Source organism: Pinus tabuliformis, chromosome 1_2, assembly GCF_031772625.1.
Source record: "Pinus tabuliformis cultivar Carrire ecotype Pingquan chromosome 1_2, CPIR1, whole genome shotgun sequence".
Taxonomy (NCBI): domain Eukaryota; kingdom Viridiplantae; phylum Streptophyta; class Pinopsida; order Pinales; family Pinaceae; genus Pinus; species Pinus tabuliformis.
In genome coordinates, this window is record NC_142298.1 from 340,107,375 (window position 1) to 340,179,463 (window position 72,089).

The 72,089-nt window shown below is 39.4% G+C and overlaps 1 pseudogene; it reads left to right on the forward strand.

Annotated features, from left to right (window-relative positions):
• The first annotated feature begins 13,999 nt into the window (after positions 1 to 13,999).
• LOC149205770 (putative galactinol--sucrose galactosyltransferase 1) lies at positions 14,000 to 44,406 on the forward strand (annotated as a pseudogene).
• Positions 44,407 to 72,089: the final 27,683 nt, after the last annotated feature.

Consider the following 72,089-nt stretch of genomic DNA (forward strand, 5'->3'; position numbering starts at 1 on the left):
TCATTTCGAAGAAGAGACACTGTGGGAGTATCCTGTCACTCAGGAACAACCAGTCAGAATACTTACTCAGGCTTACGCTCGTTCCCTCTCTCAGCTCCCCATCTTTCACTCTTTACCTCTGACAACTAAAAGAAAGCCAAGGATCTATTCCATAAATGAAGAGACATCTGCAACCCCATCTCTTGAAGATATTGTGCTTGAATCCTTGCAAAGTATCGACACTCCCTGGGAAGAAATTCCTGAAGATCCACTCTCTAAAGGTAATCCCTGGCCTGATTTGGGAAGTATTAATAAAGAAATCCTTGAAGAAACCTTTAACCAAAACATCCTTATCCACAATATGGCTAGCATTCCTCTTCCAGGTTGGAATCAGCTCCAACTGAGTGGGAACCAACTCCCACCTCCTTCGGGAGCACTTCCTCCCTGGCTCGCTCAGGATGTCGTAGCAATACTTGGGCAGCATCATCCCTTATCCAAGAATGAAAAAAGAGTACTGCCTAAATTCGACCCTAGGAAGGGAGACACTGCTGATAACTAGATTCATTCCTTCTTCTTGGCCGTGTGCATGCTGGGGTTAGCTGATGAAGATATAGTATGTTGCCTATTCCCTTTTACCTTGATTGGTGTAACTTCCACATGGTACTTTAGCTTGAGAGCCAGATAGATCACCTCATGGGCTACCTTTCAACAGGCCTTTTTAGATAAGTATGGCGATGACAAAACCCCTGCGGCCTTAGTTCTAGAACTATCCCATTTGAAAATGGAAACCAAAGAAAGGGTTAAGGATTTTAACATCCGACTCAAGACCTTGTTCAACAGAATCTTGAACATTGCTAGACCTACTAAGGAGGTGCTCATGGAATTCTACATCACTGCTCTCCCTGTCCCTACTGTGATGTGGGTCAAATGGAGTAATGCACAAACCTTACAGGGTGCTATTGATGAAGCAGTAAAAGTTGAGAATGAAATGCTCAGTCTCACAATGTGTCATCATACAACGGGAGAAAAGAAAGCCTCTTAAGCATCCAAGAAGAATAATGGGAGTGATAACAAAGGGGCTGAAACCAAAGAAAAGGATACCACAAATGTAGAAGGTTTACATCGGATCATTAAGAAGTTGACAAATACAGTCATCGATATGAAAAGGAATTCTGGAGAGAGTACAAGCGGGAGTGGAGGGGAGTATAACAAAAGAAAACCTTTCAAACCTTTCTATCATAAGAAGACGGAAGGTGGTCATGGTCCACTTGCACTGCCTGCTCCACCTAATGAAGGGAATTTAAATACAGAAGATCTAGCTCTTATCGGATCGCTCCTTAACCAAGAAGAACCTATAGTGGAGCTAGAGCCAGAACAAGAAGATGAGGAAGAATACCAAGTAGAAGAGCCCCCAGAAGAAGAATTTCAAATCAATGTACTGTGGGATTTCTATACAAATGAGAACGATGATGACCAAGGAGACAGTATGGCAGAGATCGACACTAATGAAATCCACACACGAAGCAAGGGGCCACTTGCAGGTTGATGAAGCCTGTAGATCAGACCAAGAAAGATGTCGCCCTGTGAAGGCACCCGCTCCCAAAGTTCCTGTTGTGAAGGTTAGACCTAGTGGTCAGTCCAAAAATACCCCAATTGCAAACCATCCAGAGAAAGAAAATGCATCTCCAAATGCAACGAAGGCAACTCAAAATGGTAAAGTCCCACCTAAGAATGGAAAAACCGGTATGTTTACTCTACCCTATCCTATTTATAGCATTGATTACAATATTGTGGATGATATTAAGATATCTAGGGCAAATATCACATACTTTGATTTGTTGAAATTAACGCAACAAAGAGTTTTGCTCTTGAAAGCTATGAATGAGCGGAACTGCAAAACTCCCACCATCCCGAGCAACCAAACCCAGAAGTCAGTCTCCATACCTGTTAGTACTCTCAGCACAGCCCAAAAGCCAGTAGCCATGGAAGCCACCCTATCAAAAATGAATCGAAACCCCCAAGATGTCAGTGCAGCCATGATAGGAAGGAAATCAAAATCCATGACTCCCCCTTTCCTAATCACCTTTGAAATGTTCAACATGAACATACAAAATTGTTTGGTAGACTCAGGTGCCTCGTCCATTGTGATGCCTTACGTTGTTGCTAAAAGACTTCATGCGGTACCTGAGAAAATTGGAACTCAAATCATGTAATTAGACAGGACAAATGTGAAAGAAATTGGGTAATTGAAAGATGTATTGATTCAGATGACTACTAAACCACAATACACACAAGTCAATATAGTGGTAGTCGATATACCCGAGGCTTATGGAATGTTGCTTAGTAGGGATTCCTCAGTAAAACTGAATGGATATTTCTCAACTGATTAGTCCCATCTCTTGTTGCCTCAGAAGGGGAAGGGTGATATGTTGAGGGTTGATCGAGAAAGATACATGAAATATGTGGTAACGGAACTAAATAGTCCCAACGAACCTGTAATGTTTACCAACTCCATCCTTTGGAACTGTAGTTTCAATGTTTATGCTTCAAAAACCTGTTTTGGAGAATTCCATGCAAATATAGTTTAAGAAACTTTGACATACACACAGTTGGTAGCTCCCTCCCATAATCCAACTGATGAACTATCCGGTATTATAGTAGATGATAGGACTAATTTCGTAGATAGTAGTTTAATTGATGTAACATTAGATTCTATATTTTGGACACTATATTTTGATGGCTTTAACTGCCTTGAAGGTGCAGGTGCTGGGAACATTCTCATTGACCTGCAAGGGAACCAACATTTGATGTCTCACCGGTTGGAGTTTGCATGCAGCAATAATACCGCAGAATATGAAGGCTTGCTGCAGGGCTTGAAGAAAGCCATTGATATGAAGGTGTTCGAAGATGACAAGAAAATCTTGGAGTTCTTGCACTACGAGAAAACGTCAAGAATGCAGTCATCGATGAAAAATAGCATGAAAGACTTATGAACAAAAAGGAAGATGAGGAAAAGGATCAGTTCAATACAATTCCCAAGTTAGTTGTCAAGATAGAGCACTTGTATGACTTGTATGAAAATTCAAAAATCCAACGAATTGCAAAACGCATAGCTCATCCATGAAGTACGAATCGGTCAACCTTGGAACCCAAGAAGACCCAAAAACTGTTAATTTGGGCTTGGGGTGCTCTCCACAAGAAAAGGCTGCATTTGTCAAGCTATTTAAAGAATACAAGGACGTCTTTGCATGGACATATGGAGACCTAAAAACCTTTGATACCAGCGTTATGTAGCATGTAATTCCTTTGGAAAAGGAGGCTAAGCCCTACCAACAAAAGCTTCACAAGATGCATCCAAGCCTGGAACCGTTGGTGAAGAAAGAATTGAACAAAATGCTGGATGCTAAAATCATTTTCCTCGTCAGACACACTCGCTGGGTAGCCAATCTCGTACCAGTGAGAAAGAAAAATGGAGACATCAAGCTGTGTATCGATTTCAGAAACCTGAACAAAGCATTGCAAAAGGATAACTACCTTGTCCCTTCTATGGAACACATTATTCAGTGCGTTTCTGGGTCTGAAATGTTGTCCCTATTAGATGGGTTTTCAGGATATAATCAAGTGTTGATATCTAATGGGGATCAACTGAAGACAACCTTCAACACTAAATGGGGCACTTACGCATATCGCAAAATGCCTTTTGGACTTATTAATGCGGGTGCCACATTCTAGAGAGCCATGGACATAGCTTATCAAGGGTTGATTAACAAATCAATAGTGGTTTACATGGATGACATCACTGTGTATTCATATCACGGAAGGGATCATATTTGTAACCTAAAACAAATCTTCGAAAGATGCCGAAGATACGAGATATCATTGAATCCCAAGAAGAGCGTCTTCGCAGTCACAGAGGGGAAACTACTGGGTCATATCCTCTCTAAAGAAGGGATTGTTATTGATCCTAAAAGAATAGAAACTATCATGAGAATACAACCCCCTGCAAATAAATGCAATCTTTTATCAGGAAGATCAATTTCATTAGGAAATTTGTCTCAGGTTTCACCGAATAGTGTGCCCCATGTAGCTAATGATGAAGAAATACGTTCTGTATAAGTGAAGCGATGAAGCCAAGAAAGCGCTTCAGTGAATCAAGGAAGCCATCACTGAAGCTCCTGCATTGGTCAGCCCCGATTTCGACAAGGAATTCTTCTTGTACACTTTTTCTTCTGATGTTTCATATGCCGCAATATTCACTCGGAAAAATAACAAAGGCAATGAAGTCCCTATTTCTTATATGATCTCTAACCTCCAAGGGGCAGAATTCAACTACCCGGACGTGGAGAAACAGGGCTTTGCGGTTTTCAAGGCCGTAAAACATTTCCGCCCTTATTTACTAAAGGCCACGACCAAAGTAATCGTTCCCCATCCTGCTGTAAGAGCCCTCTTCGTGCAGAAGGAAATGGGTGAACGAAGAGGGAATTGGATAACCGCCCTTCAAGAGTTCGACCTCGAGATTAAGCCGACACAGATAGTTCGAGGGCAGGGACTTTGCAGGCTAGTAGCAAAAGCCTTGGCAGATAAAGAAGGGGCATCCGAAGAACCAGAAACACAGAGCATGCAATATGCACAAATGGAATTCAGGGAGGAGCCCCTATGGATTAACAAAGCGTTGATGTATGAGCGAGAAACGTCAGAAGCCTTTTTGGATCCTGAGTCGTGGTACTACGACATATGCTTCTATCTAATATGGGGATCATGTCCTGAACACATGGATGCATCACAAAGGAGAGCACTCAGATTGAAATCTAATTAGTATCATTTGGCCAATAACATATTATACAGAAAAAATTATGATGGAATCTGGCTAAGGTGTTTGGAAAAGGATGATGCTGACCATGTCTTGAAAGAAATGCATGACGGCCCAGCAGGTGGTCACTATGGCAAAGAGACCACTGCTCACAAAATATTAAGAGTTGGATATTATTGACCCATAGTGTTCAGAGACTTGCATGCCTATGCTCGCAAATGCAAGGTGTGTTAAACAGTCGCAAAACGAGAAAGAAAACCTGTTGTTCCCCTCAGGCCCGTTATGATTTGTCGCCCATTCCAACAATGGGGCCTAGATGTCATAGGCGAGATCACGCCAAACTCTTCACAGCATCATAAGTATATACTCATAGTGACTGACTACTTCACCAGATGGACCGAAGCCATCTCGCTTCGGAAGGTAAACGAAGACAAGGTAATATCATTTATTGAGAAATTCATTATCAATAGGTATGGCATCCTTGACGCTCTCATATTTGATAATGCTTCGTACTTTTCATCTCTGAAACTGATGGAATTTTCTATTGGTAAATCAATTCACATACGGTATGCATCAAACTATTACCCCCAGGGAAATGGAGTTGCAGAGTCCTCAAATAAGAACCTCATACACATAATCCGCAAGTCCGTCGCTGACAACCAGAGGAACTGGCACAACGCTTTAACAAATGCCCTTTGGGCCAATAGGGTCACCCCAAAAGTGGCCTTAGGAAACTCCCCATACTTCCTTGTCTATGGACAGGAAGCCATCCTGCCTCCCAATGTTACCCTCCCCTCTCTACAGCTCTCCCAAGCTTCAAGAGGAACCCCTTTAGCCTTGCTTCAAGAGAGGATCAACCAACTGATGAGGTTGGAGGAATTGAGAGATAAAGCCAGAAATAAATTCAGAAATCACCAAATGATTGTGAAAAGATGGTTTGATCATCATCTGGCAGGAGATAAATATTTCCAAGTAGGGGAGCTAGTCCTTAAATGGGACAAGCTGAGTGAGCCAAAAGGTAAACACACAAAATTCCAACACTTATGGCTGGTCCCATTCCAAGTTGTGGAAAAAATTGGTCAGGGAACTTACAGATTGAAAACTTTACAGGGAGAAACTGAAAAACTCCCTGTTAATGGCCAACATCTCAAAAGATACTTCCAGTAGCCACCACATGGTGGTTACCTCCTGAGTAGGTTAGGATTTATTTTATTTTGCTATTAGTTTAGTCACATTTCCACCTTTTCCTTTCTCGTTTTTTTGCAAAGTTCATTTTCCTTCTGTTTTGAATTATAGTCCTTTTCAGCGAACTGATTTCGGTCCTCCAGACTCGCTTTTACCTTTTCAAATTGCGCTCATTCACCACCATTAGCCTTTACTTTCCTCATTAACCTGCTAGTAAGTCTGCTGATTCTAAATCCATCATTACCTTGCAAATCAAACAAATTTTCAATGAGCCCATGAGAACTTGTAAATCAGCGGTGGAATTCAAACCGAAGCCACTCACTGGCATCTGTTGGGAACTAGGTGAGATCTGATGATAACTTGGATATCGGGAGCATGTGGGGCATCTTTATAAAACAAAAAATGTGTAACTACAACTGGACTGGCATGGAGGAATGTTGCATTTTCAATAAATCCCACTCAGACCTAGCCTATACTTGCCTGTAAGGTTTACAATCATTCTCCATCCACACTAAATTGTCCAATACCTGTTATCTACATCTAAACCTCCTTTCATGGGCTAAGCTCACTGTCATATACCCTGTGGCAAATCCAATTGTGCTCTAGTCCTTGTGCCCGGAACTGGAAGGAATTATTTAAAAGAAAATGAAATGTCAAGTCCTTGTGCCAATATGGAAGGACAGACTGTTTGGGAAGCTGGTTAGAGTAGGGACCGTTGTTGGGCTTAGAGTACCGGTTGATATAGCAAGCCCAACCTTGCTTAAGCGGTTAAAAATATGGCATGATCCATGATTGTGCCCCATTCAATCATATGAAAATATAGCACTGAAATTCTTATATAAAGTGCAGATAAACATATCCACATCAAGCTTGATGAGCAATAAAGAGCTGAGGTACACACCTAAACAGGTATTGACAGACCGATGATGGCCCCGAAAGGATTTTTGAAAGTAGGAAACATGTAAGGGAAGGTCAATAAATCCCATAACATTACCATTGGAGAATGCCTGTCAAAACCCTGCTGGTAGGTAGAAGCTATTTGTCTTTATCCCCTTTGTAGCAACGAATGTTGAAGTGGAACCCATTCCTGTTCATCTATATAGTTTGCATTTCATGTTTATCTTAACACCCTGATGTTCTATTGATCCAAGGTTTATTTAAAAACATAGATAACTAGTTCACCCAGCGGTTCGCCATTTGTTGTGGTCACAACCACCACCCTATTAAAATTTTCCTTGGTATCAATTTTGAATGGGTCCCCTAGAAGTTGATCTTGCATCTCTCTGAATGATCTATTTTATCCCAGAGACTTTAATTCATTGCCGAGTCAAAATATCCAATTCCTAATGGCTAAGCCCCCCTCTTTAAATGTCTGCCACATGATCCATTTATAACCCTTCTAGCCCCTCTTTCACATCCTCCATCGACACCTTTTCAACCCTCAAAAACCTTCCATCACACCTTTATCTCCATTATAACTCTTTATAATAGAAACACTCAAAAAGATGCCCAACTTACCCATTTTTTTGCTTAACCGCAATCAACACTAAAACACAACGCTTACCTGACTTCCGGACCCGACAGTTTTATTAACCAAAATGCATATATTTCGGGTCTGGAACCCCATCACATATCGCAATCGGCCAGGCCCGAGGCTATATATATAAAGGGCACACAAGTCTTCTGAACCCAACGACAGTATTAACCACAATATATATATTATCGGGTCCGGAATCATATTGCATATCGCAATCAGCGGGGTCCGGGGCTATATATATAAAAGCGCACCTGCCTTCTGGACTCAATAAATTTATTAACCGTAATATATATATTATCGGGTCCGGAACCCAATTGCATATCGCGATTGGCAGAACCCAAGAGCTATATATATAGCGATTTGTGATATGGCGGACCTGTCGATAATTATGGGCCCGGGTATATAATATTTCAAGTCTGGTTGTACGGCCGGACGCGGGTTTTCCCATATATCCTCGTGTTTTTCGAAAAACATTGAAGTTGGGGTTTTTCAAATAGAAGGCTTATGTTGCGGATCTGAAAGTATTATTAACCATAGCTCATATGCATATCGGGTCAGCCTCCCCGATCGCTTATCACAATCAGCAAAGTTTGTTGTTTATACATATAGCGATTAGTGATACGGCGGACCCACTGATAATTATGGGCTTTGGTATATAATATTTAATGTCCGGATGTACGACCTGGCTGTGGGTTTTCATGTATAATCCTGTGTATTCGATAAAACGTTGTGGCCATGATTTTTAATGGAAAATCCCAATCGGCGGACCCAATAAGGCATAGGTTCCCATCTATAATGTTTCAAGTATGGATTTCGGTTCCTTCGGTTTTATGCAATGATTTTCAGTGTAAATCAGATTTTCGCCTACGGGACTTGATCAATGCATGGGTTAAAAAACCAGGGGGCGATTCTTTCACGCTTATCCCTTTTGATGTTATAAACGCTTCATGAAGGCAAGATTGGTGTTTTTAAGCTTTTCTATCATATTTGTATGAACATGACTGAAGTCGGTTATCTCTGCAGGCGAATACCGAGAGAAGGCAAGCGAGGTCGAAGGACAGGTGCTTAGGCATCAAGTATGGCTCCAGATGAAAGATGCATGAGCGGATGTGTTCCATTTAAAGAGGTAGCCTTTGGCATTCTCAGTCGGTTTCCACGCGTTGCCTGTATATTCTGAAAGAGAGGTTGTCCCAGGTTTCATCATGAAGAGATGACACACAATCATCCTCTTCTGATCAACATCTATTCATTTCCCCAGGAAATGAAGCACTCCAGTGACAGGAAACACCTTCTACGTGTCAGCAGTGACACCGATGGCTCTACATCTGTGTATTCAGATCAGTATATTGAAAAGAACAGGGGAAGACGAAGGGTCATGCCCTGAGGCATAAATATTACTTCCAGATAGGATAGGAGGGCTTTTTGTTTGGCAGGAAACAGCTTTGATTTATTATGAATAAAGGAGACTATTTGGTTCAATGAGGAGCCTTTTGTTCCAGTTTTAAGATCCTTTGATTTTATGTGTTTTGAGACAGGGTGTTGTTGCTGGCATAAGTACAAATGTGTTTTGTTTTTGTGCATATTGATAACGATACATCTTATAATTAACCTTGGTTGTTTGAATGTAATTCTTCATCATAGTTAATTCATAAGCAGTCCTTGATTTGAAACTATGTTAGACGTCAGTTGCAAGCTTTAATTCTATAAAGGGAATGTGTATTCTTGTATGAATGATTGGATTGCAATTAAGAATTGATGCAGCCTTGTTCTTATGTGAACCAGTAATTGATTCATTTAAACTTGGAATTCATATATGATGCTTAACCTCACTTTTGTCATGCTCCTGCAAGATAGATTAGGATAGTTAGGACATAGACTAGAGTAGTTAGAAGAAGTGTAGATAGGATTCAATACATAGTGGTTAGCTGTTTTACTTTGTTGATGTAATTGAAGCCTTCTTCCCAGAAGCAATCTTTCAACTCATTTAACATTTTACGGGGTCCCTTAAAACCTATTGGAACTAGCCATTTCAAATGAAGGCAGGTCTAATTGGGGCTTGCGATCAGGTTAGTTCCCTTTGTTGGTATAGCAAAATTTCGCCATGTCAACACCTGGGCCACCCCACCCTGGCTTTGTCCTTTTTTCTGTAGTTTGGAGGCACTTTGCCTTGCTTTGGATTCATAGATCCAAAGTCTCACTTCTTCTGTTTAAACTTCTACTCGATCTTGACGATGTATCGGTACGTCGTGCTAAGCGAGGAGATGTCCAGGAACTCCATCTTATCCTGGACGTACCTGTGTAGGCAGCCGTTGTACTTGAGTACTAAATGTTTCTTAGAATCCTTGATACCCAACTTCGTGCGAAGGGTATGAAAAACATTGGTAAACTCAGGCACATCTTGGTCCCTTCCCTACCGCAGTGTTGTCCACTTTATGTATTTATCCTCATAGCTCCCGACAGGGTAGTACTGCTCCTTGATGGCATCCTGGAAAAAATTCCAAATGGGTGTGGATGAAAAAAGTGAGGTTGTACTTTCATCCTTCTGCTCACAGTAGGTTTCCCACCAATCCTTGACATGGTGGGTGGCTTTTAGAAGAGAAAAAGTAATATTTTCTCAGTTGAAAAAATCTTGAACAGAAAAATATCCTTGTAGCAGATTTAACCATTTATCTACGGCATCTGCATCTATTTGGCCCTCATATATGGGAATGTCAAAGTTTACTTGCACCTAAAAAGGAGTGGAGCCTCTAGAGTGGTTGTTGGATGTTGATGCATCGTCAGTGGGCAACCGTTGAAGGATCTGGGCAAAGCTATCCATGATCGCGCTCCTTTATTTCTCGAGGGCCTCCTCGAGTAATATTTTGATAGGATCTCCTGCTACCTCATCTTTATTTTCTTCCCCCATGGGTGTTCGTCGGGGTTTTCGAGCCTGATCTTGCAAAGTTTCAGCTAGATCGAGCCCTAACTCCTTATATCCAGAACTCGTTGGGGACATACAAAGAAAAATAGAGAAAGAGCAGACCGCTCTAAGACCACTAATCCATACTTAAATAGGAACACAACAAATTACAAATATAACCATCAATACAAAGATGAAGTAGAAATAACACTTCATTAATATCAAATACTAAAATATGATTATAAACATAATGGAAATAAGACTAGCTCGGGCAATAGTAGCTTATCTCTGAGAAGAGATGTGGCAGATACATGCCTCTGAACTGTGTTACAATGAGGCTGAAAGGCCTACTTATTATTGAGAAACAATGGAAAACCCTAAACATCCAAAAACCTAACCGCAGAAGATGAAGTGCCAAACTATGGGCCCCGTTTGGGTAAATTGGTACATCAAATTCCCGGGGTCGTAACTTTGGCATACGATCTTTGTTTGATGCGCACAATATCTCGTTAGAAAGATCTATCCAAGGACTAAAACTCTTTAATGAATAACATAGGTCAATGACCCATTTTGGTCCCATGTTTCCCAAAAAACATTGTTCAAGGCCTCAAAATGGCTCCGGAAGTTCAAGATCTGAAAAATTGCCAAAAATAGTAAATTGTGCTACAAATAAGGAAACTAAAAAAATGAAAGAAACAATGGTGGGGGTCAAAGTGGAATAGGTAGGTGGCCACCAATATCCACTTGGATAGAAAAATGGTGGGGGTCCAAGTGGAATAGGTAGGTGGGCACCAATATCCACTTGGATAGAAACAATGGTGGGGGTCCCAGTGGAATAGGCAGGGGGCCACCAATATCCACTTGGATGAATTTGACTATTTCATCAATAGCCTAAAGCATTGTCAGTTTAACATCGAAATCTTAACCAATGGTTGTTAGGCACAAAGAAATGATTGTGCAAACCCATTATACAAATGGGTCATGGACCTGGATGATAATCAATCCTCTGGAATTTTTCCCTGACTCTTCACTAGTGAGTTGTGTAAGCCAAGTTGTGCCATCTATTGTGGTTAGTACTTTTTCCCATTTGTATTAGAGGCCCATTACTAAGTGAATGGAAGTTGAAAAAATAGATTATGGTTGTTGAATCCAGAGCTTGCATGTGTGGTATATACTAATTAAATACTTCATGGCCTCCTCCTTCTTCCCCTACAGGTATGCAACTAACAATGCACCAAGGATGTCGTGAATTCCTACTTTCTATAGCAATTCATTCTGCAGGTTCCATTCATCTCCTTCTTTGGCCCATTTCAAGAAATATTCGTAGTGTTTTTCCCAGGATGGTTCATCAATTTTATATTGCTAAATGTTTTGCATGCGCCTCTCTAACTCTATTTTTCCGAAAAGATTGAATCTTACCTTGGTGCGTGGTTCTACCATAATTTCTTCATCTTCCAAATGAGCTTTTAGTTTATCCATAGCGAAGTCATCCTGAAATTCTTCAATTCACAAGCAGTCTAGGAGCTCAGAGTTAGAAATTATTGGGTTTGGTATATCTAGAATGTATTTATGGTCATGGGGAATGTTAGTTGGTACTTTTTGTAGTATTTTGATCATTCAGATCCTTAATTGATTTTTATAGAGGGAGAAATAATTATACCATAATTATCACTCGGTTGCACATCAATGAAATGTCTCGTCAAATTTTGATTTGATCCTCGATCATCACTTGGCGCATGCATGCCATCTGATCGCCACCTTCTTTATGGGGTGGTCAATAATTGCAAAGTACTTTGAGATGATTTACTCTGTATAATTGATGATGATGGGATGTATGGAGTTTATGACTTGTCAAGAAAAGACAATCGTACTCAAGTGCTTTGGTTTTGTAATTCTAATTTTTTTCTTTTATGTGGTATTATGTCAAGGTCGCATGTCAGACATTTATTGCTAGTTGGCTTCCTAGAATTGCTTTCAAATGGGTGGTTGGAGGTCCTTTCTTGGATCATTGGTCTATTGAATCTCACCTAAGGTCCTGCCTTGGATCATTAGTCTATTGAATCTCACCTTATGGGTTGGTTCCATCAGGTGTTTCCTTCTCGTTTAAGATCCACTTTTTTATTTGTGCTTTGTTTGTCATTCTTCTGTAGACTGATGTCGTTCCCTGCTTTTCTTTGCTTGAAACAAATTACGGAGGTCGAGTTCTCTTTCCTTTTCATTTTACCTGCTTAATTCATTATTTTTCTAGCTTTATTTAGGTAACTATTATGTCGGTTATTATTTTATTACTTAATTTATAACTACTTTTTTAAATATCTTGCTAAATAGGGAATAAGAAGAAAATATAATAATTAATAATTTTAATAATTTAATTTAGAAAGTTAATGTTTTTACATCTAGTGATTTAGCTTGTTTACTACCAATCCTATGGCTAACCCATTGCTAAATATTACTAAGAAATGTATCTTTTAAGTCGGACACCATTAACAATTGATTTGAAAAGGTGTCCCTATAAAGTCTTCAGTTGTATAGCTCCATAAGGTCGGATGTCTTCAATAATGAATGGTCCTAGACATGCAATTTTGAGTTTCTTCTACTTTCCTTTTACTTTATTGTCATATAATAAGACTAAAATACTAACTTGGAAATGTTTAGCTTGCAAGTTCATGTCGTGCCATGTTTTTTCTTGTTCTTTGTTGATTTTTTGATGATACAGGGCATGAAGTCGATCTTCCTCTAATTGATGTAGTTTTCTGAATCGTTGTGCTTGTAACTTTGTATTTTATTTTAATACATTCAACATAGTTTGTGAGTTCACTGAATAATAGAAAAAAAAACCGCTTCTTGTTCATAAACAAGTTTAAATGGAGTTGATCTCGTCGATTGCTTATACGTTGTATGATATGCAAAGAAAATTTTAGGGGTGAATCTTAGCCCAATGGAAAAATTTAAGGGGTTTTATATTTTGGAGGAAGAATTTTTTATATTACGCCCATTTTCTATAGTTAGCCAAAAATTTAGTCAAAAAAAATATTTATTACATTTTAGCCGAAAAAAAACAAGGCGGATAAACAATGCAAAGCTTGATTTGCCTGGTTTGGGAGGTTGGATTTGCTTGCAATCCCCTGATTTCCTGGGTTGGAGGTTGGATTTGGTTAGAATCGCCTTGATTTCCTGGTTTACAAATCGAGGGCAAGGTTAAATTCAGGAGAGTCACCTGAATAAATTACACAGTCTCCATTCATGCAGGTCGTGACTCGTTTTCGAGAAAGAGACTCAATCCCCATTCATTCAGTTCAGAACTAATTTTCGAGCAAGAGACTTAGTCTCTATTCATGCAGGTCATGACTCGTTTTCAAGCAAGAGACTTTGGTTTATATAAAATATATTAGAGAATAGAAATGCATTCGTGAGTTTTACACAGGTCATGACTCGTTTTCAAGCAAGACTTTATTTTATTACAATATATTAGAGCAGAGCAACACCGAGGAGACCATACAAGAAATCCATATAAACCTCACCCCTATATTCAATCAAATTCATCTTCATTGTTGTGTTATGCTATGCAGGTCCTCTCAGTGATAAAATTCCTTCAGTAGGAAGGGGGTGTATTTTCTTTGTAATTCGCACCCAATACTTCATGGAAGGGGTGTCTGTAATTTCATGAGAATGTTATTGTTTTACTTCACAGAAACATATAAATTTACACGTGGAGAGAACTCTAAGAACGGTGAAAATGCTTGTGACTCCTGGTATTTCTATCGCGGAAGAGGAGTTGATGGTGTTGGGGAAATGTGTTTTGTCCAATGTTCATGGGAATATCACCTTGACCCTTGCATCAGGCATGGGAATGGTTAACAGTGTTTTTGGGAGCCACGTCGGATTAGAGTAAGAGTCATCATATTTGTCCTATTAGGCATCTCGAGTGAATTTTTCAAACCTTTCCTTCGGGATTTGGCATTTTTTATTTTAATATGAATGTGTATTTATTTTTTGGGGTCAATATACATTTATTAGCAATGGTATGATATTTTTATTTTATTTTGGGTTGGGATTCCCTCTATTTTTGTGAATTTGATACGATATGTTTTGTTTGTGTTTTTGACTGGCTTGTGGGGTGGTGAACCTTTTGAAGTTGGGTTTGTTTTCAATGCCAATGAGAATAATTCATTCTTTCTTTTCTTTTTGTGATTTGGGAGGTCATATTGGGGGAGGGTTTGTGGAGTGGTTTTTTATTTCGAGTAGGTAGACAGATCATCATTCAAATCTTATCCAATGTTTATTACGATCCACATTATCATCCTGGAAAAAATTCATATTTATCACTTATGAATTTTCGATGATTATAGCCTGAATGATGGAGGTGAGGCACTCTTTGAATCTTCTTGATCAAAAGGATTATGGAAGTCGTTCAGGCAAGTCTGGTGCTGCCTCTGCCTACCATGAAGAGAGTGCAGATTAGCTTTTGTGTCTTTTATCTGGTTCATTTTAGTTTTTCACTTTTCATTTTGATACAACCTTATTCACAAGGGTTTAAATATAATTTGTGCTTGTTTTTATTATCATTCTTGTAGTTTATTATTCTTTATAACTTTCAGAAAGTTGAGCATTGGTAATTCCTGGAAGTTTTGAGAATTGGGTAGGTGAAAATTGAAATTCTAACAGGTATATGTGAATTGAGCACTCATATTTTCACTCTTTGTTGGTTGGTTTTCTTTGACCTCCTCATAAGGAATCTACAATGATCCAACATCGCTAGTAATGTTTTCATGTGCATGCAACAATTTTTTTGTTGCGACTGATGAGAATGGGAAATCCTCAGCAATAAAACAAATATTGTCTATTTGATGTCCATTCTAAATTCTAATGCTTTTCATGGTTCCATTTTATTTTTTCTTTGTTTTTCTTGTGGGAGGTGGGTGAAGGTTTGATTATCTATTGAATGTGATAGTAATCAAGTTGTTTTACTCTTTAGTTTGAGTTTTTCTGTATATTGATTTTATCAGGGTTTTTGATTTTTATGGAGCTTCTCCTCGCAATCTTTTTATAATTGTTATTACAAGCTTTTTATTGGTTGTTTTTATGCATAAATGTTGAAGGTTTGATTATTTTTTGAGTGGTATAGTCATCAAGTTGTTTTACTTTTTGGTTTGAGGTTTATTGATTTTATCAGGGGTACTGATTTTGATTGAGTTTCTCCTTGAAATTTTTTTATAATTGTTATTGCAAGTTTTTGATTGGTTGTTTTTGCCCATAAATGTCTTAGTGATGTAGACGACTTTTCATTTGCTTTTCAAGGAAGCTTGATATTCTTTTGAGTAGCCTATTTTGCAAGATGTTTTTGATGCCTTTTTCCCATTGAGGCTACTAAAATATATGGTTTTGCAGTTTTTATGGTTCTTTTGGGGGTGGGAGTTTTATCTTCTTTTCAGTAGTGTAATTTATAGTTTTGTAGGCTATATTTGGTGTTTTATTGGGACTAGAAAATTCAAGATTCTCCAATTTGTAGAATGGTTTTTCCCTGCAACTAAATTGTTCATGGAAAATTGTTGTTTCTGAAGATTAGGGGTTCAAAATCAAGCTTAATTTGAAGGTTGTTTGTGCTATTAACTTTTTTTATGTGGCTTTCTCTAGGGTAACGATCTGATTCATTTTACTAGTTGTTTTTGTGACAACAAAATGTATTTAGGTTCTGTACGATCTTAAGCAACAAAATGTTGCATTTTCTTTTGTGTTTTACACCTTTTTGGGGGAACATGATCTTGTATTCAGAAGCATAGTTGCATTTGCTTTTATGTTTTACACCTTTTTTTTGGGAGAATTTGATCTTGTATTCAGAAGCCTAGCTGCATTTGCTTTTGTGTTTTACACTTTTTTTGGGGGAACTTGATCTTGTATTCAGAAGCCTAATTTGAAGGTCATTTTGACTATTATTTTTTTCAGTAGTATGATAGTTTACATGATCTACTTATGTAAAAACCGAAGTAGTAGAATGTTGGGTATTGGAATCTATCGTTTTATGTTTTTTTAGTTGCAACATGATTTGGTCAAGAATGAGTTTCATTAATTTCTGAAGAAACTACATGTTCATGTATGATAATAAACACCAGAATGATATTTGGATCTCTTGTTTTTTTGTTTTGAACTTTTGATGAGGACTCAGTTTTAATAATTTATGAGAATTTTGAATGACATACTGAAGATTACATGCTTTATAATGCAATAAAATCTCATGTAGGAGACTATTATATTAGGATATTGTTTGTCTTCAATTTGGATGTTTTCTTTATTGTCAAGACTTGGTTTCATTAATTTACTGAAAGTGCATGCTTAAGTGTATGAAATCCTTATTACCAGCATCTTGTATTCAGAAAATGTCAACTTGAATGTGTAGGACTACAATGCATTATGATAGCTGCAAGAAGTGCACTTTTGGGGGACTTTTTTGGTTATTCTGATCACAATTATTTTCTATGGGTTATGATGGATGATTAAATATGTATTTTTACAGAGGCCTTCGTTTTATGTCTTTGTTTCGCTTCAAGCTCTGGTGGATGACACAGAGGATGGGCTCCTATGGTAGATATGTCCCATTTGAGACTAAATTTTTGCTAGTTGAGGGTATTGAAGGTTCACCTCTGAGAACTGGTGTTGGCGATGGCATTGGAGAGCCAACAATCTATATTGTTTTCTTACCACTGTTGGAAGGATCTTTCAGAGCATTTTTGCAAAGAAATGAAAACAATGAGTTTGAAATCTATCTGGAAAGCAGTAAGAATTGTAGGGATTATGAAATTATAGTACAAAATTCTTAATGTGACTCAATTTTTCAATTCCTTGGAGTAAAATAGGCATTTTTATTTTCTCTTGAATTTACTTCGTATTGGCAGGAGATCCTGTTGTTGAGACAACTCAAGGAGTTTATTCAGGTTTTTTTTATTTGTTTATTTGTTTGTGCTGGAACCAATCCACATGAAGTTATTCTTAGTGCAGTGAAGTGAAGTCAGAACTTTTTTATTTTTTTTTATTTTTTTTCCTTTGTTGTTGTTGTGTTGGAACCAATCCACATGAAGTTATTCTTAGTGCAGTGAAGTGAGAACCTTTCCATGTTTCAACTTTCTTGTTTAATTTCATCTCTTTTGGAATATTTTAGATTTCAGTATCAATGTTATATGATTAACATCAATTATTGATAGCGCAGGATGTTGAGAGGCATTCTAAAACCTTTCTTATTTAATTTACTCTCTTTTGGAACTTCTCAGATTTTAGAATCAATGTTATATGATTAACATCAATTATTATAGTGCAGGGTTGTTGAGAGGCATTATAAAACCTTTTCCCATCTTGAAAGAAAGACGGTAATTTCTCATAGAATGGAATCTTGGTTCTTTCCAATGGTGTCTGAATTTGTTCTATGTGCTAAAACGTTTAGCTCGCCTTAACTTTTAATTGAGAATGACACATCCATGTATTGTTTTACTAAGTCATTATAAGTTCTTGTTGGTTCTATGTAGCCTTATGATTTGAATATTTCTCTTGCAATTACCTAATATACTCAATTTTTTTGGGTGGTATACATGGGAAGAATTTTACACATATGTCACAACTAAGGGTGTAAAACAAGGTTTAGAAAGCTATATTATTTTTCCTGCCCCCCTTTTATGTTTTGTAATCATACATCAACTCTTGTCGAGATGTAGTTACACAGTGACCTTATCCTAAGGGTCCAAATCCAAATGTTTGTGATTTTTTGTATTTCTTTAACAATCTAGAGAAAGGGAGCACCCCTCCAAAGTTTTTGCTTCTTGATGATGGCTGGAGATACGTTGAAATGGACCCTAATGGAAATCCTCCTACAGTTGGAAATACAACAAAGTAGGTTTGACCTTCTTTTTTCTTCAAATATGACATTTGAAGACAATAATTCATCTCTCTTTGAAATCTAAGGATAATTTCCTTTTGATTCTCAATATTCTTGCAATATGAAGATAATTTCCTTTTTATTCTCATAGTTCTTATAATCTGAAGATAATTTCATTTTGATTCTCAATTTTCTAGTGGAACTCTAAACATTCTATGGGCTCATAATTCAATTTTGCAAATTGGCTAACACATATAAAAGAGAATTATAAGTTTCAAAAAGATGGAAAGACTGGTCACAGACAAGAGGATCCTGCTTTGGGTCTCAAACACATTGATACATAAGCAAAGAAGACCCGCAATTTAAAGTAATTTGCCTTAGTTGTCCATTAGGAATTACTCATTTGTACTCCTTATTTATCTATATGCTCCAAACCCTGCATTCTGGCACTTGCCTCATGAATTCATAAGCTACATTCTTTGTTTAGTGACTAGTCAATATATTTAAACTATCATTTGTATATGCGGGCTACTTACCACCATAGTTGATTTGGCTTGCTTCTTTGTTCTGAATTTATATTAAATTTTTATTATTCCAGGTACATTTATGTTTGGCACTCTATCACTGGTTACTAGGGAGGAGTGAAGCCTGATGTTTCTGGAATGGAGCATTATAATTCAAAATTTTCGTTCCCTATTGAGCCTCGTGGGATTCTACATCACCAACCAGATGCGGCATTAGAATGCATAAAATTAAATGGATTGGGCTTAGTCCATCCCAAAAAATTGTTTCAATTTTATGACAATCTTCGCTCGTATCTAGCAAGTGTTGGCATTAATGGTGTCAAAGAGGACGTCTAGAATATTATCGAGACATTAGGTGTAGGACATGGTGATCGTGTTAAATTGGTTAGCCAGTATCATCAAGAAATGGAGGCCTTTATTTCTCAAAATTTCCCTCTGCATATGTTGATCCACAATTATGTACGTACATGTTGATCCAAAATTATGGACGTATATGTTGATTTGCAATTATATGTTGCATTTACAAAATCGCCTTCATTTACTTATCTCGCTATAAATTCATTGTGTCAATGATAGAAAGTGCTAAAATCTATAATGGATCACTTTTGGAACTCCAATGTTTAGCTTAGAAATATCAACATCTTTTGATAGCAACATGTTAATTTAAAGAAAACATCACACTAGCCTTTAATTTAATATTGAAAATATCTTCTACAATTTCCTGTAGCAAGGCATTCACTAAGATATCACGCTATCCAAACAGGAGATCCAATATACAGGGTAAAATTTATCAATCAACTGGAATACGGTAATAAACACCTTGCAACAAAGGTTCTTCAGTCTTGTAGTTTCCAAGAAGAGGACCTGCATTCTGCTGTAATACGTTTCAAAAGCTTGAAATGTATGTTATAAAGTTTCATAGCTATAGAGATGCACTCCATGGGAATAGATATTCCTGATTTCTGAGTTTTTCGAAGCATGCCTCAGATGTAACTATTGTACTCACCAGTGGAAAAAGACAATTTAGAAGAGTAGAAAAAAAGGGAATAGAATCTCACTTAAACATAATGCACACAAGCCAATCAGGATTCTATTCCCTTTTGTGCACTATGTTTAAGTGAGATTATATTCCCTTTTTTCTACTCTTTTGAATTACCTTTTTCCACTGGCGAGTACAGTAGTTACATCTGAGGCATGCTCAGGAAAACTCAGAAATTAGGAATATCTATTCACATGGAGTGCATCTCTATAGCTATGCAACTTGACAACATACATTTCACGATTTTGAAACATGTTCTAGCAGAATGTAAGTCCTCTGCTTTGCAGCCGCAGGACTGTAGAACATTTGTTGCAAGGTGTTTATTACCCTATTCCATTTTATTGATAAATTTTACCCATTATATTGGATCTCCTATTTGGATAGTGTGATATCTTAGTGAATACCTCGCTATAGTCAATTGCATAAGATATTTTCAGTATTAAATTAAAGGCTAGCGTGATGTTTTCTTTAAACTAACATGTTTCTATCATAATATGTTGATATTTCTAAGCTAAACATTGGAGTTCCAAAAGTGATCCATTATAGATTTTAGCACTTTCTATCCTTGACACAATGAATTTATAGCGATATGAGTAAATGAAGGTGGTTTTGTAAATGAAACATATAATTTTGGATCAGCATATATGTCCATATTGGAGTCTTTATAGGTCAGTGCCATAGAATTGTGTATGTTTTCTTGTAGTAAACAAACAATCTGACCAATCTTTTCTCTCCCTTGAATGTAACAGTAACAAATTTGTATTGAATAGTTTATACAGTTCCAAATAGATTGTTATTATAAGAGCCGCTGATGATTTATGGCCAAGTGATCTTGCATCACATGCCATTCATATTGCTTTTGTAGCTTACAACAACATTTTCTTGGGAGAGTTTATGCAACCTGATTGGGATATGTTCCATGTAATTCCCCTTATAATATATCTATTGTTTGTACTTCCAAGTTTATTTTCTAAGCTTCAAGTCTACGAACAGTAGATCATTATTATATATTTATAATATAGAGTCTTCATCCAATGGGTAAATACCATGCTGTTGCCCGATCTGTTGAGGGGTGCTCAATTTATGTTAGGTAAAAAAAATTATTGGTTTTAGTCCTAATGGTTGCAAGAGGTATATTCTACAACCTATATGGGGGATATGCCTAGTACTTTTTGTGTCCATGCATGAGTGTATGCATAATGTTCCAATTGACAAAAAAGGGAAGATTCTTTCTTTTGATGGTCCCATCTTAAGCTCTGGATCTATTTAGCACTAAGAGGAAGCAAACAATTCAAGGCACAAACCTTAATGTGTTTGCATCTTGAAGGACTTTGTCACTACATTGTGGTTTGCACCTTGAGAATGAGGAACTGTTGCAACCAAATAGATAGGTCGATTAAGTTGTTTCTGCTTTGCACATTTGACCCTTGTTTTTGTTTTGGAGCATTTTTCTCTTAACCAATTTGGTTATCTATGGAAATTATCTTTCTTGTTTATTATATAGTTTTTGGGGTAAACATCCATGGGGGATTTAAATTGTGATTGAGCGTCTTAATAGTGCATCCATTCACTGTTAATCCAAAGCCTTGTGGGCATAGTTTTTCTATAGTACATTATTGACAATTTGTTTTTTCCTTGGATTGATATTGAGAACGACAAAACTAGTGAACATGACTTTGACTTTGACTAAAGTATATATTATATATAATTAATATGTATATATACATATTAATTTTTTTGTCCCCTTGTCCTATCGAAAGTTTCATCTTCCCTGGACATTAGATATATTGATTATTGTGTGCAACAACTTCTAGATGTTGTAGAAAATGATATCATGGGATCGTTGAAGAAAAGGAAGTTGAAACAATTGCCTTCAAAATGAAGGAGACAAGGAGTACCAAATATTTTGAAAATTTGCAATTAATTGCTCACAGTATTACTTTCTCTATGCATGCTAGTACATTGTTGGTACTTGTTATATGAAATTTTCATAGAACACTTACACCAAAAGAAAAAGTTAAGATTGAGTCCATGTTACACTATTTAGCAACCAATCTTCAAGCTAATGCATCATTAAGTCAAACATATTTGTTTTTTTTTGTATATGGATTGATTGAGGATGGTATGGAGGAAGAAAATATGGGTAGGAAGACTGCTTTGTTTATTAAACCTAGCCTGACATCTTCAAGATCATTGGACTCATATAAAAATTCGATGAAGGGAACTAATGATGATAAGCTAGATACACCTAATAGGTATCTAATTTCAGTGTTTTCACTGAAACTTCTTGAGAACCATATGAGAAAACTAAAAGTAGATAAGAGTGATTAATATTTAATAGTGATGTTAGACCCCCTTTTATACAACTATTAGGGCATTGTTTGAAATCTAAGTATGAACGAGTTATATCACATTCTATGAAATGGTTGGATTCAATGTTGAGACTTTCCCTTCCTTGTATTGATATTCACAGTAGTAATATTACCTCCTTAGTTTTTAATATGGTCCTAACATCAAGAAAGAGTGACAGTCCATTAATGAAGTCTTTTGTTGATTTACTTGTTATGCTTTTGAGACATGCAAATACAACCATCTCAAATGATCCATTAAAGATGCTTCTCAAATGTCCAATCTTTATATATTTAAAGAGTATCTCAATTATCATTGCAATATCGCTTTTGAAATCAATTGTTAGGCGGAAACTATTGGTTCCAGATTTGTATGGTCTAGTCACTAAAGTGGCATGTTTGATGGTAACTAGTCAAGCTCTTCTGATTCGCCAACAACATAGTCAAGTTATTTTATAATTTCTTCTTGAATACCCTCTTGGTTCCAAGCGACTGCAACAACCCTTGGGTTTCTTAGTGATTCACCATTTTGTACTAGTCATTCGCCATGATTTTACAAGATAATATAATCTGGTGAGGGATTCGCCAAAAAATATACATATTATATTATTAATAAAGTTGCCTTCCGTTTTTCCTATGTATCATGGGGATTCGCCCATTTATTATACAAATAAATTTAGGGGGGTTCTTAAAATTGCCCCTGACGATATTCCCATAGGACCACTGGAAATTTATCATCCCAGTCATGTTTGTTTATATTATAAATTTTCATTTGTCCTTTATGTAATGTTTTGTTGAACGATTCAACATTATCATTTCCTTGAGGGTGATACATTCTAGTCTTCATGTCTTTGACCATAAAATTCTTCGTTAATACTTCAATTGTACCATTAACTAAATGTGTTCCCTATCGCCAATAAGAAGCAGTGGATAGCTGAAATGAATTGCTATGTTTTCATATATAAATTTGGATGCTACTTCTTTAGTACATGATTCTACAAGTTCTGCTTTTGCCCACTTTGTTAAATATTTGACTGCAGTTATTATATATTTTTCACCTGTTCGCTTAGATCTCTTAGGAAATGGGTCGATGAAGTTTGTTAGAGCCTGGTGTTAATCTCAGTTGAGATGACTTAAATGAATATGGATTTTAGGCTAGGTATAGTAGCTCAAAGGATTTTGTTTGATTTTTTATGTTTGATTTCTAGATCAAATGGAAGAGGCAAGTTGGGTCCGGGAAACCAAATCAGGGATACATACATGTTCTGTGGGGCGAGGTAGGCAAAGGATTTATGTACTAGAAATTGTTTGAGATGGTGGATTTAGACTGCTGAGGGGTTTAGGAGGGCATGAGGAGCATGAATCCTCTTCAAACTGTTGAAAACACAGAAAACCAAATGCATTCCCAAGACAAAGCACTGTAAAATAGTATATTTCGTCTATTTATCTTGATTCATTTAGTTTATAAGAGAGAGAGAGAGATGTGGATACATATAAAACATCAGAGAAACTCATTACAAATAAGAAACAATACATAAACTCAATATCACAAGAATCCCACAAAAATAGCTGTGAAACCTGGTTTTATTCCTTGCCAACTGTTGTAGAGATATACAATAGAGTTGAGAGCTTCCACAAGAGTCCAACCTTTACAAATGACTGAAAGAGTACATCATATAGGAAAGAAAACTACTCAAACTAGCTATCATGGGTCAAAACCATGAGAAGAGGGGTGGTTTCAACCATATCTAAACTAGGAATACAAAAGTAAGCAGTGGAACAACTTGCCTCTAAAACTTAGGAAACCAATTCCTTCATCATCAAAACCACTTTTAACTTGATGTATCTACCTTATCAAGTGTTTTTGATCCATAATTACAACAAGTTACATCATTTACCATGCCACACTTACCAAGAGAATAAGAAAAAGTCAACTATAGAGAAAACTAGGAAAATTTTGGCTTTTCTAGCAAAAATGGCAAAATTCATTTAATGCGCAGCACCACTTCAGGGGAAGTTTTGGAGGCCTTCCCGGTGTCCAAATCAGGCCCAATGGCTTGTTGGAAAGCCCTGCCTATCTAGTTTCTAGAACAAGTTGAATTTCCTGATTTGGAGGTCATTTTCCACTCAAAAAGTTGATTCTCCCAAGACTGCCTCATGTGGGTCAAAAAAGTGGCAGAGAGAGCATTTTTGGGTGTTTTTTGCCCTTTTGGTGGCCAAGATCTTGTCCAAATCTTCTAAAACTTTTTGGGTTTTCTTATTTTTTCATGATGATTCTAAATATGCAAGCCATTTTGTAAGAAGGTGTCCCTATCAAAAGTTGGAAATCCCTGTGCAAAAAAATTAATGTGCAGCGCCACTGATTCTATGCACAGTGCCGCATTCAGACAAAGTTTTGGAGGCCTTCCCGATGTCCAAATTTGGTGCAAGATAGCTTGTTGGAAATCTTGTCGAGTCTACTTTCTAGATCATCTTGAATGTTTCAATTTGGAGTTCATTTTCTCTTTTAAAAGTCAAATCTCCCAAGACTAGTCAAAATGTGCAAAATCAGGCTGCCTAAATGCATAGTGCTGTTGCAATCAACTTTTGAAGATCTTTCACAACTCCAAATTGAGCTCATGATAGCTCATTGGAAATATATTTGTGTCTAGCTATCATTTGACTCATCAATAAAATCATTTGGCCAACCAAGCTAGGAGAAATCTTTATTTTCCCAAGGCCACTCCAGAGGTGCAGCAACCCTCCTGAGACAACTTTATTTTTGACATTTCTCTAAAACCATGACACCTGTGTAAAAAGTGAAGGAGGTTTTCTTCCTTGGCCTATTATGGACAAAAACCTCTCTCACTTTTGTCAAATTCATCTTCTATTTCTCAGAAACATCATTTGAGTAAAACCTACCCCAATGTGTGGAACAAGGGTTTTGTAGAAATGAAGGGAAATGAAGGGGATAAGGGGCTGATCAATTCTTAAGAAGATTTTGGAAAATAGGGAGGGATGTTAGGAAGGAATGGAAAGTGGAATTTCAAAGATTGAGTGAGGGGAAGGGGTCCAAAAGGGCTAAACACAGGCCTAGCCTAGAAAATTGTCAAATTGTAGCAAGAAGCTAGGGTTTGTGGGAAAATAATCAATTTGAAGGATATCAGTGATGGGAAGTGCTTAAGAAGGTACATTAAGGATAGGGGAAGGTGTATGAGCATCAGGATACAAGTTTTGTTGATGATTTTACCATCCAAGAGAAATTACCTTCAAAACCCTAAGAGAGGGAAATGAGCCTTACCTAAGTACAATTGAAGCACGAACAAGGTGTAAAATGACCCATTGGAACCTGAAATGATGATGAAAACTTTTTGAATGATGGTACACTCGCCCGAATGGTGATATGGACCAAAACTTGGAAAACTTTGAAATGAGTGAAAACAAATCCTAGACCTAATACCTAGTGACCAAATTTTACTTGAAGACTCACTGAAATGACAAAATTTGACCTTGACACCTTAAAATCACTTTGTAATAGCATGTTTGATCACTGGAGGAAGGCTTCAAAGGCTGACACTAGCATTAGCTCCAATGGGGATGGTAGCTCCTTGGAGGTGACAAGACCACCGTAGATCTAGTAGCCTTATCCATTGGGCAATGGAGTCAAAAACTCAAACTAAAATGCATGACTGAAAACTGACGACTTGACGACACAAACTAACTTTTACTCAACTAAAAACTAACTCGATACTAAAATGCAACTGAAAAACTGGAAAAATGCTCAAAATGGAGCTTATTCAATAAAACCTACTCTAATTGTTCCATTCATCACCTGATCATGTGAAATGAAACAAAAAATGCAACCAAGTAAGCATTTTGGCTGCTGTTTGAATTCTTTGCAAGTGATTTCTTATGAACCATAAGAGAGAATTAATGAAAGAAAACTCCCATGAAAACTTGTAAACAGATCCAAATTTTCCCAAATTAAATAATATAGATTCTCTATTTGCCTCCAAAAAGACTGCATAAGGATCATGAAATTCATGTGCACTGGGACTTTGCTCATCCAATGGATTACTTTTCTTCTCATCGTACCATGAATGAAAACTTTCATCTAAGCATTGTGACGAGACTCCTGCTAATAATGACAAAGAAACCGGCTGCCAAATCAAGTTTGTATCAATACTTGTTTCAAGCTCACGGGTAGCTAATGGAGAAGGACTTTGACTGCAGACATCACCCAACACATCAACTATTGGATCGTGAAAAACTTGAAAAGATTGTTGCAACCCATTTTCTATTGGTTCTAATGAGATTACATGATTTTCTACAGGCTACTCATCCTTCTTTGAAGATATATTATGCAAATTTCTCTTCAAAAACTGAAATGATTCAAAACATAATGGTACGGAATCATCTTGCATCATTTGATCATATGTTCCAGCTTCCAATTGTTCATCTACAACCTGACATTCAATGGCATTTGGGCGCTACAAATCTGGATATGAAAAGTCTTGAACAAGGATTTCATTGCCCTCAACATGGTCAATATCGAAACTTATCGACGGTTGACTTCTGATTGCATGAAAGTTGTCTCTGATGATCTAAAACAAAGCAAAACAAAAAGGCAAAGATCCTTCACTTACTTCAAAATTTGCTGCACTTTCCTACTCATTTTCATAGCTGATATACAGAGGTGGATCATTATACTCGAACTGCTGAAATTGAACTTCCTCCTTCCACAAACTAGCTGCTGATTTTTCTACAAGATTAGCTTCTGTTTGGAGAACATAATCATCATCATACTGATCAAACTGAGGCAAATCATCAGTATAAAACACATTATCAAGCATACATGTCAAATCAACAGATCTCTCTTCTGCAAGTTTATCCATAAAACAATCATTATCAGATCTATGACAATTAGGATAAGAAAGAAGATGTTTTGGATCAGCCACTTGTTCTTCTTCAATCAGCGAGCCATGATCTTGAACATCATAAGCATTCCTTGTGGTGATCTTTTGCATCATCTCTTCTACTGCACTTACCACAATTTCGAGTTTTACCTCCAAAGATGTCGATTCCTCTGGATCTATGTTCTTCATCTCTTCTTCCTTCAACGTTTCCCTTCTTATCAGCAAATTAGCCTCTACATCTACTGCATTGTTCTGCATTTCTTCAAGTGTTGAAGGTTCCTTTCTCTCAGCTGAAACTCCATTTCCGGATCAAATGCTTCCAGGTAGTGCAAGAGGGCAGATCCAGGAGGAGGTCTTATATTAACAGGCATAGAACAATAAACTTGATTAAATCTGGTAGAAAACTGTTGTACTGTCTCCCTTGGCATCCTTTTCAGCTGGTTATACTCTTCTAGAATCAAGAAAGGGTTCTGTCTTACCACCCACCCGTCGAGGAACATTTGGACAAATTGCTGGAAATCTGAGATGCTCGCACCAGGTAAGGTTTTGAACCAACTCTTGACTTTGCCTTGCAAAGAAAGAGCAAAAAGCCTAACACTGACATCCTCTTCATCAACTTCAAAAAGGTCAAGAAAATACTCAAAATTTAGTTCATGTCTCTCAGCAGTGAGGTTGTCACAGTCACCATCAAATCTTGGTAGATATAGGTAATGATTTTTAGGGAAAGTGTGAGATATAGGAGGTAAAATCAGAGGCTTGTATCTATCTGGAATTTTACAAGGTATAGGGATATGTACAGAAGGTGTAGAATCAGTCTTGGTCTCTTTAGGCTCATTAGTTCAAAGACGGTCATCACAAGATTCAGAAAAAGGGTCTTGATCAAGATCAAAGGCATGCGAATATTTGGTATTCACAATCTTCAAAGGGAAGGAATCAAATGCAGGTCTAGGATCTTTTCTCGAATACAATATACTTTGCAAAGTCTTCTTGACATTCTCGGGAAAAGAGAAGAAATAATTTATAACAAAGATAATGATGTCTTGGATGAAATTCCAAATTGAATACCTGATGTTTCCATATTGTCCTTTCATGTTTTTGTTGGTCAAGTTCATCCTCTAGTGGAGTCCTTGGATCTGATCTCGAAACTGATTTGGAGTCGCCAGGTGAATGATTTCAGCCTTCCGATGTCTGATTGTTGTCCACCATCAACAATCAGACCTGAACTTGATACAATTTGCTGAGAAACATAACATTATGTTCCCCAGTATGGTCGCCACTATGTTAGAGCCTGGATCCACCTCACGCTGAAGGGAGGCAATCCTAGGATAACTACAAACCACGCTTAACCTGGTAGCTAGCCCTACCAAGTTGGGAGAGGGCTCTCTCCTTGTCAATCTCAGTTGAGATGACTGAAATGAATATGGATTTTAGGCTAGGTATACTAGCTCAAAGTATTTTGTTTGATTTTTGATGTTCGGTTGCTAGATCAAATGGAAGAGGCAAGTTGGGTCCGGGAAATCAAATCAGGGATACATACGTGTTCTGTGGGACGAGGTAGACAAAGGATTTATGTACTAGAAATTGTTTGAGATGGTGGATTTAGATTGCTGAGGGGTTGAGGAGGGCATGAGGAGCATGAATCCTCTTTAAACTGTTGAAAACACAGAAAACCAAATGCATTCCCAAGACAAAGCACCATAAATTAGTGTATTTCGTCTATTCACCTTGATTCATTTAGTTTAGAAGAGAGAGAGATGTGGATACATATAAAACATCAGAGAAACTCATTACAGAGAAGAAACAATACATAAACTCAATATCACAAGGATCCCACAAAAATAGTTGTGAAACTTGGTTTTATTCCTTGCCAACTGCTGTAGAGATATACAATAGAGTTGAGAGCTTCCACAAGAGTCCACCCTTAACAAATGACTGAAAGAGTACATCATATAGGCAAGAAAACTACTCAAGCTAGCTATCAGGGGTCGAAACCATGAGAAGATGGGTGGTTTCAACCATATCTAAACTAGGAACACAAAAGTAGGCAGTGGAACAACTTCCCTCTAAAACTTAGGAAACCAATTCATTCAGCATCAAAACCACTTTTATCTTGATGTATTTACCCTATCAAGTGTTTTTCATCCATAATTACAGCAAGTTACATCATTTACCATGCCACATTTACCAAGAGAATAAGAAAAAGTCAATTGTAGAGAAAACTAGGGAAAATTTGGCTTTTCTAGCAAAACTGGCAAAATTCATTTAATGCACAGCGCCACTTCAAGGGAAATTTTGGAGGCCTTCCCGGTGTCCAAATCAGGCCCATGATGGCTTGTTGGAAAGCCCTATCTGTCTAGTTTCTGGAACAATTTGAATTTCCTGATTTGGAGGCCATTTACCCCTCCAAAAGTTGATTCTCCCAAGACTGCTTCCTGTGGGTCAAAAAAGTGGCAGAGAGGGTATATTTTGGGTGTTTTTTGCCCTTTTGGTGGCCAAGATCTTGTCCAAATATTCTCAAACTTTTTGGGTTTTCTTATTTTTTCATGCTGATTCTAAATATGCAATCCATTTTGCAAGAAGGTGCCCCTATCAAAAGCGTAGCGCCAGTGGCGTTGCGCACCTATTGGAAATCCCTGTGCAAAAAATTTAATGCGCAACGCCACTGATTTTATGCATAGTGCCACTTTCAGACCGAGTTTTGGAGGCCATCCCAGTGTCAAACTGGGTGCAAGATATCTTGTTAGAAATCTTGTCGAGTCTACTTTCCAGATCATCTTGAATGTTTGAATTTGGAGTTCATTTGCCCTATCAAAAGTCAAATCTCCCAAGACTGGTCAAAATGTGCAAAATGAGGCTACCTAAATGCAGAGTGTTGTTACAGTCATATTTTGAAGGTCTTTCTCAACTCCAAATTGAGCTCATGATAGCTCATTGGAAAGCTCTTTGTGTCTAGGTATCCTTTGATGCAACAGTCAAATAATTTAGACAACCAAGCTAGGAGAAATCTTGATTTTCCCAAAGCCACTCCAGAGGTGTAGCAACCCTCTTGAGGCAACTTTATTTTTGACATTTCTCTAAAACCATGAAACTTGTGCAAAAGTGAAGAAGGTTTTTCTTTCTTGGCCTATTATGGAAAAAAAATTCTCTCACTTTTGTCAAATTCATCTTCTATTTCTCAGAAACCTCATTTGAGTAAAACCTACCCTAATGTGTGGAACAAGGGTTTTTGTAGAAATGAAGGGAAATGAAGGGGATAAGGGGCTGATAAATTCTTGAGAAGATTTTGGAAAATAGGGAGGGATGTTAGGAAGGAAGGGAAAGTGTAATTTCAAAGATTGGGTGAGGGGAAGGGTTCCAAAAGGGCAAAACACAGGCCTAGCCTAGAAAATTGTCAAATTGTAGCAAGAAGCTAGGGTTTGTGGGAAAATGATGAATTTGAAGGATATCAGTGATGGGAAGTGCTTAAGAAGGTACATTAAGGATAGGGGAAGGTGTATGAGCATCATGATACAAGTTTTGTTGATGATTTGACCATCCAAGAAAAATTACCTTCAAAGCCCTAGGAGAGGGAAATGAGCCTTACCTAGGTACAACTGAAGCACGAACAAGGTGTAAAATGACCCATTGGAACCTGAAATGATGATGAAAACTTTTTGAATGATCATACACTTGCCCGAATGTTGATATGGACCGAAACTTGAAAAACTTTGAAATGAGTGAAAACAAATCCTACACCTAATACCTAGTGACCAAATTTTACTTGGAGACTCACTGAAATGACAAAATTTGACCTTGACACCTTAAAATCACTTTGTAAGAGCATGTTTGATCACTGGAGGAAGGCTTCAAAGACTGACACTAACAAAGTCGATTGCCCATATCTCAAAAGGTAATGATGTTACAATCAAGTGCACCGGAATTTGGTGTTTTGGTAGAGGTCGTCTAGTTCTTTGACATATATCACATTTCTGTACATATTTTTGGCAATCACAAAATAATGTCGGTCACCAAAGTCCTACTTGCATTATCTTTAATGCAGCCATTTGTCCCTGATAATTTCCTCTAGATTCCCCTTTGTGTGCTTCATCAATGATTACTTCTCTTTCATGTTATAAAACTCATTTGTGAAGTACATCATGAATCCCAATCTTATATAGCTATTCATTTATCAGTGTGTATGGTGCTTCTTTGATTGCGAGTTCCTTTTTTTCTGTGATAAACCCTCAAGTGCTTTTCGAGTATGTAGTTTTTTTATTTTTATTTTTTTAGCAAATTTTAATGGAAATACTTCAATTTTGAATAAATTTTCATCTAGAAGATCATCATCAATATCCGTCGATTCCTCTTGCAATTCTAGTCGAGATAGGTGGCTGGGACCAACATTGTGTTTACCTGGTTGTAAAATGACTTCAAATTCAAACTCTTGGAATAATAATAACCATCAGCAAATTCATCCTTGATGCACTGGTTTATTTACAAGTTATTTTAATGCTTGGTGGTTGGTGTAAAATAGAAAAGGGTTTGCTAGGAGATAATGTCAGAATTTCTGTAAAGCAAAAATCATTGCTAAAGCTTCACACTCTGTTGTCGAGTAGTTTCTTTCATCTTTATTGAGTTTCTATCTAGCGTAGGCATCTGGGTGGTTTATCAATTCCTTGTCATGTTGTGCTAGGGCTGCTCCTACTACAACGTGTACATGGAATTTTTTAGACCATTCGGGAAACTTGAGAATTGGTGCTTTGACTAGTTTATTTTTTAACAATTAGAAAGACTCATCGCACTCATCAGACTAAATAAAAGGGACATTTTTCTTTAAAATCTCATCAATTGAAAATGTAATATCATATTAATGTCTAATAAATCATCTGTAATGCCCTATGTAACCTAAATAATTTAATCTGTTTTTATTAATAGGGGGTTTCAAATATGAAATTACCTTGATTTTCACCATGTCTACTTTAATCCCATCTTTTGAAACAACATGGCCTAGCAATATTCCAATTGGTGTTGTGAAGATATATTTTTTATTATTCAAGGATAATTGTATTTGTCAAAATCTTTAAAACATTAGTATTATCCATTAAGTATGATATTTTCATAGCATAAGACTGTCCAGTCATCAAAATATATTGCCATTGTTTTATAAATATATTCTTGAAATTCTTTGACAACGATCCTTAAGAATATTGCTCGTGCATTATTTAATCTGAATGGTATCTCTCTACATGCAAAAGAACCAAACTCAGTAACAAATGTTGTTTTTTCTCAATCTTCTTCTACTAGTTGTACCTAGTTGTAACTTGAGAAACCATTTGTAAATAAATAGCATTCGGTTCCCGCAACTTTGTTTATTATCAAGTTGACAAATAGAGTCGGAAATGGATTAGTAACTGATAATTTATTGAACCCTCAATAGTTGGCACAAATGCACAATCTAGTCGCATCATGCTTATTTGGCTAAATGACCATAGGGCTTGCCCATTCTAATGTTTCTACGGGGTATATGATTCCCGCAGAAAGCATTCCCTCTATTTATTTTTGTACGATGGGATTATACTTGTGCACAAGCTTAGAAGTTTCTTCTTTATTGGTTTTGCTCTCGGATTGAGATTAATATTCATTTCTCCCATTTCCTTGACCAATCCTTTTAATTCTTTATAATCGCAAGCAAATACATCCTGATATTCTTGAGTAGATCTACGAATTCTATGATTTGTTTCTTTGACTAATGATCACCCAGTCAAGGGATTTTCGATCGGTCATCATTCGATATGTCCATTTATCATATTTTAATCTTTGCATCCATCCATTCAGGTGATTTTTATTCATCAAGTAGTTGATTCCAAACTTTTACTTCTTAGTATGCTAGTAGAAAGTCTAATTTGTCTGGTTTCTCAACATCTTGTTTACAAATTTTGTATACTGACTGAATTCTCTTGTAATTTTTAGGATGATGTTTGCTTAAACAAAATCTCTGGCCAACGATAGGTACTTTTTTCATTTCTAATCGACTAGCCATTTTTTGGTTTGAATTGCATGATATGATTTCCTTTTAGGTTGGGTTGACCCAGGTTTGATTCTTTTACTGCACACCAACAAAACCCTCAATCACTGGCCCTTTCAGCAATGACCTGTAAGAATATTACAATATCACTAGAAGTGAATATTGGAGGCTGCAAAACCATGTTTCTACGGCCTTGAGGGATGATGCGATGTGGTATTTTGTGTTTTCTTTTATACTTACCACTCATAAATTACTTTTCATTCACACATTACTTCGCCACATTTCATTCATTACTTAGAACATATCATATAAACCCTTAATCATTACTGCATTGTAATAAAATGCAACTGTAATAAAACTACTATGCTACAATAGATAATAAGAAAAGATACACATGAAGATAGATTATACTTTGGTTCATCCCAATGTGGGACTACATCCACAACAACTATTGCTTATAATAGAGAATTTGTACAACAAACAGTTATTGGCCTATGCATTCAGCGACAAGAAGTCTAGACACTCAACTACAGAATTAGGCCTCTGCGCACTCAGCTGCAGAGCCTCACCTTCTTGCCCAAAACCACAATTCACAAAGATACAACCATTCAACACATGATGTGATTCTTCAAGACTAGGTTGTCCTCTTCTTTTTTTATTCATCCCTATATACTATTACATTGAGGGATATATCATCGCAATACCACATTCCATATACTATAGACTCCCCTAATACAAGCTATAATGGTCCAAAACCATTCATCATATACAAAATATTATTATTTTACAAAAAGGGAGGTGCTTCGAGTCGCTCTGAATCCCATATACCGTGTGGTATATCTACTACGCGGTCCACTTTCACGCTCTGTTATTGTACTGCGCAGTCCACTTCGCACTCTGATGCATCCTTTACTTCACACTCTGCTCCCCAAAATGTGGAGTCTTCATCAAAATCTAGGCCAAGTTGGTTTGCGCCCAACAGTCCCCTAACACATATGTGACTCATCGTGAGTCTTTCAGCTACTTTGCCTCTAATTTTTGTTGTGATGTTGTTGTAGGCTTGATTGAACTGTTGTAGAGCTTTTGTCACCTACTTTTCATCGGTGCGTGCTTCCTCCAATAGTGCCTTTGTCACATGTTCTGCAACGTTCTGCATCAACATTGTATCCCTTTGTCGAAGCTCCTGAAGCTTCTCATCCACTGTCTGTGATAACTAGAGGGCCTCATCCTGCCAAGGATGAGTCCTTTATATCAAAATATGCTTCTTCTTATTTAGTTCCTCATTGTTCTTCTGGACGGCCTTACTCTCCTTGATTTTCACGAGCCTTTGCAAAATTGGTAAGGTCTTCGCAGATGCCTAAATCTCTACTAACTATTCTTGCTTTTGTTGCATTTCTTCCTATAGTTTCTATACATTTAGATCTTCCTGCAGTGAAGTCAAAATTTTCAAAATTTCATCTAACAACTTCCCATAGTCTGCCAATGCTGCAGAGATTCTGGCCATTATAGTCTAGGTTAGTCTCCCTTTGATCACTTATTTCCTGTGGCTTGGTTGGCTATAGCTTCATTTGCAGCTCACTAATCTGCATTTCATACTTAAATTGCACTTCGGCAATTTTATCCTTATACCCCTTCACTGCAAGGCCAAGCTGCATAACCTTTTCTTCTACTGGCTCTTCCTCTCAGACATCAAGATCTGGAATCTCTTTATGTCGCTTCGACCACCTCCTTGATATTTTGGCATTCCTCTGCCATTCGATCCTTTGCTTGCATCACCTGCTTTAGCTTCTACCACAGTGCATCTCACTCTTTTTCCACCTGTATATTCAGTTGTGATGTATGTTGTTCCCGTAGCTTCAATTATTCAATTATCTCCATGTGCAGCTTATGTAGTCTTGGCAGTGGCAGTGTTGCATTGTTCATGTCGACATGCTTCCATTCTTTAGCTTGTTGTTGCAGTTTGGTGGATTCAATCTGTAAGGCTCCTACAAGTATTTGTGCTAGCCTCACTGCAAGCATAGGCTCTATATGCCTTTCTGCTCCAACCCTTTCCTCTATCTGTGCGGGTTATCTGATTGTCTGTGCTAGTATCTTTAATTCTACAACACTAGTCAGAAGTGTGTCGTAGCGATCTTCAACTCTATTCCAACATTCTATTGTTGCTTCTTGTATCCTACCCATGATTTGATCTAAGTCTTCTTCAGTAAGGACCATGAGATCCTTCGTCTTATCAGCCTCCTACTTCTTCTTTTTCTTTGAGCCAGCTTCACCCTCTACCTTCCTTTTCTCTGCGGCATTTTTTTTTTATGTTTTTTCCTTTTCTGTCTCCTTGGCCTTCTAATTTCCCTCAAGAGGCTCCCTTTGACCCTCATCGTGCAGCTCTTCCTCCTCTGGCTCGTGTTCATTCTACTCCTGATCTTTTCCATTGGCTTCACCATGCTGCAAAGTTTCCACCTCTTCTCCTTTTGTTTCACTGTCTCCTGTTACCTTCAGTAGGGTCATCCATTCTTTAGGCCATTCCTAGATCTATGCCGCAAGATCGTCTTCAGACACCATATATGGCAAGGAATACCATTTCTTCTCTGCACCTCTGCGCGCCTATATGTACACCTTGTAAAATCTACTTTGAACTTCGCCACAAAGATATACTTCTCGTATAAGCTCAGTGATAGTTGGGGGTGCTCGTTTACTAACATGTGTAAATCCATGTGGTAAATTACAAAAAATATTTTCTTCTCTTATGCACGTGATGTGTGGGTGGCAAACCATACTGAAGCATACCTCACTGTTTCATAGGTATTTGTACATAACTGAGGTAACTGCGACTCATCTAGTTCTCTCCACGACAACATAGCAATAATCAAAATTAACCAAGCATTGTGGAAAGTTGTACCTTTCTCATGGACCTCGCGGCAGTCTCCTTGCATATGTATCCAGCCCAGTTATATTGAACCCTGTTGGCACACGGCACGGTTAATGATGCCACCGTTGTAGGAACTTCGTTCATGTGGAATTTCCTCGTAATCTTCCTAGCCAATATGTGTGTCGCGAAGTGAACTGCTTGGTCACTAATCAAATTTATGTCGTAGCCCTCTTTCCTTTGACCATCCTGAACTTTTTCTTCATATTTTCCGCTACAGAAAGGTCTTGAAATTTTCCAATGAACTCCTTCGCAAGGTTATGTCCTTAGTATGGCAATCTTGTGATCCTCTAGATCAACATAGGGTCTATGGGGATTTTATTCCCCAACCATAAATTTCCATCGCGCACCAACACAAGCAATTACCTTGCACACATTGTGCTCGTCGTACTTCTGCCGAAGTGTGACACGTTCAACATATTTAGCACTCCTGACTACTCCAACCCATTCACCCATTGATGTGGCTCTAACCTCGTTACCCCATTTTCCGGGTAGCACACCTGTTTCAAATATAGTTCCGGTGAAAATTGAGGGTACTTCTTCTTGTCATTAAAATCATAATCCGCGACCTTGAGTTGCAGAATTTTTCCTAAAACTTCTCCTTTAAAGGGTATTTCTTCCTGCAACAAGGGTGTAAATGTGCAATACTTCATATATTTTGATTCCTTTACAAGTTTGGCATTTGGTTTCCTTGGCGGGATGTATGGTGGTAGGGGTAATAAAAATACTGCGTCGTCTTCCTCTGCCTGTCTCCTTCACTTCTTCATCACTGTCTTTGACTGGCTCAGGATTTTGTTGGGGTTTAATGGGTTTCTTATCTTGTTTCTTCTTGCTTCTCACTTCCTTAGCCAAATTTTTCCTCGGTGATCTCCTATGTTTCTATGGTGATGGTGATGCTACTGTAAGCATCTGAGTTGATGCGGTGGGTGTACCAACGGTTATTCCGGTGGCTGCTTCCATGACTCCTTCCATGCCTCTTTCGTATAATATACGCACAAATCCTTCAGTTGACAGAATGTTCATGCGAAAATTCTTTGCAATTTCTTCACACTATGAACACTGAAGCTCTCGATTCAACAAAGTTCTTAATATGGGTAGAAGTCAGCTTATTTATAATAATTTTGCACTTTGAACCCAATCATTAGATTTTATTTTGTTTAGATTACATTCAGATTTTCATATCTATCCTTAGATTTTTCCAATTTGTCCTCATAAATGTAATTTTTCTTGTATTTTCCCTTTTAACAGTCATATTTCTATTTTCTGGCGAACTTTGACACATTCCACACTGTAGTGCACATCCCATCTTCTGTCGCGGCTTCTATGAACTTCGACATACTCCAGAATAGCGAAGTAACTTCATATGTTGAAGCTCTCTGCAACGTAGTTTATAGTCCAATGCTCGCTTTCAACTACAGGTGGCACTAAGACTTTTCTCCTTTCTTCCTCAGAGCGAATGTGTAGGAGCAGGGATTTCCCTGTATAAATTCAACCTACTACCATTTAATTTTCCCTGAATCAATTCTCCATTTAACGTGGTTAATTGAACTGCGCCTCCATCAAGAATTAATTGATAACATGTGCACATAACCAATGCATTTTGAATTTTCCTGGGAACTTCACAAACTTACTATCGTAGAGGATAAGAAGGTCTCCTACCTGGAACTTCTTCTGTTTAATATGCCTATCATGCTAGGCCTTTTCTCTTGCTTTTTGTACTTGCTGATAGAATCCTGCTATAAATAACATGAAGGAGGAATGGGAATTGGGAAAGAGTAGGAGAAGATAGCATCTTTCATTCAACAAATAAAAAAACACAAATGCTACATGGAAAAAAAAATGGGATTAGACCTAAGTTGCACGAAGCCCTAAAACGTTTCAGAGTTTTTGAAATGGGTACCTTTAGAAATGTCACCTCCCAAAAATGGAAACATCGGTTCAAACATCATATATGTTTATATATATATAAAGAAACTTATAAATAAGTGAATAACACATTATCTTGAAAGAAAAAAGGGAATAAGACCCATAGATGACAATTTACAAGGAAAACCAAGTCTTGGGAAATACCCCAAATGCTTCTTCCTAAGATCAAGAGTAAGTATAGGTCCATATTTAGTATGGCTTGGGTTTCTAACAAGAATTTCATCCCCAACACCAATACATGATCATCCATCAATGCCTCTCTCATATCCATCTTCCCAAACCATAAACTGAGCTTCACCAGAGTATCTTTAAGAATCTCCATCAATGATTTCAATACCGAGTTGACAAATTTGAAAGCACTCAACTTCAACAACTTCATTTCCTTCTCACTAGGGAAGCTATTCAAAGCTCTTGAATCCACCAATGTGACAAAATTATTTCCTAGCATGGTTACCTATACAAAATGTAATCCTAAATCCTTTTCATCTTGTGAATACTTATTTCCGTGCTTCCTTATTACTTCCATGACCTTATTGATCTCCTTCTTCTCATCCTCAAGAGAACATCTACTTGCATGATTTAACTTTAAGGAAACTATCCTCTTGAGTTTCTTCACTTCTACATTTGGTTGAGGCCCTTCCATCGCAAATCCTCCCTCCTTCATCACATATGAAGAGATTGAACTTGGTCCAACCTTGACAGACTACATTCTTCCATGATCCTCCTCCTTTGACTACTGCTTCACTACTCCTATTTGACATTCAAATCCTTGACCAACAATCTAAGTCTTCATCAGGGATTCCATCACTCAAACATCCCCATCCAAACCTTTCGAATGAGCTTCACCTTGTACCTCAACTTAGTTAGCCTTGTTTTCCTCCTTTGAATAGGCATCTTAACAATAAAGACTCAACTTAACTTTCTCTTAGATCACTTCAACTTCTTCCCACAAATTTACCTATTTTTCCTTTATACAAGATCACTCATTAGAAAGCTCTTAGATTATTTCACTATTGTGTTGTGGTTGAGCCTCCAAAGAACTATCTTCCTTAACCTCCTCCTAGAAAGAATTCAAGTCCTTCCGGAATCCCACTATATTAACTTCAATGCTATCCATGATTTCCACAATCCGCACAAGTAAACCATAGCATTGTTTCCATATAGCTTCCTATGAATCGGTCATCCGCATTGATTCTTCTATCATCGCATCTACGATCTATTGCAGTAGCCTCTATATCTACCTCAACAAACTTGCCTCAACAAGTTGCAAAACATGTCGTCATAGTTGTGGTCTTCGCACTACTTCCTTATATTTTAATCAAAACATAGCCATAATGGTACTTCCTTAAAGTCCTCCTATCTTCAAACAACCATGTCTTATGACTGACCTTGTGGTCGGTCGCTCCATTATGACTTCATTGTTATGGTGCCTCTTGGGTGTTCTATGGAAACACTGGATTTCGGGTGGTAGGACATCCTTTTGTTCAGGCACTCCCTTGTGCCTTAATTATTGTGGTGCCTCTTGGGTATGCCCTGGAAATGCCAAATTTCGGGCATGAAGGTTGGACAGGTACACTTGTGGGTGCCCGGGCACACTAGAGGGTGCAAACAATGTGAGGTTTTGACCACCCAAATGCCTTGTGGTTGTTCGTGTGGCATTTTTGTTTGACTCTACATTGTGCCTTCCTAGTTGTGGCGTGTCTTGGGCGCACCCTCAAAAAGCTGAATTTTGGGGAGGATGGGTGGGGTAACACATTTTTGGGTGCTTGGGCACACTAGGCCATGCCAAAAATGCTAAAGTGTGACCACCCTAGTGCCTTGTGGCGATTCGTGTGGAATTTTGGTCGGCACTCCCTTGTGCCTTAGTCATTGTGGTGCCTCTCATGCATTCCCTGAAAACATTGAATTTAAAGTAGGCTGGGAGAGCCAACACACTTGTGGACACCCGACGACACTAGGACGTGCCAAGAATGCTAATTTGTGACTGCACTTATGCCTTGTTGTGATTTTTTTTGTTGTGTGGCCAAGCACTCCCTTGTTCCTTGGTCATTGTGGTGCCTCTTGGGTGTGGCTTAGAGATGTTGAATTTCAGGCAGGCTACGTGGGTGAGTACATTAGGCCATGCCAAAAATGATAAGTTGTGACACTCTTGTACCCTAAGTGGTTCATGTTTCTTGTGGTCAAGTGCTTGCTTGTGCATTGTTCACTGTGGTGCCTCCTAGGTGCTTCAATTTATGGCGAGCTAAGCAGGTGGGCACATCTATTGGCTCTCGGGCACACCAGGTCATTCCAATAATGCTAAGTTGTGACCACAAGGAACTCTTAAAGGACAACCTCACCTTGGTGTAGAATAGAATGAAACAACTAGTAGATCAACATCGCAACGAAAGAATTTTTATTGTAGGTGATTGGGTATTTCTATGACTACAACCATACAAACAAATTTCCCTCAATCAAGCTAAGAAGGATAAAAAATTATCACCAAAGTATTATGGTCTGTACAAGGTGTTGCCAAAAGATTGGTACTATGGCATACAAGTTGGAGCTTCCAGAATCTTCCCAAGTGCACCCAATTTTCCATTTGTCATGCTTAAAGAAGGTTATAGGTGGCAAGCTCCCAGTTCAAACAATATTTACAGAACTTGACGTGGAAGGAAAAATCATATTGGAACCTGAAGCAGTCAAAGAAAAGAGAACTCGACAGCTAGGAAGTCAATCAATTTCAGAGTATCTCATCAAGTGGAAGAACTTATCCACTGAAGATTCCACATGGGAGGATGATAATTTTATATAGAAACATCCACAACTAATCAAGCACTGAGGACAACACTTTTTTGAGGGAGAGGGGCATGTTACGTCCCTATAATACTAGTGTATTTCCCGACTATTATTTTCATTGTATCCCCTTATTGTTATTTTTGTGCCCCTGTTGTTCCCATATGGTTATTATAGTGCCCCATAGAAGCCCAGTATTGTTATTGTTGTGCCCTTACATTATTCTTGTTATGTAGGCTCTGATTATATTGTTACCCCTTAGACTCCTATATATAGAAAGGAGGTTTTGTCATTTGTATCATCCAATAATTATTCATTTTTGTAATTTAAAGGAGGTTTCCCCCTCAAAGAGGCTAATTTGGAAGGCGTCGACCTATCTCTTATTCTATTTTGTGAGATGGTTGTATAACACTATATGCCTTATGGTCGTTAGTATGGTCTTGTGGCCCAATGCTCCCTTTTGCCTTGGTCGTTCCGATGCCTTATAGGCACTCCTTGGAGACACTGAATTTCTGGTGGGTTGGGCAGGCAGGTACACTTGTGGGCACCTGAGCACACCTTTGGGTGCCCGGGCATACCAGGCCATGCCAAAAATGTTATTTTGTGATCTACCCTATGCCTTGTGGTGATTTGCTTGGAATTACAACCAAACACTCCCTTGTTCCTTGGTTGTTGTGGTTCCTGTTAGAGCCTAGATTGACCTCAAGTTGAAGGGAGGCAATCCTAGGATAACCATAAACCACGCTTAACCTGGTAGCTAGCCCTACCAAGTCGAGAGAGGGCTCTCTCCTTGTCAATCTCAGTGAGGATGGTTGCAAATATGTCTTGAGATGACAAGGATAGAGCCCTCTCTCGACCTAGTAGGGCTAGCTACCAGGTTAAGTGTGGTTTATGGTTATCCTAGGATTTCCTCCCTTCAGCCTGAGGTCAATCTAGGCTCTAACATAGTGGCAACCAAACTGGGGAAGAACTGAAATATATTACCCCAGTACTTAGAAAACAAAATTCTAGACTTTTGGATGATAGGTTTAGAATTCATTAGGCTGAAAAAATTGTAATGTCCATTTGAATTTTGGGGAAAATCAAACACACTAGCTTCAAGAAGATACACCAGGTCCAATCTTGATCCCAATCCTCCTCCCGTGTTTGAAAATCCTAATCTCATTCCCAGGATCCTCATACAAGAGAGTTTATCAAGTCCTAGACCCATTTTTAGATCCTTTTATTGTCCTGTGAAGTGGGTGTACCTTGAAGATCTTCCTTTTAATGAACAATTTGGTTTATCCTTGTTTAGAACCTCATCGGACAGTGAATTACTAGACTTAGTTGTCGATCATGTATTCATCGATGAGCTTGAAATCCAATGAGCCAATCTGATAAGTAACCGTAATCGTCGAAACTCTCCTCAGTCATCTATCACCACTAATCGAATTCCTGAACTCTCTGATTCAGCTTCAACATCTCTTGCCTCGTCATCATTTCCTCAAATTTTAGAGCATCAATTGACTCCTCCCTTCATACCTTCAATTCCTCAACAGCCTGTCATTACACCTCAAATACCCGTCTCTTCTATGTCATCAACTCCTCTTGTTGTCACAAATCCCTCTATTATTTCAACATCAGTTTCAAATCCGCCGCGAGCCATGGCTGCCATATATGCTCCTCTCATTCTACCTTAGAATTTGGATGCTATGCCTGCTGATTACCAAAGTAAGATACCATTGTTTAATGCCACTCAGGGTATCACAGCGCAGCAGCATGTCGACCGGATGAATGACTTTTTCAATCTTCATGAGATAGATGAAGAGAATGTAACCATGCGATTTTTTGTGCAAAGTTTTGGAGGCGAGGTTCGAAAGTGGTTCAGAGAACTACCCGCGGGGACTATCAATACATTGCCGGTTCTCCACAGAAAATTCCTGGATCGTTGGGAGGTAAAGAAAAATCCACTCCAAATTCTTTCCGAGTATGAAAATATAAAGAGGAATGCTGGTGAAAGTGTTCAGGATTATTGTGTGAGATTCAATACTATCTATAATGCTATTCCAGCTGATATCAAGCCACCAATGGGGTTGGCTTTGATAAAATTTCCTGATGGTTTTGATCCCGACATGGCATACCAATTGAGAGAATGAGATCCTACTACATTGGAGGATATGCAGAAAAATGTCGTGAGTGTGGAGGCAAATCTGCTAGCTAAAAGAGCTAGGATGAAGACAGAGAATAAATTGACCATAAAGGAGGAAGCATCTTCCTCAGATGTAAAGGCGATCACTTTCTTTGTAAAATTGAGAAAATGTTTGACAGATTGACAATTGCAGATAAGCCCGAGGTCCCAATCAGAAATCTGAACTTTCGTGGTTAGCAGCGACCACAATTTAGAATCAAACAATGGGAACAGAAAGCACAAGATCAATTGGCACAACAGCAAATCAAAACACATTTACAACAGAATTATGTGCATGGCCCAGAGTCTGAAGATGATGAGGATCCAATAGGGGAGGAAAATCATTTCTTTACAGCTGATGGTTTGCCTATCTATCTCATAGAGGACGAGGAATATTCTGAGACCCCGGATGTGTAGAAAGATGAAGATTTTATATTAGCCAATGAAACAGTCCTGGAAGAAGAATCAGATAAATATCAGAGGGGATATATGAATGCACTGTCAGTGTAGTAGAAACAGCATTCCCTAAGGAGCAGGGATGTACCAATCAATTCGGTCCAAAAGCGAAAGGAAACAGCACAACCTAAGAACGATTCCTCAAATGTCCAGAAAAAAGGAAAGGAGCCGGTAGATCCTACTTCCAACAAAGTACAATTTGCAAATGAGAAGACAAATCAGCCAATTACAACAAAGGAAAAGCCTGAAAAGAAGGATTCTCTGGTCAAAGAGGTAGATAAAATTACAGCCTTTAGCTTAGAGAATGAGATTGCTAAGTTAAAAGTTCCGATACCTCTGACAGAATTGATGAAGAATAGTAGTTATGAGAGTCAAGTGTCAAAAATTTTGAATGTAGACCCCCTGTCTCATATGGTTAATGTGGAGGATGACCAACCCGAGCTTATTTTTGGTCCTGCACTAGAAGGCCATCTGAGGATAGTGAAGTACCCCCATTTTACATCAGCCTTAGATTGCATGAGTATGTCTTGCACAATTCCATGTTTGATTTAGGAGCATCCCACAATCTGATGCCAAAGGCTATTATGGAAAAATTGGGTCTTGACATCACTCGTAAATATCATGATCTTTATTCTTTTGATTCCGGTAGGGTCAGATGTATTGGTCTCATCAAGGATTTGGTTGTGACTTTAGATCAGATTCCAGCAAAGAATGTTCTCATGGATGTAGTTGTTGCCGACATCCCTCCTTGTTTTGGCATGCTTCTATCTAGATCTTGGGGAAGCTCAAAAGGACTTTACAGTTAGATTTCTCCTATGCCACAATTCCAGTATTTGGTCAGTTAAGAAAGTTATATAGAGAAAAGAAGATGAAGTATATGATCACAAGCAACGAGAAACCATTGAATCATCCAATTAACGTTGTACATACAGATTTAGAATCTTTTGTTCTTTATTCAGATAGAGGTTTTAATTATGTAAATAGCCAGCTAGTTGAAGTGGAAGATGTTACAGAGATAACAAAGAATTTCCGAGCAGTACTTGATCAAGAAAGACAAAAGCTTGCAAGTACCGCTGAGTAGTCTATGTTTCACCAACAGCATAAAATTGATGGACAACAGCAAAAGGCAGAAGAGCAGACAAAATTCCAGCACTTGGAAGAAGAAACCGGTTTATGGAGTATGGATTTCGATGGAGCAGTAGGTAAGGATGGTGTAGGTATTGGGATTTAGATACACAACCCCATTTTCCTACCAAATAAAGTCCCAAGAAATGTAAAAATTTGTTCATATAAATTGGCTTTCAATTGTTCTAACAACGAAGCCGAGTATGAGGCACTGATTGCAGGTTTGAAGATACTCAAGAAGTTGAATGCAAAGAAAATTTTTGTTTATGGAGACTCATAGTTGGTAATCAAACAAGTTAAGGGTGAATACCAAGCCAAACATCCTCGAATGAGGGATTACCATAATGCAGTTTTAGATATCTTGAGGGTGTTTCCAGATTTTACCTTGACATGTGTTCCACGTACACAAAATGTCATTGCAGATTCACTTGCTACAGCTGCAAGCAATTTAAAGATCCCAATGAACACAAATAATAAGTTTGAAATCCATGTTAAGCATTGCCCGACTATTCCCAACAATCTGAGATATTGGCAGGTATTTGAAGATGACAAAGAAATTGATAATTTCTTGAAGAATGAAGGCAGCTATAAAGATACTGCCATAGATGGGGAGCGGGATGAGGATGAACCAGAAATTGAGGTAAATCAGATGGAATTTTTACAGTTGAAAGATAATGTCATCCCTAAGGGTCTTATACCTTTAGAGGAACTATTTGATCAAGATGATGTAGCCCGGAAGCCAAGCTTGGTGCTGACCGAGAAGGGTGTTGAAGATATAAACATTGGGACAACCAAGAATCCAAAATTGGTGAAGTTGTCAAAGATATTATCTCCTCAGGTAAAGGCTAAATACATTAGTTTATTGTCTTCATTTTCTGATTTATTCGCTTGGGATTATACAGATTTAAAGGAGTATGACAAAAGTATAATTCAACATATAATTCCTATTAAGCCAAATCAGAAGTCGTTTCGCCAAAAGCTGAGAAGGATAAATCCCAAATTGTTGTCGTCAATAGAAAAAGAGGTGAATCAATTGTACAAGGCTGGTATAATCGTTCCGATCAGATTTTCATATTGGATCTCCAATCTAGTTCCGGTGAGGAAAAAGACAGGTGAGATTAGATTGTGCATAGACTTCAGAAATTTGAATAAAGTGTCATTAAAAGATAATTATCCGCTGCCGAAAATGGACCACATTCTCCAGAGAGTAGTTGGAGCATCTCGTATGTCACTGCTCGGTGGATATTCAGGCTACAATCAAATTTTGGTGCATGAAGATGACAAGGACAGGACAACATTCACCACTCCTTGGGGAACATTCCACTATGCCAAGATGTCGTTTGGTTTAAAGAATGCCGGAGCAACATTTCAGCGTGCCATAGACATTGCCTTCGCAAATGAAAAAGATGTGTTTTTAGTAGTATATCTTGATGATTTGACTGTCTTTTCAAATTTAGATGAAGAGCATCTTTACCATATAAAAAAAAAAATTCAGCGTTGCAGAAAATATGGAATATCACTCAATCCCAAAAAGAGCCTTTTTGCTATGGATGAAGGGAAGCTACTCGGTCATATAATATCGATCCTACAAGGGTGGAAGCTATTCAGAAGATATATTTTCCTCATAATAATAAAGAGATCCAAGCCTTTAACGGTAAGATGAATTTCTTACGACGATTTGTGCCTAATCTAGCTAAACACTTGAGGGAAATTACTAATATGTTGAAGAAGGATAGTGTGGTCAAGTGGACTGAGGACGCTATGAAGTCTTTTAACCTGGTAAAGTTGGCTTTATCTTCAGCCCCCATTTTGATCAGTCCGGATTATTCACAGGATTTCATATTATTTTCATTCGCTTCTGAACATACTATGGCAACAGTTCTAATGTAGAAAAGAGATCAACTAGAAAAACCAATTGCCTTTTTCAATAGGACAATTAGGGATGCAGCCTTGAAATACAACATCATTGAGAAGCAAGCTCTTGCCTTAGTTAAAGCTTTGAAAGACTTTCGAGTATATATTCTGCACTCTCATATCCTTGCTTACGTCCCTAACGCAGCAGTTAAAGATGTTTTGGTACAAACAGATCCAGAAGGAAGGCGGGGAAAATGGATCACAGCATTGCTAGAATATGACTTGGAGATAAAGCCTACAAATCTAACCAAGGGGCAGGGTCTAGCAAAGTTAATGGCGGATTCCAATCTACATGCATTAGATATAAATCTTATTGCAGCCATGTCTGAAGAAGAAGAAGATAGTTCGTTGATTCAGGTATCTAAAATTTTTCTCCAATCTCCTTGGTATTTAGATATTGTTTACATGCTTTAGCATCTTTCACCACCACCGGGGATGGCTAAAAACAAAGGTAGAACTCTAAAACTTAAGGCTGCTAGATTTGAATTCTGAATAATGCACTTTATTGGAAGGATCCCGGAGGCATTCTGCTGAATTGCTTAATTGAAGATGAAGCCCAGCAAGTCATGAGTGATTTTCATAAGCGAGACTGTGGTGGTCACTTATTTTGGAAGACGACGACTAACAAAATTTTGAGAGCAGGTTACTACTGGCCTACCTTGTTTTCCGATGTTTACAAAACTGTCACGAGCTGTCATGAATGCCAAATTTTTCAGGGAAGAAGAAAGTTGCAGCCTCTCCCTCTCAAGCCACTCGAAGTTAGTGCACTGTTTCAGCAATGGGGCCTTGATTTCATCGGATAGATTCATCCCACATCCTCAGCTCAGCATAAGTGGATTTTGATAGCAACAGACTATTTCACAAAGTGGATTGAGGCAATCCCCACTCGGCAAGCCACGGACTCTGTAATAATTCAGTTTCTTGAAACAAATATTTTGTCACATTTTGGCTATCCTAACAAACTTATTAAAAATAACGTCGCTTCTTTCAAGTCCAAAAAGATGATTGACTTTTGCAGCAAATACAAAATTAACTTAGGACATTCTACTGCATATTATCCGCAAGGTAACGGATTGGCCAGATCCTCAAACAAGTCATTGATCAACATCATTAAAAAGTTATTGGAAACCAATAAGAAAGGTTGGCATAAAAAATTGGTTAATGCATTATGGACGGACAGGGTGAGCCAAAAGAAGTCAATAGGTATGTCTCCATTTGAGATTGTATATGGTATTGATACAATATTCCCGACATCTCTTGCAGTCCCAGTTGTAAAACTTTTACAGGAAGCTGGCAGCGAGGAAGATCATTTTCAGCGGAGAATAAGTCAAATGATCCATTTACAGCAGACGAGAGAGGAAGTTTTTCAGAATACCTTTAGGTTGCAGGAGAGAATTAAAAAGATTTATGATCGGAAGGCAAAGGCGGACAAATTTCAGATTGAAGACATAGTGTTACGGTGGGATGCTAGAAATGAGGATAAAGGAAAGCACGGCAAGTTCGAGAACCTGTGGAAGGGACCATACAGAATTGCTGCATATAGAGGGAAAAATGCTTTTCTACTCAAAGAAATGAATGGGGAAGATTGTCCAGGAGGACCAGTAAATGGTCGGCTTCTGAAACGGTATTATTTCTAAGGAAATTTCTATTCTCATATTCATCATTGTACATACCATTTTATTCCTTCTATTGCAAAAGTTTGTACTGTCACCATTCATTTAGCTTGGGGCTCGAAGTGAAGGCTATAAGGTTGAATGTCTAGTCTCAGTGTTTGAGCGTCTAGTGTCATTTGTTTGAGTTAGTTTCAGTCATTAGTCAGTTCAACTTTGAGTCTTGAGTCAAAGTTTCATAGTGTCGGTTTTGGATGTTTTGAAGTTATTGACTCCATATTGCCCAATGGATGAGGCACTGGTCTGTTTTTCCAAAGATCTGTGGTTCTTGGCACCTCCAAGGAGCTACCATCCCTATTGGAGCCAACGTTAGTGTCAGTATCTTCACACTGCCATTAGCGATCAAAATTGCTCTTTTTGCATGCATGTTAGGTGTCTCATTCAATCTGCTGAATTCCATTAGGTCATGGATCAACTGATGGTAGTGGTTTCATTGTGGTTTCATTTCAATTTCCCTCATGTCATATACCTGCTGGCTTGTTCAAACCTCTTTTCAGTCATTTCAGTTCATTTCATTTATAAAAACCAGTTTTAGGGTTTAGTTTCACTAGGTCTTAAGGTTTGTCATCATGGTCATCCAAGATTGAATAAAAGGGTCAGCAGACACATGAGGAGGGTAAAAATGTTCATATAGTCATGAGTTTACTTCTGATATGCTGAAATAAAGCTCCTTTCACCTCAAAGCTTTGTTTTGAGGTGAAATAGAGCATTTGTTCTTCATGGTTTCATTTCATGTAAATTATGTAATTTTATAGTTCCTTTATATAATAATTCTTCATAGGTGCTCCTGGTAACCTGGTAACAATGTTAGCTCCTGCCACTGCAAAAGGTCCATGAAGAGAGTAAGTCCACCTGCAAAAAGTCAAAAAGTCCAAAATTCAGAAAAATAGAGTATTTTTCAAAAGTGACAAAACTATAGAAAAGTGGGTTTTGGTTTATGAAAAATCAAAAGAGGAAAAGTATAAAGGGCCAATTCATATATTTTATTCATTCCTTGTTTATTGAAGAGCTAAGGAGAATTGAAAACGCGATTTTGAGCCAAGGGAGGAAAACAGAGGAAATTTGGCAAAGAGTTGTTGGCGTTGTGCATTATTTCCCTCGCGCTACGCATTAAATTGGCGCTACGCAGCTATTACAGTTTCACAATGTTAATTGGGTCGGGCGATGCGCATTAAACTGGCGTTGCGGACCTGTTAGTGAGCGCTACGCACCTGTTGGAGAAGCCCGAAATTGCCTCAAATCGCCTTCAAACTTCCTTAAAAACTTTTTGATGCTTGTTCCAAGTAAGTACATCATTCTTCCTTTCTTTGAAGAGTAATGTTTGGTTGTTGGGGTTGTGTTTGGTTTCCTTTAGAAAAAGCCCTAACAAATTGTCAAAACCAAACCCTAAATAATTACTAAACCACCTGTCATAAGTTATCAAAGGTTGTTGTTGTTCTCTCATACTGCATTCACAATGACTTTCCAAATCCCATTCCCTATCCCCTAATCATCAAAGTTCACTCCCCAAAACCCTACTCTCACTTATCAAACCCTAGTCCTATACCCTATTCCCAAACCCTAATTCCCACATTCTAAAACCTACCCATTCCCCTCACTCCCCTCATTCCCTAAAACCCCAACATTCCCTCAAGCAATCACATTCCCCATACATCCCCCTTACCCTATATTTTAAAAATCTCTTCATACTCATCTTGTTATCACTTTCATCCTTCATCTTACATCACCTGTAGCATTATCAAAAATCCATGGAGGGAGACATAGATTATGAGAAGGAGGAGGAAACTTTCAGTGACACTTCCAGAGAAGCACATGTGCCAAGAAGACCACACAAAGGGGGAAAGCACATCCGGGAGGAACCTATCAGTCTCACAGAATTGCTTGCTTGTCCTCTTGCTATATCTAGTTTTAGACATCAGTCTTGCTATGAGTTTTGTGAAATGGTGGAGAGGGTAAAGTTTCATCATGAGCTTGCCCAGTTGTTTGTCACCCATCTACATAATGGCCAAGTAAATATTGCTAGTGTCTCCTTCACCTTGTCACCTACCACCATCTCAGAAGCAACAGGCATCCCTAATGTAGGTGAGCAATGGAATAAAGGGCAGTATGTGGACAGAGAACATTATGAGCCTTACATTAAGGCTGGATATCACAGCCAAATCAGCAGAATATTTCCTTTCAAATACTTGGAGAACAGTTTTTCTCCTCTTATGAAGCTTATCATTAAATATTTCACCTATGAAGGAAGGTTTTCCCGCTTGTATGCATATCATATCAGGTTGTTGATGCACTTTACTAGGGTGAGGATGATGAACCTCCCTTACTTTATATATTGGAACATTGAGAAGATGGCCCACTATGTTCAAAGAAAACCATTTCCTCAGCAACTCGGCAACATTTACCACTTCTCATTGATTAAGATTGTTGTCTTGCACCAGCTTAACTTGCTGAACATACCATGGGAGACCTTTATTTCCCATGAGATGTTTAAAGGCCCTCAGGTTTCATCAATGCCTCAAGAGGAAGGAGGACCATTAGAACAGCCAGGTGTCCATGAAACCGTGACTACTGGTGTGCTAGTATTTGTTACCTATGAGAGAGGCACAAGGAGTCTTTTTGTTGCTGCCAGGCGAGTACTATCTCCACCAGGAGTGCAAGGGGTCTCGCCGCCTTCACTAGATTACAGGCAAATGCTATCTCCACCAGGGTGGAAGGGGCTTTGCCTTCTTCTCCAGCTATACAGGTTGGCCAGCAATCAAAGAGTAGAGGCAAAGGGAAACAAAAGATGCATGAGGAGAGCCCTACTGAAGGGCAAGAGAGGGATTTTATTTTGATGGAGGAGGATGTCACTAACTTGGGCTCTCAAGGCTCAAGAATCAAGGACATGATTATCAAAGAGAAGGAGGCTGAAATAAGAGCCTTATCAATTAACCTTGAGAGAGCTAAATGGGTCATTAGCTATCTTAAGCAAGAAAACAAGCAACTTACCGACAAACAAGAACTCATGGAGCTACAAATCATCAAGGAAAAGTGGCAAAGGTCCAAGAAGGCAAAAGGCAAGTTGACATCCATTGAACAAGAGAATGACTGAGAATATTTGTTGGAGAAGGTGAATATGCACTTGGAGAGGTTGCTTGAGAAGGGAAAAAAAGAGAAAAAGATGCTTCGCCACATGGCTTACCACTACCTAACCCGAAACAAGATCTGCAATGCAAGGACAAAGAGGCTAAAAGCCAAGCTAAGAAAAGTTTTGAGGACCAAGAAAGAGAAAGACTCAAAATCTTGGCTGAAGCATCATTGGCCCAATAAAGCACCTAACAAGGATCCCTCATGCCAAATTTCAAGAAATTTTGAGCAATTTTTGTCATTTTTGAATTTTTGAATTGGAAAAATAGGGTTTTCCAATAGGTGCGTAGTGCCACTGGCGCTACGCTTTTGATGGGGACATCCTCTTGCAAAAAGGCTTACATATTTGGAATCAGCATGGAAAAATAAGTCAACTCAAAAATATTGAGAAATTTTGGACAAGGTCTTGGTCACAAAAAGGGAAAAAAAACACCCAAAAAGTGCCCTCTCTACCACTTTTTTGCCACACAGGAAGCAATCTTGGGAGAATCAACTTTTGGAGGGGCAAATGAGCTCCAAATCAGAAAAATCAAATTGTTCCAGAAACTAGATAGGCAGGGCTTTCCAACAAGTCAACTTGAACCTGATTTGAACACCAAGAAGGCCTCCAACACTTGCCCTAAAGTGGCGCTATGCATTAAAATTTTGGCGCTACGCATTAAACTAATTTTTCCAGTTTTGCCTTAATTTCCATTTTTTTCCTAGTTTTCTTGGAAAACGACTTTTTCTTCATTCCTTGGTAAATGTATGCATGGTAAATGATGAATTTGATGTAAATATGGATGAAAAACACCTCATAGGGTAGATACATCAAGTCAAAGGTGGTTTTGAACTGAATGAATTGGTTTCCTAAGTTTTAGAGGCAAGTTGTTCCACTGCCTACTTTTGTGTTCCTAGTTTAGATATGGTTGAAACTACTCCTCTTCTCATGGTTTCGACCCCTGATAGCTAGCTTGAGTAGTTTCCTTGCCTATATCATGTACTTTTTGATTCATTTGTAAAGTTTGGACTCTTGTGGAAGCTCTGAACTCTATTGTATATCTCTACAGCAGTTTGGCAAGGAATAAAACCAGGTTTCACAGCTATTTTTGTGGGATTCTTGTGACAGTGAGTTTATGTATTGCTTCTTCTTTGTAATGAGTTTTTCTTATGTTTTATATGTATCCAACTCTATATTTCTCTTCTAAAACTAAATGAATCAAGGTGAATAGACAAAATACACTGTTGTGATTTGTCTTGGGAATGCATTTGGTTTTCAATGTTTTCAACTGTTTAAAGAGGATTCATAGCTTCTTTATGCCCTCCTCAACTCCTCAGTTGTCCTAATCTACCATATTAATCTATTTCTAGTACATAAACCCTTGTCTACCTCACCCCACAGAACATGACTGTATCCCTGAGTTGATTTCCCGGACCCAATCTGCCTTCTCCAATTGATCCAGCAACCAAAACCTAAAAAATCAAACCAGAAACCCTACTCTACTATACCTAGCCTAAAATAAACATTCATTTCAGTCATCTCAAGACATATTTGCAACCATCCTCACTGAGATTGACAAGGAGAGAGCCCTCTCCCGACCTGGTAGGGCTAGCTACCAGGTTAAGCATGGTTTATGGTTATCTTAGGATTGCCTCCCTTCAGCCTGAGGTCAATCTAGGCTCTAATAGTGCCTCCTGGGCACGCCATGGAGACACTAAATTTTAGGTGAGCAAGACAGGAAGGCACACCTATGGCACTTGGGCATACCTATGGGTGGGAGGCACACCTGTGAGTGCTCAGGCATGCCAATCCATGCCAAAAATGCCAAGTTGTGACCTCCCTTGTGACTTTTGGTGGTTTGTGTTCCCTTGTAGTTGGGTGCTCCCTTGTGGCTTGGTAGTTGTGGTGCCTCTTAAGTGTGCCCCAGAGATGCTGAATTTTGGATGGGCTTGGAAAGTGAGCACACAAGTGGGTGCCTTGGAATGCTTATGGGTGGGAAGGCACATGTGTGGAAATCTAGGAACACTAGTGAGTGAGTTCCTGGGAACACTTGTGGGAGCATGAGCACACTTGTGGGTGGATGCCTGGGCATACCTGTGGATGGGTGCGCACACCTGTGGGTGCCTAGGCATACCCGACCTTGCAAAAAATGTTTAATTTTTGAATTCCATAATTCATTTTGGTGGTTCATTTAGCTTTATGACTAGGTGCTACCTTGTTCCTTGGTCGTTGTGGTGTGTCCTCGACGCACACTAGAGACACAAAATTTTGAGTGGGCAAAACTATGGGCGGGCGCCTGGGCACACCTGTGGGTGGACAGACACTCCTATGGGTTCCTAGTAATACCTATCCATGCCAAAATATATAAGTTACGACTACCAATTTTCCTTTTGGTGGTTAGTGTGGCCTTGGGTTCAAGCACTTTCTTGTGCCTTGGTCATTGTGGTGTGTCCTGGGCGCACCCTGGAGACATTGAATTTCAAGTGGCTAGGCGGGAAGGCGCCTAAGAATAATGTGGGAACACTATGGGCACCTAGGCGCACTTGTGGGTGGGTGGGAGCACATCTGAGTGTGCGCTTGTGCACACCTGTGGGTGGGTGGGCACACCAGGTCATGCCAAAAATGCTAAGTTGTGACTAACCCTGCTCCTTTTGTTGGTTTATGTGGCCTTGCGTCTGGGCACTCCCTTGTGCCTTAGTCGTTGTGGTTCCTCTTTGATGCATAATGGAGACATAAAATTTCAGGAAGGCTAGACAGGCGACAAACCTATGTGTGGGTAGGTGCCTAGGCACACCCATGGGTGCCTGGGCACACTTGTGGGCGCTCAGGCACACAAGGTCATACGAAAATGCCAAGTTGTGACCATGTTAATTTTAGGTATGTTCTATGCTTAGAGAAATTTATTTCTATTTTCACAGTTAGCTCAATATCTTTTCCAGATTAGCAATCACATCAGCATTAAAGTAAACTGCAAATAGAACATAAACATAAATCGTAGAAGACAAGCCAAGACAAGAGGACACAAGATGTGGCACTAGCCAGGAACAAACCCCAATGTGGGGAAACCCTTGATAAATTATTCTTCTATGTTCTTCAATAGTTTAGCATAGAGAGAGAGAGATAGTACATTTACAACAGAAGTCAACATTTTATATGAGATCAGTTGAAGACATGCTACTTCAATTGATTCTCCAAGGTGACTCCTTCACCTATCATAGTGTTGCATCTTGTCCACATGTTATACCTCGCTGTGCTGCACCAAGCTGCACTTATCATGACCATGATATGCACTTCATATTGTTGCTCCTGTCACTGAGCTGCTCCAATCATTGAGCTTCTCTTTATCACGGATCTGCACCCAAAATTGTACTTATTGTTGATCTGCACTCAATGACTTCTATGTTGTACTCATCAAGCATCCATCATCACTTTGCTGCCCCCATTCTATTGCAATCATCACCATGCTGCATCCTTGTTATTTGACTAACCCTTAGCATAGTAGCTCAGTCCATCTGATAGGCAATCCTGAGAATAGCCTTGTTGTTTACTATGGCCTGTGGCCTAGCCTAGCAACAAGATAGGCCTCCAATACTTTATCTTGCTAGCATCATAAGAACTTGACTATGTTGTCAGCCCTTTCAAACACCCAGTTGTTTATATAAGCTGATCTAGAGTAGATGCATTCCTTCACTATGTAACAATGTCTTATCACCATTTTGTCACCTACAGCAATCCGAGTTTATACTTGACTGCGAATTAGGGCTACGTATGAAGCTCCCTTGGATAGCGAATAGGAGTCAGCTACAAGGGCTTCCTTCAACTATTTGTAGGCTTCATCACTGCGGCTAAGCAGCAGCTACATCATCTCCTCTAGGACTGTGTATAGATCCTCTTTCTAACTGCGGATAAAGAGTATCTTTCTTGTTGCGTATAGGGTCAATAGATAGCAAATTCAGGCCTTCATTTAGGGCCTATATTAGCCCTCTTCTCATCTGCGGATTGAGCCTATTGAGATAGTGTATAGAGGCTTATCTTTTCTACGAGTAGGTTTCCTCATAAGCCTGTGGCTAGGGCATATCTTTACTGTGGCTATGGCTTCATAATCTGCAGCTACGACTTCATTATGACAACGACTAGGTATCCTATCTAGGGCTGCAGTTAGATGTCTCCCTTGACTGCGTATTAGGCCCTCCTCCTTGCTGTGGATTAGGCCTCTCTCAACTGCAGTTAGGGCCTCCTTTAGTCAACAGATTAGGACTTCTTTAGACTACGTATTGGAGCTCCTCAAGACAGCAAATAGATCTCCCTTCAATTTGCGGCTAGAGCTCTCCCTTTGGCTGCGGCTAGGGCATCACCTTTTCTGCATCTAGGGCATCATCCTTTCTGTGGCTAGGGCATCATCTTAGGCCAGTGTATACTCTTAGTGTCTCTCCTTCTCCAAAACCCAAAAACGTGGAGAGGAGGAGATCACATGAAGAGTATGTGTGTGTGTCAAATGACTTCAAGTCCTTTTCTATTTATACTAAAACGTGGAGTTGAATAGACATGACTATTGGGCTTCTAAGCCTACATAAGTTGCTGGCCGACTTGAAAATTTGTCCATAATCAAAATAAATTCATATCTTCATAAATACTTATCAAAATCGGATGATCTTTAGATCAATCCTGCACCTCTCGATGAGAGGGATCTAAGAAAAATATCAACTGCCAAGAAGACCACCCCTATGCCTTTTGGTGGTTTGTGTGGTTGGGCACTCCCTTGTGCCTTGGTCATTGTGGTGCCTTCTGAGTGCATCGTGGAGACGCCAAAATTTGAGTGGGTTGGGTGGGCGAGTGCACCTGTGCGTGCCAATGAACCCCTATGGGAGGGCGATCACACATGTGAGCACCTGGGTGCCCCTGTGGGCATGGGGGACACTTGTGGGTGGGTATAAAGGAACACTTTTGGCCACCCAAGCACATCAAGGCATGCCAAAAATTCTAACTTGTGGTCGCCCAAGCACACCAGGGCATGCCGAAAATCCTAACTTGTGGCCGCCACTGTACGTTTTGGTGGTTCGTGTGCCCTTGTGGCTACATCCTCCCATGGTCCTTGGTTGATGTGGTCTGTCCTGGGCACAGTGTGGTGCATCCTGGGTGTGGTGTGGTACATCCTAGGTGTTGCATTGAGACACCGAATTTCAAGTGGTTCGGGTTAGCAGGCACACCTATGGGTGCCCGTGCACATAAGGCCATGCCAAAAATACTAAGTTGTTACCACCCTTATGCCTTGTGGTTTTTCTTGTGTCCTTATGGTTAGGAAATCATTTGTGCCTTTATCAATGTCATCCCACATGGTCTCCCCTTAGAAACCTCAAATTTCATTTGCGATGGGCGGGTAGGCACACCTATGGGAACTTCAGAACACCATCTGATCCTGATATTGGGTGGAGGCCCCCAAGATCTAAAACATTGAAATTACAAAAGAAAATAAGAGAACACACGATAAACAAAACCACCAAGATTTTTTTATTAAAATAGATAGTAACTGTAAAAGCTAGATTGTGGTGTACAATCTATCCTTTTACTAAATGTGACTTGTTACTTATAGCCCTTTTTAGTTACAATACGAGGGGTAAATTCCATGGCTGCGTAAATACCATGGGTGGATGCCACTCACAATACCATGGGTAAATTTCATGTGTGGATGAATACCATGGGTGGATAAATACCCTGGCTGAGTGAATACCATGGATAGATGCCACTTATAATACCATGTTTGGATAAATACCATGGGTGGATGAATACCATGGGTGGATGGCACTTTCCATTTGGATCATTCCTCCCCCCTTAAGAAGGAATGGCCCCCATTGTGTGAATTTCCCTCCTAAGAAGCTTTTGTTGTGAATATGAAGAGCCACTGAAGAGAAGGGTTTTGTGTGGTTAACCAATAATCATGATGGACGAAGATCTGAGGATAGAGATACCCTATAATGCTTATGACCAACTGTGGTACTAATAGTGTGATGCCTAACAAATGGACTTTGAAGAAGCGTGGATTTGTGGATGACCCATAACCATGAAAAACGAGATCTGAGGATAGTGATACCCAGTAATTCTTATGACCAACTATGATACTAACAGTGTGCGGCCTAGCAAATGGACTTCAATGACAAGGGTTTTATGTATTTAACCCATAATATTGTGTTTTTGGGTGACCCATAACCATGATGCCTATCAGTCTTCTTCGTAAAAGCATGGTGGCTTGTCTTGTAGATTCTCCTATCTTATGAGATGTTGTAATGGCTTCTTTCACATTATACGCCTCTTGCTGCAACTTTAATAATAACATCTGCTACAGGTGATGAAATCAAATTCGGTCAAAGACCCATTTTATGTATTGAATATAAATTTCTATTAATATAAGAAACTTGAGCTTTGATGACCTGTGGAGGGAAAAAATGATTCCAGAAACTCACAGTACATGCGATCGTGCAATGTTCCAGACATGTGTAACTTCAATTGCTCATATCTCTCAAACCGAGAAACAAAACCAAATTATGTAAAAATCACATATGAGATAACAATAAATAATTTAAAGAGATATTTTGAACCTTATAAAATGGTCTGTGGAGGTTGTATCACTTGCATGAATTTTTCTGAATATTGCTACAAAACTTTGAAACTGAAATATGTTTCAAACCCTCATTCCCATGGAGTCGTAATGTAAATATGATACCAATGATCCTGGTGGATATTAGTGGCCACCCTCCTATTCCACATAGACCTCTATTTGGTTTCATTTGTTTCATTTATTATAGCAACAAATACTATTTTTAGCATTTTTTAGGGTCCTTAACTTCTAGAGCGTTTTTGACCCCCTAAACGACGTTCTTTTGATTTATGTAGCAGGTTAATATCTATAGGAAGGGGCCTACAAAACATTATGTAGTACTCAGAGATATGTTTCCAATGAGGTATCGTACACTCTGAACATATATCATGTGACCAAGTTACGACCCTATAAAGTTGGCTGCCCAACTAACCCCAATGGGGCCCACAAACTCTTATCGTTCCATCTCCTGGGGTTAGGGTTTTTGTTTTTTATGGTTTTCCATTGTTGTTCAATAAAAAAAAAGTGCCTTGAGCCTCATTGTAACATAGTTCAAAGGCATGTAGCTTCCACATCGCGTCTCAGAGATAAGCTACCATCACCTGGGCTAGTTTATTTCCATTCTATATGTAAGCATATTTCTGTTCTTTGATATTAATGAAATGAAGTTTTATTTCTATTGCATCTCTATGTCTATGTTTGTATCTATATTCTGTTACATTCTTGTATAATTCCATATGACCATCTCATGCCAAAAATGCTATGTTGTGACTACCCTGTGCCTTGTGTTGGTTTGTGTGCCCCATTTGTCGGGTTCTCCCTTGTGCCCTAGTCATTGTCAGCCCACTTTAGCAGCCCTAGTAAACCCCAAATTTTGTTCAGCCTGGTTGCACATAGAAACCAAAAAGTTCATTCTATTGGATGGAGCTGACGAACTTGTTGGCACCCGAGCACATGAGGTCGTGGAAAAAATGCTAAGATGTGACTACCCCTGTGCCTTTTGCTCGTTCATGCAACCTTCTTTCCTGGCACTCCCTCGTGCCTTTGTCGTTGTCATGCCCCTTGGGTGCTCGCTGGAAATCCAAAATATTTTTCAAGAACATCAAATTTTGTTTGGGCCAGGCACTGACAAAAATCCAAAATTTCATTCAAGAGAGTTGGGTCAATGCACTTGTTGGTTCCCAAGCACACAAAACCATGCCAAAAATCCTAAGTTGTGATTACCATTGTGCCTTGTGCTTGTTCGTGTGGCCTATTCTCATGATGCTCTCTCGTGCCTTCATCGTTGTCATGTCCCTTAAGAAATAAATGCAAACCCCAAATTTCATTTGGGCTCAGTGCCCTTGACAAACCCAAATTTTGCTTGGTTCAGGCAATCTTGGAAACTCCAAATTTCATTCAGGTTGTTCGCCCATGGAAACCCCAAATTTTATTAGGTCGAGCACCCATGGAAACTACAAAATATTTTCACGCTTGGTACCCTTCGAAACCTAAAATTTTATTTAGGACGAAACCCATGGAAACCCCAAATTTCATCCTTGCGGGTTGGGTTGGCATGCATTTTGGTGCCCGGGAACATGAGTTCGTGCCAAAATTTCTAAGTTATGACATCCATTCTACCTTGTGCTCTTTCGTTCAACCTGTTTGTTCAGCGCACCGCCATTCCTTTGTCATTGTCATGTACCATGGGCACTAAATAGAACCCCCAAAATTCACTTAGGTTGGGCAACCTTGGAAACTCCAAATTTAATTCGAAGTGGGTACCCACAGAAACACCAAATTGTTTTCAGGTTGGGCACCCTTGGAAACCCCAAATTTCGTTTGAGCTAGGTGTCGATGGAAAACCCAAATTTCATTCGGGTAGAACAAACCAGTGAACTTGTTGGTGCTCGGGCACATGAGCCATGCCAAAAATGCTAATTTGTTACTACCACTGTGCCTTATGCTCATTCATGCACCCCATTTCCTCGGTGCTCCCTCGTTCCTTCATCGTTTTCGTGTTGCTTGGCCGCTCGCTAGAAACTCCAAATTTCATTCGGGCTAGATGACCTTGGAAACTCTAAATTTTGTTCAGATTGGGCCCCCATGGAACTCTAAATAAAATTTAGGATGGGAATCCTTGGATACCCCAAATTTTGTTTCGGTTGGGCTTCCTTGGAAAGCCCAATTTTTTTTTAGAATGGGCGACAACAAAAATCCCAGATTTCATTCGGGCAGGTTGGGCCAACGCACTTGTTAGTTCCATGACACCTGAGACCATGCCAAAAATACTATGTTGTGACTAGAATTATGTCTTACATGTATTCATGTGACCCATTTTACTAGTGCTTCCTCATGTCTCCATCGATCACATATTCCTTGGGTGCTCGCTGGAAACCCCAAATTTCATTTGGGGTAGGTGACCTTGGAAAATCCAAATTTCGTTCGGGTGGGGTGCCCATGGAAATCCCAAATTTTATTTGGGAAGGTTGTGCCAATGCACTTGTTAATTCCTAGGCACACAAGGCTATGCCAAAAATGATAATTTGTAACTACCCTTGTGCCTTGTGCACGTTCATGGCTCCCTCATGCCTTCGTTGCTATCGTACCCCTATGCGTGCATGGAAAACCCTGATTTTAAACAAGTAAGCTCAACTATCACACTTGTTGGCGCCCGGGCACATAAATCCGTGCCAAAAATGCTAAGTTGTGACCACCCTTGTGCCTTGTGCTCATTCATTTGACCCATTTTCCTGGCATTCCCTCATGCATTCATTGTTTCATGCTGCTTGAGCACTCACAGGAAACCTCAAGTTTTATTTGGGTTCGGCACCAATGGAAACCCAAAATTTTGTTCGGGCTGGCCACCCATGGAAACCCAAAATTTGGTTCGAGCTGGGCACCCATGGAAACCCCAAATTTCATTCATCTACGGTGCGTTAGTGCTCGAGAATACCAAGTCGTGCAAAAAATGCTAAGTTTTGACCACCCATGTGCCTTGTGATCATTCATGTGGTCCATTTTTTGGTCACTCCCTCATGCCTTCATTATTATCTTGTCGCTTAGGTTCTCTTTCGAAACCTCAAATTTCATTAAGGTTGGGCACCCATGGAAACCTAAAATTTCATTTGGGTAGGCCAGGCCAGTGCACTTTGTTATGCGTGATCACATGAGGTCATGCCAAAAATGCTAAGATGTGATTTCCCTTGTTCCTTGTGCTCATCCATGCATAGCGTTTCCCTAGACCAAGATCATGAATTCAATATTGTTGTTCCCCTTAGGTGCTTGATTGAAACCCACACCCATGGAAACCCCAAATTTTATTCGGGTCAGGCACGTCAGTACCCAGGACCACTATGTCATACCAAAAATGCAAAGTTGTGATTGTCGTTGTGCCTTGTGATCGTTCATGCAACCTATTGTTTGGTCACTCCCACATGCCTTCATAGTTTTCGTGCCCTTTGGGCTCTCCTTAGAAACTCCAAATTTCATTCAGGTTGGGCGCCCATGGAAACACACAATTTCATTCAAACGGGTCGAGCCGATGCACTTGTTATCACTCGAGCACATGAGGTCATGCTAAAAATTCTAATATGTAACCACCCTTGTGCCTTGTGCTTGTTTGTGTGCCTCATTATCTTGACGCTTCCTCATGCCTTTGTCTCTCTAGTGCCCCTTGGATGCTTGCTAGAAACCCCAAAAATCGTTCGAGTGGACCGAATTATCCCCTGGGCACACTAGGTGATGCTAAAAACACTAAGTTTTGACTACCCTTGTGCCTTCTGATCATTCGTGTGGCCATTAGTCAGTCCCTCCCTTATTCCTTCATTGTTGTTGTGACCCTTGGGCACTCTTTAGAAACCCCAAATTTCAGCCATGTGGGCCGACTTGATGCATGTTTTGGTGCCCGGGCACACAAGGGCATGCCAAAAATGTGAAGTTGAAAATCGTGCTTATTCCTTGTGATTGCTTGCCTGACATGTTTTCCTAACATTCCCTCATGACGAGTTCCCATGGAAACCCCAAATTTTTTTCATGTGGGGTGCGACGAGGTCGAGTGTACTAGGCCATGCTAAAAATGCTAAGTTGTGGCTACCCATATGTCTTGGGATCATTCATGAATCCCATTTTCTGGTTGGTCCCTCATGCCTTCATTCTTTTCATGTAGCTTTGACACTCCTTGGAAACCCCAAATTTCATTCGAGTTGGGTGCCCATGGGAACCCTAAATTTCATTCTAGTAGGTTGGGAGGCACACTTGTTGGTGCTCAGGCACACGAGGTTGTGCCCAAAATGTTTAGTTGTGACCTCCCCTATTCCTTATTCTCATTCGTATGGCTCATTTTCATGGCATTTCCTCATGCCTTTGTTGTTGTGATGCCCCTTAAGTGCTCGCTGGAAACCCAATATTTTGTTCTAAAGGGGTGCAAAAGGAAACCCCCAATTTATTTTGAGTGAATTGTGTAGGCAGCCGAGCATACCAGGCCTATGTCGAAAATCCTAAATTTTTACCACCCTAATGCCTCTTGATCATATGTGTGACCCATTTTCCAGTTGCTTCCTCGTGCATTCGTTGTTGTCATGCCCCTTGGGTGTTCATTAGAAACACCAAATTTCATTCCGCCTTTGGAAACCCCAAATTTCATTCGAGCTTGTGGTTGTTCATGTGACCTGCATTCCAAGCACTCCCTTGTGCCTTCATTGATTTCGTGCTATTTGTATGCACTGTGGAAACCCCATATTTTGATCCCAAACAAGCACTTATGCAAAAAATGCTAAGTTTTGATCGGTCTACAGTTGGGCGCAACACAACTTGGCCAAATTTTCGACAAGGAAGCCAAATTTTTGGGATAAAGCTCGCAGTACAAAGTGCAAAGTGGACCACGCAACAAACTCACCGCACAGTATGGGGGCTTCGCGGCAAAGCTGCTCCCTTTTTGTGAAAAGAATATAATATTGTAAAAGTTGATGGTTTTGGACCATAATGGGCCCTTGTACTTTGGAAACCATGGTATCGGGTCCATGGTAATGTAGCAATGTAATCCCTCATGTAATAGTATATATAGGGATGAATAATAAAGAAGGAATGCATCAAGGTATTGATCAAAATCTAGGTTTATGGTTGTATTCTATTGATCTGTACTTCAAAGAAAGGGGAAAGGCTCCGTAGCTGGGTACGTGAAGGCCTAGGTCTGCATCTTAGTGCACGGACTATCTGCAGCTTAGTTCACAGACACCTTGCAGTTGTGTGTGCAAGGAAGAACTATTTATTATACAAATTCTATATTATAAGCAACAACTCTTGTGGACATAGTCCCACATTGGGATGAACCACGGTAAAATCTGTGTCTACATGTGTTTATTTGCTTAATATCTACACTTTATTTCAGTACTGTAAAGTTCATGAATGTTTATGATATGTTTAAGTGATAAATGTAATGTTATTAAGTACATTATAAGTGCGAAGTATTTTGTGAATACAAAGTATTAAGTAAGTGTTAAAGCATAAGAAAATACAAAAGTGCAACTTCGCAGCACCCCACAGACTGCAGAAACTTGGTTCTGCGACCTCCCATAATCACTTCGGGTGAGACTGTGATTTTCTTGCAGGTCGTTGTCAAGAGGGCCAGTGGTTGAGGGTTTTGTTGGTGTGCAGTAAACTTTGGACTTGGCTCAGCCCAACCTAAGTGTTATAGACATTTTTGTGCCTTACAGCTCTAATCATGAAATGTCCATAAACCAAGGGATCCTAAGTCCCTAAAAGTCTTGTTCTAACCCCTAGAGGAACAAGGTTAACAAATTACAGCTTCTCCCAGAAGTTCTCCACCAGAAACTGCTCAGAAACAGTCAAATCAGGATCATTTCAGCTGCTCCACTAGCTAGCTGCGTTGCATAGCACCCCAGTACACTAGCTAGGTGCGTTGCAACGCACCTAAATGCACTACCATGGTGCACTGAGCGGGAAATGACAAATGGCAGTGTCATTCCACGAGGTGGACAGACAATGGAAGCTTCCAGAATCTTCCCCAATGACACTTGCCTCACTGAGTTCGACCAAGGATGAGTAAGAGGCTCTCAGTCTCCAAGTGGAAGCAAGAACTGACAGAGAGAAGCCACTAGTCAAATCATAAGCTGACTCATCCTCTTTGCATACATCTATATATGGATCCCTCATCCCAGAGATCCAGAGGCTGGAATTTTGTACATTGCAGAGAATTGTTGTTGGTTTTGAGATAGAGATCAGAGTATTGGGTGATTTATGCTTTGTTGAAGGTGAAGAGGGGATTCCTTTGCTGGGGGGTTGATGCTGGATCAGGAATCATCGGTTGTAACTCCTCCTGGACCTTCTTGTTATATCAATAAAACTATTTGAGTTTCTCCTACATGCTTGTGTATCAATGATGTTTTGTTATATTTGCATGTTTAGCTTAAATCTGATCCTAAGCTATTTATGAATATAAATCCATGTCTTTGTGTAGTTTTATTCTTCTGTGATCTTGCAGGAACTTGGTGAAGCTGGGCAAGAAAGGAAGCAGGTAGCAGGAAGTTGTCAAAGAGGAGAGAGATTGGATCAAAAGACTAGCGCAAGACACAGGTTGGTTCATCCTATTCCTCTTCGTTTATAGTTCATAAAGAAGAATACGAAAGTAGTTTTATCTGTTTGTTTCTAAGGTACTGTCACACCTTAGTGGGATAGGGGCGTTCTGAGTAGACACTTTTCCCGTTAACAAAATGGCAACTCCACTAGGGATCGTGTCTAGTTAGTTTGTTTGTGTTTCTCTTGTTGTTTGTTTCATAAACACAGAAGTAGCAATCGAACTGCATTTTCCATTATCAAATGCAAAGTAGACACCTGCTACTTCAATCCATTCACTGGATTTGTTTATGATTTGAACAGCTAATTCACAAATGATCTGATTACCCTTTGTGATAGCTCTTAGACCTCCTTTAAATCCACCCTCTGATTGTGCATTATTGATTGCTTTTACTCGGCCAAAAACCATAGATTAAACTACAAACCGTTACCCAGAACCCGGATAGAATTCTCGTTTCTGCCCCAGCACAGGCTCTGTGAAGAGATTCTGCATTTCAACACAGTTCCCGAGAGGGCTACCTGCGCTGCAATCCAGTTTCTCTATGTAACAGGTGCGCTGATCAGCCTAGCCTTGTGCAGCTGAGGTTCTTTGCTTCATTTTTTCAGTTTTGTCTCTGATTTTGTAGCCTGTGATCAGTGTGTGTCTGTTTAAAAACCCCTTTTCTTTTGCCTTAATTCCGCCTCCTTTGTACAAAAAGACTGTAGATGTTCTTTGTGTGTTTGTTACATCATTTACGGTTTTCCATTGAAAGAGTAGAATAGTCATACTGTCGTCCTTGGATTTAGATCTGTCGTAAGTGTCGATTTTGATCTTAGGAGAAAGTTTATTTGCTGTTGACAGTCGATTATGCTTTTACTTTTGCCTTTGGTTTGAATTTGAGACTTTCTAGTGTCGAAACGAGTGTTTATTTCAAAATCATAAAGTGTCGTAATCTTCTCTACCTTTTGATTTCGAAAAGAAGCTTGTTTGTGTTTGTCACTTGAAAGCAAATTCAGATTTGTACATCAACTTTCTTTTTAGGCATCAATATTAAGAAAGTGAAAACAAATACATGCATATGTGCATTTGCATATTGATAGTTTGTTTGGCTTGATTTAGGAAAAGTGCATCTACAGTGTGCTCTTTGCTCTTTGAGAAAAGATTGTGTCTTTCTTTTCCCCTTGTAGCTAGGATTTTCATTGCTGAAAAGAGATAAAAGTTTTCTTATCATCTTTAGATTGCATTTTAGGAATTACATCTACATCTCGTGATGATCCCAAAAGGCAAACTTCTAAGAAAGATCAACTTAAAATAAATTGAATGAATCTAACAACGCTTTGGAACTTAACGCACAACATTTAGAGGTCTAGGCTAGAGACGTATTCCGGCGTCGTAAAGCCTGGTAACTGTTGTCCTCACTGATGGTTGGGTGATTCCTCCACTTTGAGACGATAAGTGCCAGTACGGACTTGTGCTCCCACGTACCGTCGAGTATATATATTGGGAGACCCCTATAGGCTTAAAACCTTTTATCCATAGGAAGTCGTGTCGGCCGCCCTACTGATCGCAATGCACCGAACACAGCATTCGGGAAGATTGACTGCCATACCGTAAAAAGTATTCTGTAGTTTTGCGATTGGTTTGGTACTCCCTCTACCTAGATCTCCAGAGCAGTCCCTTTCGTTCCTTTTCAGACTCCTTAACGGAAAAGGTCCATCTGAGCACTTGTCACTTCAAGCTCATTAAAAATCGAAGGAGACTAGAGTCATCTTTTGTTTTTTCTCGACTCTTAAAAATTGAAAAAACAAGTTGTGTCAAAAGCGTCTAAAATTCATTTAATTCGGAAACATACTTCCCTTTTTTTATTTTAGTTGATCGAGTAATCCGCAATCGTGGAAGAAAGTCAATTGAAACCCCGTTGTTCGCGGAGGCTTACGAGTCAACCGTCTTTGTCTCCATAATTGAAACCAGTACGGACAAAGCGAACTCGTTTAACCGGTTCAAAATCTCCTATTAAAGTTAGAACAAGTGTTCCAACGACATCCGAGATTTCAGTTACTCCAAACATTTCTGGAAACCCTGCCTCTACAGAAGAAGTTCAACAGCCACAGAGGGACAGTGATACTGATCCTAGTCTGAGAGTAAACACTTGTGTTACCGAACCAGTTCCATCTACAACCGGTTCAGAGAGTCTTGCTCTTCAAACATCTGTCGCTGTCGATTCCACCCCTTCTTCGGCACCAGAAATATTTTACGGACCTGACGGTCTTCCCCTTCCACCTGGTCTGATTGCAATTGAAGAAATTGTAGAAGATCCTCAAACAATTACTCCAACGCAATTTGGAGTCGAAATCACTCTATATCCTTCTTCATCAGAAGTTAGTCTACCACCAGTGGAAGTTCCTGTAGAATCGCTAGGTAATCTTTTGGATAGACTCCAAATGTCTGAACAACCGTCAACATCTAGGACTGTGTCGTCTGACACAGCGACAGCAGAACTCCCTGTCGTCACTCCGACAATGTTCGTCGGCATACCATCTGTCCCAACTAGCTCTCAACCGCTAGAAGGAGCCCACTCAGGGGCTATTTCGACAGTCTGGTCCGTTCCTGTTTGTTCATCCGGAATAATATCCGGAAACTCTTATGTTGAGTCTCAAAAAATTGATCCGTTTGGAGGAAAATTTGGGCAGTCCGGTCCCCAAGGGCAAACAATCCCCTTGAGTTCTAGATTACCACCGTATGGGGGACAGTATGCCCTTTCATTATCCCCTCCGAGAGGATATCCATACGAGAGTTCGCAGCAATATTCAGGTTATACTGGAATTACCTCAAGTGGTTGGGTACCTATACTACCTCAACAACCAAGAGTTGTGTATTCGATGCAACAATGTGTACCTATGTCGAATATCCCGACTACACCAGCTATTGTGACGGTGTCACAAGTTCAAACGCTGCCTGTTGTATGCCAACCTCAAATTTCTCAGGTTGTAATGCAACAGCCCCTTGACCCTGTGACTCAACCACAATCGCCAACTGGTGGGGTGACACAGGTCCAGACGGGTACAATTACCCCACACCTTGGTCCAACGGTTAGTATAGCGCAACAGCACATGGCTTCTCAACCATGGCTGGTGCAATACCAACAACCACAATTCCAACAAGTATACCAAGGTTCTGAGCAGCAAATCTTTGCGAACAGTGGACAGCCGTACATTCAAAACGGTCAAAATCAACCATTTTACAATGGTCATGTCCACCAACCTTATCAATCATACCAGCATCAAATGCATTATGCTGGCATGCAAAGACCAACTGCTCAGGCAATCCCATCTTACCCTGGGTATGCTTCACCTAATCTGAATCAGCAGTTACCATTCGTGGCAACTTTAGAGTTACCTGATTTAAACCAATTAACAAACGATCCAATTGCTTACGCCTCTTGGTGGCCAGCGATTCCACATAAACTTCCATCAAATATTCCTAAATTTAATGGAAATCTGGGTGAAGATCCATCGAATCACGTGATGACATTTCATCTATGGTGTTCATCAAACACCCTAAATGATGATTCGATAAGGCTTCGCCTCTTTCAGAGGACGTTAACGGGTCCAGCGGCAAAATGGTACATTGAATTGCCTAGAGCTTCGTTCGACAACTTCAATACCTTAGCCACAACCTTTTTAACCCATTTTCAATTACCGATAAGGTATGAAACAGGAACAGAACTCCTTACTAACTTCAAACAGACAACGGCCACTCACATATCTGATCATATACATGAGTGGCGATGTCGTCGTAGGATGGTAAAAACGTACGTTCCCGATCAGCTATTAGCTGAATGGTTTATCAAGTCATTACTACCTTCCATCACGGAAGATGTGGCAAAGGGGGGAGTCGTAACAGAAGAACAAGTTATCGCTCGTGCACAATATTTAGACTTGATTTATACTCAGTCCGGCACGCTCTACGACAAAATACCTGACGCCCCTAGACCAGAATTCTCGATTCCTCCTCCTCATAAATCGAACAATGACTCTCACGCCGGCGATGGCATGATTGGCACAACAGACACGAAATCGACAAAGGCTACATCCAAGAAGGCCCGTAAGATTTCAGATCAAAATGCAAAAGACGAACTTCTTGCTTCGGAAGTAAATGTCGTATCGACAGATAAGGGCAAAGAAACCAAACAACCAGGAAGCAAGAAGAAAGGCAAAGGGAAGAAGAAGAAACAGGATGAATCATCACCTGAAAAATCTTCTTCGAACCCTCGTGGAAATAGGAAACCTCCTGCAGGATGTCACATATGTGATGAGGATCATTGGACAAAAAAATGTCCATACAAAGCTGAGCTTAAGAGATTCTTTAAAAGTTTGAAAACCTCAGCTGTGTTAACTGATCCGTTTCCAAATCCAGGAGCAAATCTGGTTGAAAGTGGAAATGCTTCCCCGTCTCAAGTTCTAATGTTGTCGATTTCAAAATAGCAGAATGATGCTTTGATTTCAACAAGGAACAAAGATTACGGGAATCTGCAGCTGTCGAACAACAAGGATAAAGATCAACCAAGTAGTTCGACAACAACTTCGACAGAATTTGTACCACCCACCATTCCTGAATTGACAATAAAACCTCCGAAGGGAGTAGTACACAAGTCGACATTTAATCCCCGCGCTAGAGCGGTGCAGCATTATAACATAGTGGAAGATTTGGCCCAATCGCCATCCGCTATGTCGACCCTTGAAGTACTACAAAATTTCCCATCCCAAAGGCAGGCTTTGTTATCGGCCATTAGTGGGATTGATCCAAAGGATTCCAATCTAGTATCCTTCGACCACAAAGGATACGATCCTCAATTACCGGCTCAACTAGCTTTCCTTGTTCAAGTGAAAGCCCTCAACAAAACTGTTCATCGAACAATTATTGATGAGGGGGCATCTACATGTATTATGTCGATGAGTTGTTGGAAAACTTTAGGATCTCCAACCTTGTCGCAGTCAGCGACGACATTAAAAGCATTCGACGGAAGGACATATACCCCATATGGTATCCTAAATAACTTGAAAGTTGAACTAGGGGGAAAAACGGTAGAAATAGATGTTGAAGTCATCGATGGGAATCTTGATTACAACATCCTGCTAGGAAGACCATGGATATATGCCATGGCAGCTATTGTGTCGACCTATTTTAGAAAGATTGCATTTCCCTTTCAAGGAGGGATTACAATCGTCGATCAACAAAACTTCCTCCCCAATGGTTCTCAAGTTACAGGAAGCATTCCCATGATCCATGGAAGCCCCCATTCGCTTTAGAATATCGGAGTAGGCCTATTGAAAGATCCTATACTAATGGGAACTTTCGCTCTTCTGCCTCCAATCAATCTGGCGGAAGTAGCATCGATAGGAACCTGCAATATGATATCTTCTACAAAGATCTCAGAAAATGATATCAATATGGATCATGCAATGGTTTTGCCCCCAAGCCCAATAGAAATATTATAGAAATCAATGTTTCTAGCCTGGGAGGCAAACCCAAATCAACGCTCATCAAGCGTTTGGATAGATAGGTCTAGAGAATATGGTACTCCTTCATATCCTTGGTCGCAAGTGCATGTCACCGATGAAGGAATTCTCCAAGCTATGGTAATTGAAGGAGCACCATGGAATGATTCCCACCATCGTTCCCTTCTTCCGGATTGTGAAGAAGAGACTCAACATGACCTTTATCATCCCTCAGTATTTGATTTTCTTTCAAATACTGTAAATACGGTGGATTCCGAGCGAAACTTATCCAACATTGAAGAGACTATAGCCATAAATATCTCGAATAAAACAGATGTTGTAGAGAATATTTATGTTGGAAAATGTTGTTCTCCTTCAGAACTGGAAATATATAACGCTCTTTTTCGCGAATTCAGAGATGTCTTTGCTTGGTCATACAGTGAAATGCCAGGCATCGACTCGAGTATCGTTGAACACGAAATTAAGATGTATCCAGATGTTAAACCAGTACGACAACGGCTAAGGCAGGTGCACCCCAAGAAAGCCGCTGCCATTAAGGCAGAAGTTGAAAAACTTCTCCATGTTGGTTTCATCTACCCGGTTCCTCTAACCGATTGGGTATCGAATATTGTCCCTGTTATGAAGAAACAGGGGACGATTAGAGTGTGTGTCGATTATAGGGATGTAAATCAAGCTTGTCCAAAAGACAACTACCCTACACCCTTCATCGACCAGATAATTGATGAATGCGCCGGATGCGAAATCTTTTCATTCATGGATGGATTTTCGGGGTATAATCAAATAAATATCCGCCCACAGGACCAGTCAAAGACTGCATTCATTTGTCCGTGGGGCACATTCCCGTATCGAAAATTACCCTTTGGTTTAAAGAACGCAGGGGCGACATTTTAGAGGACAATGAATTATGCCTTCCATGACATCAAAAACATCGTTCAACCATACCTCGACGACCTTCCGGCTCATTCGCGAAAGCGGACTGATCATCCGCAGCATTTAAGAGCGATATTTCTACGTTGCCGACACTACAAAATACAACTCAATCCACACAAATATGTATTTTGCGTCAGTTCTGGTCGTTTACTTGGCTTTGTAGTCTCCAAGGATGGGATTCGTCTCGACCCGTGCAAGGTCCAGGCAATCATAAATTTGCCTCCACCTTCAAATTTGCTTCAGATTCAGAAACTCCAAGGGAAAGCAAACTTTCTGAGGAGGTTCATTCCAAATTACGCCGAACTTACTAAAGGTTATACACGTCTTTTGAAAAAGGAGGTACCCTTTGTCTGGGATCAGGTCGCGCAAGCTTCCTTTGATGCTTTAAAAGATTCCCTAATGAAAGCATCTTTAATGTACGCCCCCGATTATCAAAGAGATTTTAACCTGTATCTGGCTGCAGCAGATACAACCATCGCAATGGTTTTAGTTCAAGAAGTCGATGGAATTGAACATCCTATATATTATTTAAGTAAAAACTTAAATGATACAGAAAGAAAATATTCTTATGTTGAAAAACTAGCGCTTGCAGCTGTTCAAGCGATACAAAGATTTCGACACTATGTCCTCTTTCGGAAAACTACCATTCTGTCCGATTGCAACCCCATGACTTATATATTGTCGCGACAGTTGCTGGGGGGAAAATATTCAAAATGGATAGCAATCCTTCAAGAGTTTGATCTGGAATTTGTAAAATCCAAGTCAAAGAAAGCTCTAGTTTTTGCAGAACTATTATGCGATCTCCCATCGTCGTCCAACGATGAAACATCCGAAGAATCAATCGTGGATGAGAATTTGTTTCTGATATCTACAAGAAATGAGTGGTATGGAGATATAATAATTTATCTCCAAACCCAAAAGTTTAGGCCAAACACCTCACACTCTGAACAAAAACGTATTCGATACCAAGCAAAAGACTACATGATCGTCGGTGATACAATTTACCGTCGTGGTATCGATACAGTTCTGAGAAGGTGCCTCACCCATGAGGAGGCCGAAAAAGCCCTGAATGAGTGTCATTCAGGCGCCTGTGGGGGGCATCAATCTAGATATGCTACAGCACAAAAAATCTTACGAGCATGATACTTCTGGCCAACAATGTTCAAAGATTGCATAACCGCAGTTAGAAGTTGCCATGCTTGTCAAATTTTTGATAGCAAAACCAGAAGACCACCCGCACCTCTACATCCAATAGTTGCTGTTGGGCCGTTCGCCAAATGGGGCATCGATTTCATGACATGTAACCCCACCTCGACCGGGGGGCATGGGTATATCATAGTCGCAGTTGACTATTT